Here is a 72,089-nt window from a genome sequence, read left to right on the forward strand (position 1 = left end):
CTGTGCCCGACGACCCACCACTACTGAGGATCAAAGACGGAACTACGAACCTCGCTGGATCCATGGTGGTGACTATCTCCCTCTTGCTGCCTATAAAGACCCCTTGCTTCTTCTTTTCTTCTTTTCTATCGCCCTCCTTCCCTTCCCCCATTACCCTAATTCATAATAGTGTCCGTTCTCCCCTTCCCCATTTCCCTGATTAAGATTTGTAATAAACTGGTTGGACCAACATTTGAACCGTTGCTTCTTAATCTCACGCCGGGTATATAGATAATAAAAGAACCTCCTCTCCCTCCTATAAATTGGAGCGAGACACACAGCCAGCGGTTTATTAGAGAACATCAAATCAGGCCCTTACCTGCAGTTTCCTCTCTCCTTCTGCTGACATCATCTCTCTGCCTTCACTCAACACCTCTGAAAGATAAAAGAGCCTGTACTCTCTCTTGAGAGAGGAAATGAGAGGTGCAAGACTCAGATATACAAGAAAATGATAGCTTGCATGGAGGTTTTGGAGAGGTGCTCAAGACTGAGGTTAAGGCCATGCTCTAACTTATGTATGAGTGGGTTCAGTGTAGGGGATGGATTTCCTCAGACTCGAGGCCAATTTCCCACACTCAGGCTGTGTGTTCTTCTCTACATCAGCATGCATGCTGTCAGCAATGTAAGAGAATCGGTCTCTCCTTTCTAGCTAGATTTCTGAAGAGCAGGACAGGAGAATAGATTAGCCACAGCTCCACTGCGAGAGAAGTTTCCAGTCTCTTTCTTCCACCTGAGACCCTCAGCTCATACCAGATCCCCCTTCCAGACCCACCAGCATCTTTCCTTCGCTTTTACCTCTGCATTAACCTCACTTGTACCTCTTCACTTCTACTTTCTGTCTCTGGTTACCTGCAGTCCTTACAATCCTCTGCTACTCGTCTCTTCAACCCTTTGCCAATAGAAGGTGCTATTTTTATTCTTTATAAAGTCCTTTAAATTTCCCATAGTTGAAAGCATCTGTACTTGACAGCATTTCTCTTTCATAATGCTGATAAAGACTGCTTGTGGCATTGTTTTTTTCCCATTTCTTCCTATCACGTTCAAGTGAATATCGTTCAAGTGTAGTTTGGGTGTTACAGCATCACAGGCAGGATGGCTTTGTTCTTGAAAGAAACAAGATATTTTTAGATTTGTTTCTCATGCAGAAACTAACCCTGCAATTTGGGTTGATAATTTGAAATGTATCACCTAAATTCTGACATAACCAGTAGACAATCAAACCAAACCACAGCAGAATCTTAAATTAATTTTCAGTATTACAAATGATTTGCTATACTGGACATATTAATAAATCAAAACAGAGAGCAGCCATGCAACAAGAAAAATAATATTCTTACTAGCGATCTCTTCAGCAGTTACAGGAGCATCAAATCCATAATCTACTAACAATAAAATTATTTGCAGCATCAGTAATGTGTGCAAGAAAGAACCAAAATGCTGTCAGAAACAACTTGTGGGTGGTATGTACACAAAATCCCAGAAGTACATAATATTCTCTGAATGTCCATTCCAGCTCCTTCTGAATGCTGTTACACCTAGTGGGACAAACTCTCCACTCACATCTGCTTCTACAACCCTCTTATCCTTTTATGGCCCATTGTATCTAAACGAACCAGAGAAAAAAAGGAAGTCAAATGAGCATCTAAACAACCCTATTTCTATGGATTTGCCACAGGTCTCATATTAAAGTAGTTTCTGGAGGATGCTGCAGCTGCTACCTAGAAGATCAATCACTTGAGTTTCATTAGATTTGACAGCTATAAATGCTTCTAGATTCAGAATCTGGTAGGCTTGGATTAGTCTTCTTAAAAGTGAAGTCACACAACAGTGTAGGCTTAGGGTAATTGTCCTAGTCAGGACTTATAGAAGGCTAAGAGAACAAGTTTTCATGTTTGGGTAAGTGACTGTATTTGGAATATAAAAGTAATAAAGAAAATGCTGCTGAATCTTGGAAAGTAAAAATACAGGTGTCTATGTTACTGTATAAAGCGGTAAAAGGCACCACAGCATGTTCATACTCAGAATTACAGATTCCTTGCTCTGGGAAGTTATTCTGCTATTAATTTAGATTTATTCTGTTGGTTTGTCTGGGGGGAACACTGTTTTCTTGCTTCTCTGAAATACAATAAAATGTTTTGAAAGCTTACTGATCCACTGTAGTAGACCGATTTCCTATGCAAAGATCTCGATTTCCTATGCAAAGATCTCTTCCAAAGGCTATTTTCTATTCACATGGACTCTGAGCAAAGTGAACTTTGTTCAGCAACACACAAACTGGTCCAGTTCTCCATGTTAAGTAGACATTCTGAGAACATATTAGGACACTGGAACAGGTTGCCCGGAGAGGTTGTGGATGCCCCCTCCCTGGAAGCACTCAAGGCCAGGCTAGATGAGACTTTGAGCAACCTGCTCTAGTGGGAGGTACCCCTACAGCAGGGGGGTTGGAACTTGATGATCTTAAAGGTCTCTTCCAACCCAAACCATTCTATGATTCTATGAGTCTGTAGCATTTACACTGGGAAGTGTCTGCTTCTGTAGACTGCTTGCCACCTCCAGAAGTTCTGTCTGATCACTTTGCATAACAGTGTCCCCAGCTGTGACACGTATGTACTCACACTACTTAGGACAAATGGTATGCAAAGCACTTTGTAGCTCAGGGAGAAATTAAGGTATCCTAATACCTTAGGAATCTGGTTCATTATCTAATTAATCTCTGCCAAAACCTGAAGGTAGATATACAAGGTTTTTTATCTACCAGTGATTAAACAAAGTGAACTTAATCGAGTGCTGGGCAAGTAGTGAGACTATTAGGAGTCGCACTCAAGCCAGTAAAAAAATGCCCAATAATGTGTACTGTCTATACCAAAGTTGTTCATTTGTCCTTGTGGAGCTTGACTCTGCTCCCACAGAGATTCATGAACGTTTTTCTATGGATTGATAATCCTGTTGCTACTATTTCACACATTTCTGAGGGCACAAGGTATTTTTACAGGGTGCTCAAGCTTCCTTAATTTAGGAAAATTAGGGCATAGTGAGCTAATTCAAGAAAAATCACAGACACAATTTCCACAGTGGATTTTAGAAAGGAACATTAAAAGTGCTTAGAGTACTAAATGCCCAGGTGTCCTCAGCAGGTGGAATTTTGTAACAGCAGCCCTCAGGAGGGGACAGCATTTATTTAGGCACTGACTGAATTCAAGTGAAGGATGGAGCTTCCCTTGCTTGTAACCTGCGCTGGGTTTGAGCCATTGGTTGAGATGTGAACCATTGGATGTGCAGAGCCATTACAAATGCTCTAAGCTATTCAGTCCTAGTAGGTGTTGTTGTTGGTTTTTTTTACTAGTTGGATTTTTTGCTCAAGAATTAGCATCTCTACTTTGGCTTTTTCAGTGTTCCCAGACTAAATCTCCTCAACCTTCAGCCTATTAACAGACTTTGGCAGAAAAATTTCCATTGAGAGAGAGGGATTCAATGAATAAGCAGGTGGGTATTCCCGTAGGGTCTGTATTCCATGAATAAACAACAGTAAAAATTCAGGTACAAGTCTCCATTCCCCAGGGTGTTACCTATTAAAGATGCCAGGAGGCTATTAATGAAGGTTTGATTAAACATGTGCACTCTATAAAAGAATTCAGTCCAAGCCATAAATATAATTTAGTCAGATGATGTGGAAATGACATTCTCTAGCTGCCTCTTTAGCAGCTTAGCTCTGTCTGTATCAGCATTCACCTCTATGTATCACAATGCTCCATCACCTTCTCCAGCCAAAACAGAACCAATGGGACAAGCATGGAACAATTACAGCAATCAGAATGCACCAACAGCCATGTTCTAGGACATTTATTTGTCAAACAGACATTTTGCCAAGGTCACCTTCGCATGAGAGGTGAAGTTTAATGTATGTTGGCCATAAAGAGGATAGAGATTAAAAAAGTGGCTGGATGAAAGTGTTACTGCCAGACTGTGTGAAAAGAGAATAAAAAAGCATGGAAACAGATACGTAACAGAAACATCTGGGAAAGGTGAATGTCTGGGGTTAACTACAATGAAGAAGAAGAAAGAGCCTAATCAGACAGATAGATTACACTAAAGAGTGCTAAGTCTTTATTTTTTTTTTTACCATCACTCTCTGCCTCTCTGCTCTGTCTACTGACACAGTGCTTTCTGAAGTTACTATCTTCATAATGTGTACAGTGGGTAACACTGTAGGATTCCAACTGCAATTGGAGCTGCTATGTGCAGCTGTGATACATGAATGTAAACCTGACAGGAGTGAGGAGATGTATTTGGAAAAAGGAGAGCCAGCAGTGGTAGGCAGGAAGATTGCCTATGGCAGGCAGCATGCTCAGAGGGTTTGCAAGATGCCATGAAAGCAAAAATTCTGAGAATTGCTCTGCTTTAGCCATAGGGGGTGCAATGTCAACGATATGAGGGAAGACAAATATATGGTTCCCATTAACTTTACTGAAATACATGCAGCTAAGCCCCTCAAGGGGAGCTCCAACAGCTGGATCTAACCATGTAGATAATTTACTCTGTCTGTTTTCATGTACTTCTGTTTGGTTGACCTGCTAGAAATTTCTAATTGAAACATCAGCTTTATAAGTAGATGGAGCACATGTGTGCACGAAAGTCAGCTGTGTTATTATTCTTTCCAGTGGGAATAAGTCACTGCAAGCCAAGGAATTACAACAGGGAGGAGTTATCCCTGTAGCAGTTAAAATCTCTATTTATACAGCTGTTTCAGATAGCTGCACATTATGTAAAATTTCACGCTGACTGTGGTGGTGACGTAGAGAGGAATTAAAAGAACAATATGGGATATTTAGCTGTTTCTATAGTCACAGGAACTAAAGCACACTAAGATTTTTATCCATTTTAAAATATAGTGAAGTCCAAATTATAAATAGGAGTCCATCTCCAGAGCTGTCAAAACAACTGCAGTAAATAAAACAACACCAATGCATACTTTCTGAAGATAGGAGTATTTATATTTCTGGCAAAAATGTAATTTGGTCTGTGTTTTTCACATTTTGGAATTCTATCACTGTAGTAGTTTTGGGGAGAAAGATATTGATTCCATAATCTGTTATTGGAAAAGGGCCATTTTCAATTGAAGAGAAAATAAGGTTCTTCTCCTCATTTTCAGATATTCACTATCAAGAGAAAAATGTGGGATACTTTTGATTCATTTACACATCAGTTCAGCAAACCCAAGTGGTTTTCTCAAAGATTGATCATTATGAGAAGACCTCTTTATCCCCTCTGAGTTACTGACTGTACCAGTTCTCTGAAGTGGAATGGCTTTCTTTTCGAGACACACTGACAGAGAAGTAAGTACCTGCAGTGACAGTGTGGTTGCTCAGCCTTGTGAAGGGACTGGAAAGCAATCAGAGATGGCATTCCACAGTAAAGACAATTTCTCAGTGTCACAGTCACAGTGTCACAGTGTCAACAGAGGAAATACCCCAGCAGGTGGAGAACAGACTCTGCCTCCCTACCTCTTGCTGTTGTGTTTTGTAATTCCTTCTAGTGCCCTCAGGGCAGCTAAAAGGGTTTCTCGACTCTTCATATCTATGATACTGTTCAGGCAGCTCATCTGTGTGTCACAGATACTGATCGAAACCAGCCAAACCAAGCTGACAGTGAGTTTGACTCTGGCAGACCTTGGACCGTTTTCTTCAGGATACCATCAGTCTCTAACATTGACTGTGAAATTCTAACCAAGATTATGGCTACATAGATCAAGGATCTGGGGGCTTTACTCGTCTGAGTAGGTATTTTGTTGCCATCAACAACAAATGACCTAGCTACTGAAGCTTGTCAAAAGAAAATGAAAATGTATGTTCCAGGGAGGGGTTAATAGATCTCAATATTCATCAAAACAGTATCATCAGCTTACAATTTCCATGTAGCCCCTGGAAGTAGAGAACAATACCATTCTCTGGCAATATTTTTTCTGCCAAAACACTGTAGAGAGTTTCCTGCATTGGGATAATATCTTAATGATCTACATCTAGTAGATCATGAACCCAGAGAAAAAATACATATATGCCTATTCTGGGTAGACTGGGTACAGAGTGAAGTAAATAGTATAAAAAAATATTGATTCATGAACAGGAAATTCTTACCCGCTTGCTCACGTCTCACTGCTGCACTTTCAACTGCTCCTTGAAACCTTTATTTTACCTTGTGCAGAAGAAATATCTTGCCTGTATGAGAGAACACTGAAGATGCCGTCCTGAAAAACAAATATCACAGTTACAAAAACAGCCAACAGTTGGGAAAATACAGTCTCTGAACCAGATTACTATAAGAGTAGTTAGGTTAGTTGCACAGAAGAGGGAGAAAGAAAAAAAAAAAAAAGAAGAAAAAAAAAAAGAAGTGTGATATGAAAAAATGGAAAGTAGAATAAAATATTCAAAAATATGTAAGCAAAAAGAGGCCATCCAAAATGGTTGATGTGAAAGAAGGGTAGAAACGCAAGACTTGACCTAGCTGTGTGAGCTTACTTCTCCGGTGTGAGTGGGCGGATGGATGCAGAAGCACTGCAACAGAAAAGCCAGCCAGCATCTGCAGAAAAGCAGGTGATGCTTTAAAAGGAGCTTTTACCTTTATCAGCCACGTCAGAAGCGTGGCTGTACATTATGCAGAGTAGTAAAGCAATTTTAATAATGCCTTAGTGAAACTGCTGTAGCTAAGAAGTATTGATAACACCAGTGGATTATATAAATTCTTTTAAATGATCATTGCCATGTAGACTGAAATATCAATGACCCTAAAATAAGAATGTGTATAGAGGGAACTCTTAAAGACTGTAGAATTTTACAGTGTGAGCACATGATGAAGCCAGCAGTCCCAAGGCTGTAGACAGACATTCAGAGTGGCTGATTACTCATGACTACAGGGATAGGACTATGAGAGGAACTGATTTTAAGACCAGTAAAATAAATAACCCTGTAATGTAGAGTTATGTTTATGTTAGTGAAGCTGTTAATAATGTTAGCAGGATGTTACATCCCAAAGGTTGTTGAAGGAGAACAAGAATCTTGTGAATAATTGTGTATGCATCTAAAGCATATCAAGATGAATTATCTACGCCCATAACAGATTCTTTTGAACAAAGACATCTTTAAAAGTATCCAAAAGCTTCAACAACTTCAAGTTGCGCATGCACCAGCACTTCAGAATCAGGTGTGCAGAAGTGATCACTGAGGTACCCTGCAGTGGTCTGTATGTGTTACCTTACTCAAGGGAAAACATACGTCTACTGTGTTTGTTTCAGCCAGTAACCTGCTTCAGAAGTTCAGCTGTAGTTTGTCTGCAGTGGTATGGACTAGTAGCAAAGAGAAAGTTTCAGAGGTGATGAACTAGTTCTTTGGGAAGATTCAGTTTCCTGTTAAGGAATCAATCTGTAGATGTGATGCTGTCTGAACTTCCACTCTGATGTCTGGATCAAGGTGGAAGTTAGGACATTGGGCTTGATGGCCTGATGTAGCATTGAAAGGAGGCCCATCACTTGTGGTGTTTATTTGGAGCCTGATTCAGCCTTGCCTATTTTGATAAGCAAATATTAGCTCACACAGGCTGAGAATTTATAGCTCCAAAGCTTACTCTGAGCTAACTTCCAGGGTGGACTCTGAAGCTGCTCTCAAAGACCTAGAGGTATTTACAAGAAAACATAGGGTCTGGAGGAAAAAGCCAACACAAAAAAATATAAAATAAGTTGGAAGAAGTTTCTCCAAAATCAATATACTTGTGACTTTTGTTGTGTCAATATAATTACATCAGCCCCAGCTACTGCGAAATAATGTAAAGCCTACCCAAGCAATTTTTCTTCAGGACCCCCAGAGGCATAAGCACTACATTCTTCCCATGGCTGTACAGAAACTCAATATTTTAATTTGAGAGAGTATTACAGTTTTCAAAGCAAATTGTAGAGGGAGAAAAATATATTTCAGCTCTGTATGACAACCCCCACAGCCTGTTTCAGACAAAGGCTGTAAACTCTTTGTTTACAGTTACCATTTTTTGATTCACGTATTTGAGGGACAGGACAAACTTATTTTTGCTCCATCTGCTATTCGAATGAGGAATTCTGGCAAGCTGAACTAAGCTACAGACTGCCTCGGATCTTTGAGTGCTGACATTAGATTTCTCCCTATACAGTCTTTACTCCTCCTCTTTGGTTAAACATAATTCTTACTCTAGCAGACACCTCTTTATTTTTGTCAATGCTTCTTTCTATCCTTGGCACTACTAACATGTATAGCAGGTTTGCTCTGATCCATGCAATGTATTCCCCAAAGCTTTTATTTCTTAACTGTGGTCTCCCTCCACCCAGGGTATCCTCTCCAGAAAGAGGATAAATCACCTTTTCACTGGCAGCCTTCCCCCCAGGAACCTTCTTATCACATCTGTTCATAGTGCATTCACCCCCAGGATCCATCTCAGCAGACAAAGAGGCATGCAGGCTCCATGCATCCTAGGACAGCTGGGTGCTGCCTGTTTCTCTATGTGTCTCAATACTGCACTTAATTCACAGCAGACCTTCCCTTTCCAATATATGCAGGCTTTCAGGTTTATCACCTGGCTCACGCTGCCGCAACACAGAGACCAAGAGAAGAGCCTAGGGTAACTTTGAGGAACAACTGCCTAATGGGTCAGTGACATATCATGAATTCTAACACACATTTTCATCAGATGAGATGGATTTTTTTATCTCATATCTTTCTGAATGCCCAATTTTATTCCTGTCCTTGTACAAAGGTTCCTTCTCACAAATGTACACTGGACTAATGCCACTGATTGATACTACTGACAAAGGAAGAACAAATAAGGATCAGGTCACTTAAATTATTCCATCTGACATCCACAATCATAAACATACATATAATATGCTGCTGATTGCCCAGTGATCTGCATGGCATTATTCTTTCCCAAGCTATATGCCTCTGAGAAACACCTGTTTCAGAAAGCACAACTCAGCTCAGGAGAGTGAATAACAAGTTTCTTTCACTAGAGCCCACCAGCAGAAACAGCGAGGTTTGGCTGTTGCAAACATATTGTCTTGCCATGGCTGCTCCTGACAACAAAGCTTAATGATTTTCTGAGTGTTCTCCCCTTAGGAAAACTCCATGGCTGCCCTCATCGCAGATAACTGAAGAGACAGTGAACCTCACTGCTTGTACTGTGGGGCATCCAGCAAGTGCTGGAGACACTGAAAATATTTCTATTTCATTTCTGTCTTTCTTCTTCAAAGAAAGAAATGGTACCCAGAGACACTTAAGATTTTAGCAGAAAATCCACTGAGCATTGAAAGAATTTATTCAATTTCTCTTCTGTGTGATTTCTAAGCAAAATAATATTAAATTTCATTTTGACAACATATTGCAGGCAGTGGGTTGTTTACTGCACAAATTTTCAGGACTCTCATTTCAGTTCTTAATTCAGCAATTATGTGTTGACAATGGCCTTGTTCCTGTTCGTGCAGCAGAGGTGAAACAGGGATATTGATGATGACCTCCTTTGCAATCTGGAGTCAAAAGACGTCACTGAAGGATCAAATATTATTCTCGTCAGAGCAGTGAGTTAATAGCAAATTATTACATTTTTTCACATACCAATAAAGTTGAATTTGAGCATTTTATTTCAGAGGTAGAATCTTGTTTAATGGCATCCATGTGAGAGAGCTTTGCAGTTCTAGCTCCCTTCTCTGTTTCCAACTCCTGTAGACAGAAGGCTGTGTGTGTTTGAACTAGATGTAGTATTGATCCGGTAACAAAGATTAAAATTCTAACAAAATAATCAAGTGGAGAGAAGAGAAAGTAGAAAAAAAAAAAAAGGAGCCTGAAACTGCTTTTAACTGCTTGTCATGTTTATGTTGCCTTGCATAGCTCAGTCTTCAGTAACCCAAAAGATAGTCCTGCTATTTGTCCTCTTGTCCATATGCGTTCTGCACTACACATTAAACCCCGATATCAGGTTGCTCACCTGAAACCTTGTACCTGAAAGAGTGGTTACAACCCACACCACTGGAGTATATGTTTTCATCTGATCTGTGTGCCTAGACCATATGTGTTTCTGTGCACTGGAAGATTCCTAATACTCTGGAAATGCATCCAGATTTGCATAAGCAGATTAGGAGAGTAAACACAAGTTGCTAGTTTAAGGGGCAGCCTAGTTCAGTGAAAGCAGCACCTCCATGTCAATTTAAGCAGCTGCATGGGATACCTGTCTCCAAATGTCACTCTGGTTAACACAGGCTGAGTCACACCCAGCATGGTCTTACTTACCTTGGAAAACCTTATGCACAAGGAAAATGTTTGTTAGGATCTCAGTGACCCAGTTTTTTTGATGTCCTGGTAAGGATGGATTTATTTAACATAAATCAGTTACCAAAATATGATTTTTTCATTAAAACCAGGCTAAGGTAAGAAGAAACCAAAGTATATATGAAAAGCAGACAGCACAGATTGCAAATGCTTCTGAAAACAAGGAACAAACAGCCATTTGCATTGGCATTCATCTTACCCAACTTTAGTGTCCTCCCTGGAGGACCTATGAGCCTGCTTGCTAAGCTCCCTGTGAGATAATGGGAAGCTGATCTACAGAGCATGCACAGAGGGAGGCTGATGTGCTCGCTCAGCTCACTTTGTCAAGGCAAGACATAGGCATTTCACTATGCAGCTTGCAAAAGTAAGAAGTCAACAAGAGTCTGAGATGAACTGTGCCCTAGAAATGTTGATTTATGCTTGCTGAACATAATGTGGATTTGGGGAACAGTCCAGACTGTCACAGAAAACTGTTGGGTCAAGTAATTACAGCAAGGCCTTACCACTGAGTGAGGAAACATTTGAATAACGCAGTGAAGCCTTTTTAGGCTTTGTAATTTAATTATTCCCAAGAAGAACATACAGCTGTACTTCATATAGACATAGGATTTCATATAAGTGGTGTATTACCATGAAAAGACACAAGTAGACAGTCATTGAGGGCAATATGAAGTCCTCAGCCACATCTTCAGCAAATATTGTGACAGAGAATATTTTGTGAGATGCAGTCTGGGTGATATCTCATGCCACAAGAGAGCTTCTAGCTGTAAATCCTGCAAACAGAGGCTTGTTTTCTAAACAGAGCTCGGTGCAAGGTCCTGGCCTGGAGGCATTTTGTGATGGCAGATCATTAAGCATATGTCTTTCCAGCTGACTGCTAAAGAGCGTTTTGAACTAACCTGGGTGTGTACCAAATGCTTTCTTGTTGTTTTTTAATTGGCTAATTTGACAGAAAAAAGGAATAAATAATGCACACCCAATCATTTTAGATAAATTTGCTCAAAAGATTTAATCTAACTCCTGTCTCTGGAGTCATTGAAAGGATTCTGATCTGTTATTCTTGGACAATGCTGAATGATATCTTCTGATAACAGAAGATCCCATGGATCAGGAGGAATAATTGCCATCATTTAAGCACAAGTTTTAAGTGGAGCAAGGACTCAAAGGAAACAGGGATGATTAGTTGAGGTGGTTGCAACAGTGGCAGAGGAGGAAATGCATCAAACTAATCTGTAGGAAATCTGGCATCATCAAGCATGCTCTCTTGTTTGTTTCAATTTGCAGATCACTGGGGTGAAAAAGTGACATTGCTAGTGTCAAAAAAAAAGTTAAATTCATTAAGAGGAGCCCTGGCAGTGAACCTGCATCTGCTCTAATTTCCTTTTACTGGAAATGAATTCCCCAAAGACATCAGTTAGCCATGTTGTTATAAAATAAGCCCTTAGATCAGGGTTTTACACTTCTGTCTTCTACTTAACAAGCTAAAAATCCTTGAAAATTTTTCCTTACTAGTCTTCAGATGTGAGCAAGTAGTGGTTAGTGGCATTATTTTTACCATAAATGAAAATAAATAAAAAGACAGATAGTGGTGCTTAAGGCGTAACAGTAAGAGCTTAAATTTTAGATACTAATTTGCTTCAGAGTTTCCAAAGTAAACAAAAAGGGTGTGAAGCAGTAAAGAATAGCTACATCAATTAAATCTGTGTTTTTGTACAATATCTGGGCATTGAATTTAATATTGGAATTCTGTATCTGGGTGTATACGAAACTATATCTTATTTCTATTTTTTATTTAAGAAGGAGTCATCCAGTGTGCACTGAAGGGCTGTGAGCAGCCACATTTTAATTTCTGCTCCAGGGCTAAAGAAACATAACCTTACCTTTCAGAATTCTTACATGATTGCTCATTGAAACTATTAATTAGTTTCCTGCAAATACACTGCCTTGAAAATTCTGGGGAAAACTTGTTATCTGGAGTGTGTATTAGTTTTCCACTTCTTCAGTTAAAAATAAGACACTCCAGGATTTCTGGCTTGAACACCAGCTGAGCATCCATCCATACCTCATGTTGTCTTTACCACAATCTAGCACAGTGGAAGAGTACAAAATTAGTGACATATTTCTTTTTCAAACAGAACTGCATTCCTTAAAAAGTTTGTTGATGTCCCAAAGAAATAAAAGGCAACCAACAGGAATACATTTATAAAAGTAGGACCAGTTCCATGGAAGACAGAGACATGGATCGAATAAGAAATCATGTTCCCCAATCCTAAAATCAACACTGTTATGCAATAAACAGGTATATTTGCCCATTGTGGGCTAATGAAATTTTTAGTCATTAGTAGAGAATGAAGGATCCCATCTAGGAAAGCAATCAACTTGCTATCAGAAATCCAAGGTCTAAAACTCTGAGATCACTTGAGATGTAAGCAAACACTGCCCATATGCTATATGTAACAAAATTGATTTTACTTTTAAAATTTTTTTTATTACAATATAAAAAAAATCAGAGAAACAAAAACAAAATTAGCGGGATATTTGACCTTGTTTTTATGAAACTAATGCATTGCTTTCTGGTTTTATGGAAGCGGTTGCAATTCTTAATCACTTCTCAAGATGTTTATCAGATTTTTGATGAAATCTTACTCTTCCTACTCTTATCTTTGGAAACAGTTGTTCAAAAATGTATGTATTGCCAAAAAGTTATGACACGAATAAGGTGTGATTGTGAAGCAAAGGATATTTTTCTCTGGTAATTTATTTATATCAATTAAAAAAAAAAAAAAAAAGGGATGATGCTTTCAGCAGTCTTGAAACCTATTCTCATATCCCTTTATTAAATCAGAAAGCAAGGCTATATATTTCCCATTGTTCACAGGACTGTGTTTAACAAGTGCATAAAACTGTTTTCCACACCTTGAGTCAGCACTGCACTCCTTGTCATTGTTTCAGCCCAGACAGTGCCTATTGCACACCGATGTTTGGCTGCTGCTGAGCAATACACACATGGCTGAGTCTAGGCTGGGCTGCTTGGTAGGTCAGAGCCACGTCCATGATTGTGCAGAGCAGGGGGCAGCCATAGGATGGGTTGTGCTTCTCCTTATGCGGCCTACAGGCTGCAGCTTGCACATCCCTGCCCTAAGCCATCTGTTTCATGTGTTTAGCAGGGTAGGGTATATATCCCACTCTAAATTCAGGCAAACGCACTGTGGTCTCTGATACTATGATCTTTGCATATATACATGTGTGCATTTTCGTTATTTATTGGGACATCAGATTCGTTGCACATTCTGTACATGTTCCCAGGAGGGATGGCACTACCTGTGATACCGCTCACTAAGTAGATAATCAGTTGTAGCTTGGTAGAGGAGAAAGAGAACACCAATTTCTGAGAGGATAAATCAGAAAAGTCATGGAAAGGCAGAGAACTCACACTTCCACTCACTATAACTTGAATTTATAGAAGAAAGCAAGAAGGATTGTCGTGGAAATCCCACTACTCATTTCATTCCAGAACAGAAGCATATGAAATACTGGGACATGTGGAAGATGTCAGACTGATGGGGAAAATAAAAGACCATTTTTCTTTTTCTAAACTGCTGCTCCCGGGTTGAGGATCTTTTCAATGTTGTTGAAAGCTTTATAAGTTTACAATTCTGTTCATCAACACATCCAAAAATAATCCTCTGCTCTGGAAGCCATCTGTCTTACTGGGAGGATGGAAACATTGACCTGGTTCTGTGGAAATGGAGACAGCAAGTTTTTCTCTGTGGATGCATTACATTTCATTCATTCGGAGGGAAACACACAATGATTCTTTGAGATGCACGCTTTATAAAGGAAGATTTTAAAACTCTTAATATAAGATGAAATGCAATGCTTCCATGGAAGGAGGGATCATAATTGAAGTGTTTAGGCTGACCTTTCATTTTAATATGTATTTCTTCCTAGAGGAGCTGCATCACTCGCCTCAAACAGCCAAGAGGTGTCCACATTAAAAAAATTACATTTTCTTGGCTGGCAGTATCCTGCTACAGTCCTCTGACTGATGTAACAGTGTAAACTCTTCTCCAGTGAAAATATATTCTAACTTCAGATACACAACACAGGCAGGACTAAATTGGACGAACATATGTTTCTTTGAAGGCTGTTTGCTAACAGTAATTGCTTTTACTTCCAATAAATTTGTTGGGAGCTCCTCTAGCACTTATCTGGCAGAGCTATAAGGAAAGTAAAAAACAACATTCATAGATAAGTCTTTCAAAAACAGTATGAAATCTATCGAGTAAATTAGTCAATAGTTCAAGAATTGTTAGGCTCAAAGCTGATGTCAGGGAATCTGTGCTGCTGTTTTTTCACACTAAGAAGACAGGTAAGACAGATCAGCATCAAAACAGAGAGGTCCCAGACAAATCAAAGCTGATTTTAATGAACGTTTTTTTTTTACTTTTGGATCCAACTTTTCTGTGATTCAGTAATATCTTTGATACTTTACCTCTGGAAATTTCCCAGAACAAAGCCACAGTCAGGTTTAAGTCTGGAGCATATTGTGGGTCTATCCTCCTCCTGATTCCTTCCACTTTCTTTAAATTCACAGAACATAAATGGTCCACAACAGCCCGTCCTTTAAATATAAAAATATCTTGCACACACAGTATTTCTGACATCTAGAAGACTGCCTTAATTACAAGGGCAGTCACTGGGAGGCAGCCAGGCCTGACTGGAGGAAGGTGAGGACTTCTGTCTTATTTTCAGCTTTACCTCTTCTGTCCTCACACTCACCTGACATTTCACCAACTAATAGACATGGGAGGTCTAGTCCTTCAGCACAGATGTCCTCCATCATGGTCTGCACCAGCCTTGCAGAGAGCAGCTAATTTGAAAAGCTTTTTGAAAGAACACATGTTGTAAAAGCATCCAATGGCCAGAATTTAAAATTCAAATGATAAGTTAATACTATTCAGTAAGGCAGGCAAATACAGATGCTAGCTAAAAGGAAATGTTCACCCCTTCCCCCCCCCCCAGTCCTTAAATTGTGATATGATGATTTTTTAAAAGCACATTTTAATTTAAATTAAGTTTATTGGAGTGCACAGCATGAGGGATTACATATATATAGCTGAAAACACCAATGGAAAGTCCCAGTATCAGCGCATATAATGAGACAAATGTGGTGCATAATAATATGATCCACATAGGATGCCTCCCTTTCTCTTATTCTTCTGCAGAAGTGGGAGGGTGTGTTCCTAGAACTGTGGTTTAGGAAACAGACAGTGTGGAAATCTACATCCATGTGAAATTCTGGGAAACTAGTGTCTGGTTTTAGATGCTGCAATGTTTTCAGACAAATTAGAGTACTGTCACCTGAAAGCCATAGATTTTCCTCTGTGTTTGGCAATCTCTGTGAGCAGTTTCCATGAAGAAGCAGGGTCGGTTTACTGCTATCAGCCACTGGCAGGGACCTCGACCTTTCTGCATGAACCAGCCACATCACAACTGAGATACGAAAGATCACAGTATTTCCTGTAAGTCCCTCTGCTTCAGGCCTCTTATATATTTTGTTGTATAGGGTGTTTAAAAACACTGCAGTCAAGAGATTATATCCTAAGGGTAGAATACAGAGGTATGTAGTTCAATGAGGGAAGGAAACAAGTGATCGTAAATTACAGAAAACTCTGCTGAGTTGTTTGTGATATGTACATACACAGTTGTGGGTGATATGTATATACAGAAAAAGTAACATGCTTGCAAATCTCTGTTATCATTCATCAACAGAGAGATGAACTCTTTTTTCTGCTGCCATTTGACATATGTAACTCAGTTATAAAAGCACTAGCTGATGTCTCCATAGAATGGCTTTTTCAAGTTGGAATTTCTATCTGTGCTCCCAAGAAAAGCAACCTCAGCATCATTTTTCAGACTAATGGAAAATGAAAAAAGTTAATATAATGCATCCCTGTGGGACTCCCATAGCTGTTTCTATCTGTTTTTATTTATTCATTTCTCCAAGTGTGTGGCACCCCTTTATGTATGAGTATGTCTAAATTGCAATAGAGAACACACGAGTGACACAACTGAAGACTTACGTACATGTAAGACTTTTCCTCTGGAAGGATGACCAGAAACACTTCTAGCATGAGAAAGTATAAGAAATTCAATTATTGCTCCCCTTCCCTTCCCTTCCCTTCCCTTCCCTTCCCTTCCCTTCCCTTCCCTTCCCTTCCCTTCCCTTCCCTTCCCTTCCCTTCCCTTCCCTTCCCTTCCCTTCCCTTCCCTTCCCTTCCCTTCCCTTCCCTTCCCTTCCCTTCCCTTCCCTTCCCTTCCCTTCCCTTCCCTTCCCTTCCCTTCCCTTCCCTTCCCTTCCCTTCCCTTCCCTTCCCTTCCCTTCCCTTCCCTTCCCTTCCCTTCCCTTCCCTTCCCTTCCCTTCCCTTCAGCTTGCAACCCCCCTCCCCCTGGAATAATGACTAGTTAATAAGCTAATACATTGTTTGCTTAAAATATATGTGATCATATGCAACAGCTTGCTCAGAATACACATAGTAGGTTGTTTTGGTGCACCTAATCTGAGTCAGTGAAGTACACATTAGTCACAGTCTTCTCACTGGGCAAAACAAACCAGGGAACGGGATGGGACAAAGGCTTAATTCCCATTTAGCTAATATCACACAGGATATCAGCTTTTCCCCCATGGTTTCAGTTTCCCCTTCTTTTGCCTTCCTGAAGAAAATTTTCATGAAACTGTGCTGTTCAGTCTTAATCAGATATTTTACTCCACCTTCTTGAGAGTGAGCAGATTACAGAGCTTTGACATTTTTCCACATAAAAAGTACTCTTCAAATTTAACTTTGATTAATGACCATCTTCTCTGCCTTCTTTTTGAAGAATAAACTTGGGCCGTTTTATTTTATGGAGTGCTTTTCCTCATTAATAACTGAAGGATTCTTCCTCTCCATTGCACAAACAGTTGGGTAGCCAGAGAAGACTAATCGAAAACCAGCCTGGAAGAATCCTGTATGGGAAGGCTTTTGCTACCACAGGAAATTAAGAAGCTAGAAGGAGAGGGACTGACTTTCTGTGTGATTAAGGCCTATTTATATTCTGAAATGTGGTTTGGCCTAGCTATTTGAAAGTTGCAATTTTATGTAAAGGAAAAATGTCAAGAAAAGAAAATTCTATCATCTGTAGATTAAAGTGTGAATTTCTGTGCATGGCTACTCTTGTTCGAAAAGTCAAAGCAAGGACAAAAAGATTTTTATTCCCCAAAACACTAAATACTACATAATCATAATAAAAATCTTTAATGTTTTTAATTGCATTATAGTCAGTGAATGCTCAGAAGAAAAGCTCTTCTGTTTTGAAATGGATTTTGAGTTACTATATCCAATTTCCTTTCCTTAAGAAACTGTAAGCATATTCTGCATATCCATATGATCTTCCATATTTTTGCATTCATACTTCTCCACTCCTGCCTATAAATTCAGCTATCTCTGTACAATTAAAATCTGAATGCATTTATTCTATGAGGATGCAGCTGCTGTAGATAACAGATATATAGTCAATAAACTTGCCAAGCAACCTGAACTTTTTCTTTGAAGGCTTCATCTGCAGTGGTTATCAATTTGTTGCAGCGTCTGCAATAATCCTCAGCAGCTGCATGGGCTATGAAAACTGGAAATGAAGTGCATAAGCCAAGAGCCTTTTGCCAAGAAAATTTTAACTTGCTTACATTGCAAAAGCATCAAAGTAGATGTTTCCTTAACTTCTTCAAGATTACATCCTGAATCCAGACAGCTTAGGTCATGAGTTTACATCCTGGATCCAGACAGCTTAAGTCATGTGTTTCCAACTTTGTGGCTTGTCTGGGCCTCACTGGGTGAAGAGGAATTGTTTTGGGCTGCATATTCATGGGTTGCTCTGTAAGTAATGCCTCTTATGTATTTCCATGGAAACTATAATAGATACGATGAGTACAGTTACTCTGCTTGATAGAGAAAATTCTCAGCTACAGAAGAATAATTTGTACCATACTTGCCACTATTAGCTACATATTTTCACCATCAATAAATAAGAGCCTGCAAGCCATGTTCCTCAAAACCCGCAGCAGCTGAGGTGACTCACTGTCACTGTCACCACTGCTGAAATGCACCACCCACCACCTCACTGTGCTCATATCTATGGTTTGGTCTCCCTAAACATTCAGCAAACAATGACAAATGTCACTGGCTGCCTTTCTTTCCATATGGAGGAATTCAATGGTATTCCCTTGCTTCATATGCACTTCTGCGTCAAACATCACTCTGTCAAACTGCCCCTCCACTGCTACATGTTTCATGACAACAAAATGTAATGGAATATTGGTAGGAGGGGTCAGTCTCTACTGTCATACCACCAATGTATGTATCTGATGTCATGGGCCAACATAATAAAACAAGAGGCATTACTTTTGGAGCAGCCAAATATAATATAGTTAATAAATAAGTAACAAAACAAATTTTAATTTTTAATACTTCTATTAGTACAGTTTTAAAAAGAGAGCAACAAAAGCATAAAATTAATGGTATATGTCACTTTGTTTTTTCAAACTAACACATCAGTCTGGTTCAGTGGCCGTGGTCACAATTCGTAGTGAGTTCTCAGGTGCTCATCAGAGATTTTTGATGAAATTTTATTCTTCCTGTGCCTCATTCTTGACAGCAGTTGTTCACAAATGTGCACACTGCACAAAGAAATGACATGAATAGAGAGTGATTGTGAGGAGAGGGATATTTTCCTCTTGAAAAAGTCTGATAAAGAGCCATTACCCCATTTTTACGTTGAATGTCTGACTTCAACTCTACATATTCAATCTGAAAAATATGTTTATGTTGAATGAAAGTGGAGTTGCAAGTATAGAAAAAATTTGATTATTTCTTTCAGCAATCTTGAAACCTGTTCTAAAACTCCTTTATCAAACAGAAACAAGTCTGCATATTTTTTGCTGTTCACAGGACTATGTTTAGCCAATGTATCAAAATGCGTACAGCTATCTGCCATAACTTGAGTTAGCACAGCACAGTAAAAAATAAACTTTGAGCCATCTTCTGGTATTTCTGGATGAAAAAATGTCCTTCAAAATAAGAAGAGAAACTTCTGCAGGTGCCAAGAACGAGATTCTTGACCAAGCTGTAGCTTTTGGTTAGGACAGGCGACTGAACATCTCAGTATTCTGCAGGTTAGAGTGAGCTGCTCTATGGCTGAAATGCAAACTAGTCAGGATCAAGACAGCTGTCTAGACCATTAACAGCTTGTTTCATTTCATTCCACAGAGAAATCCTATGGTCAACCCCAGCCTCCTCATCTCTTCTCTGATCTAACTCCAACGTGTCTGATTTCTACCCTGGACTCTCAAGGATATAATCACCCAGGTAAGAGGTAACTGTAAAGCAGGTATCATGTATAGTGTAGAAAAAGGGGTCTGGGGGGGGAGGAGGGTTCAGACTCCTTGCAGTTCACCTGGAGGGGATGATGGAATAGAGTGTAAACCCCAATTAATTAATCTTGTGGCCTTCTATGATGGAGTGACGGCATTGGTGGACGAAGGGAAGGCGACCGATGTCATTTTCCTGGACCTGAGCAAGGCCTTTGACATGGTCCCCCACCACATCCTCATCTCCAAATTGAAGTGGATTTGATGGGTGAACGACCCGATGGATAAGCAATTGGTTGAAAGGCCGCAGACAGAGGGTGGTGGTCAATGGCTCTATGTCCAGGTGGAGGCCGGTAACAAGTGGTGTCCCCCAAGGGTCTGTCTTGGGACCGGTGCTCTTTAACATCTTTATCAATGACATCGATGAGGGAATTGAGTGCACCCTCAGCAAGTTTGCTGACGACATCAAGCTGAGTGGTGCGGTTGATACGGTGGAAGGAAGGGATGCCATTCAGAGGGACCTCGACAGGCTGGAAAGCTGGGCTCGGGTGAACCTAATGAGGTTCAACACGGCAAAGTGCAAGGTTTTGCATTTGGGCCGGAAGAACCCCAGGCACCTGTACAGGCTGGGAGGAGTGGTCCTTGAGAGCAGCTCGGCAGAGAAGGACCTGGGGGTCCTGATGGACGAGAGACTTAACATGAGCCAGCAGTGCGCTCTGGCAGCTCGAAAGGCAAATGGGATCCTGGGCTCCATCAGGAGAGGGGTGGTCAGCAGGGACAGGGAGGTGATTGTCCCTCTCTATTCGGCTCTTGTGAGGCCCCATCTGGAGTACTGTGTCCAGGTGTGGAGCCCTCAGTACAAGAAAGACATGGAGATTTTGGAAAGGGTCCAGAGGAGGGCGACTAAGATGATCAGGGGGCTGGAGCACCTCCCCTATGAGGACAGGCTGAGGGAGTTGGGCTTGTTCAGCCTGGAGAAGAGAAGGCTGCGGGGCGACCTCATTGCAGCCTATCAATACCTGAAGGGAACCTACACCCAGGAGGGGAGTAAACTCTTCAAAAGGGCTGACAATAGCAGGACTAGGGGAAATGGATCCAAGTTGAAGGAGGGAAGATTTAGGTTGGATGTTAGGGGGAAGTTCTTTACGGGGAGAGTGGTTAGGCCCTGGAACGGGCTGCCCAGGGAGGTTGTGGATGCCCCGTCCTTGGACGTGTTCAAGGCCAGGTTGGACGGGGTCCTGGGCAACCTGATCTAAATGTGTATGTTTGGTGGCCCTGCTAGGCAGGGGGGTTGGAACTACATGATCCTTGAGGTCCCTTCCAACCCGGGTGATTCTGTGATTCTGTGATTCTGTAATTGTTTCTGCTAGCAAATCAGGAAAGCAAAAAAGATATAGGAGTGTGTGCTGAAATTCTTCCTTCCCTAACCTGTATCCTCTGTTCCCTCTCTTGGTTTTTTTTTCTTGTACAGTTGTGTTCTGTCAAACCTCTTGTTTCATTTTGGTATTTTGTAAAGCCCATCCCAACTTTTATTCCTTGTTTATCAGTAAGGGGAAAACAAGACAGAAATAAAACATCATGGTGGCTTTGACAAACCTGGGGCAAAGAAGGTAAAAACCTCTATTCTGACTGAAGGAAGGAGGTGGAAGTGGGATATTTCTTTTTTTTTTTTTTTCTTTTTCTTTTTTATGTGTGTGTATTGGGTGGGGATATCATTGAGTATGAGGAATGAGGGATCCCAGAGCCAACTTTAACATGGAGTTAGCTGTTGTCTGTGCTGCCTCCAATTCGGGATGGTAACGATGCAGCTTGGAAGCATGTGTGATTGGGTTTCTGTGGAATGTGGCACCAAAACCAACCTGTAGTTGGTGCCAGTTAGCGCTTTGCAGATCATATTGCAGAGCTGGGCCCATGGAAATCTGAAACCGCTGGAAGAAAAAAGAAAGATGACTCCTTCCACGAATGCTTGTGCCCACATTTTGCATATTTACATCATCTGCGTATTACTTGCATCCATCCATTACAACCATCACTTGCATATGTAAATACATGTCAAATCTTGTGACTCATTCCTCTGCCCCTGAATTACATGTAAATTGCCAGTGGATGGGAAGGCATTGGGTTGCCTATTTGGGTCTCTGCACTGATACCAGCTGCGGGGAGTGAAGGGAATCAAACCTGCCATGCAGAGTTCTTAGAGTTCCACAGTAGCAACCCACAGTGCTTTGTGTCAAGGGTCAGGCAGAGAGGTATCACAAATTCATTTTTGTGCATGCTTTCTTAAATAAAAGTGTTTACGGTTTAACACTTTCATGCCAGTATTGCATTTCTTTTGGCTGCGTCTAGCATGTGGGCTTGGTTCCTGTTTACCAGTTACCTTGAAAAGAAAATTCGGGTGTGGACATTACTAAATTAACAGCCTCCACTTAAGTGTACATTGCAACTGAGACTTTTCTGGTTATCAAGAGTCAGAAGTCCTAACAGCTGTCTGTTTTCCCAGCACTGAGACCAGTGCATCTTTCAACTTTCATCTTGGCCAGAAAAGCTGTGAAAACTACATTGTGGCTGAGAAGCTCCTCAAATTCTGCTTGCAATAAGCTAAAATACAGTAGGAATATTTGGGCAGCCTCAAACACCACCTTAAAGGAAAGTTTAGGACGCTAATGGCAGGAGTGCTGAGGAGCCAGTGAGTACATACTAAGTAAGTATATACTAAGTACATACTAATGAACATAGTTACAGCATGAGAATTAGTGCAGTTACCACTGTACAATGATATATTTCCTGGTATAAAAATGATACCTTGTACATCTACCAGGGAATCAAAATCAGTTCAGTGCAGCTGACTGGAGCATGTGATGTTCCTATGCAATGCTGTAGTAAAATGTAGCACTTCTCTCTCTAAGTATCTTCAGAAAAAAAAATTCAGAACCAAGTATAGTCAGAGGAGAGACATCAGTGTTGGTTTCACCTGCATTTTATCTGAGACAGGAGATGCAGAACATCTTTAATAGACTTCTGTGAATAACTGATTATTTTGTTATTCAGCAGTTCAGAAATTGAAGTACATGACTGCACTACAAACCATTCTGCAAGCCTTCTTTACTCTTTAATGTATGCTGGGTCTCTTGCTTCACTGGTCTTTCACAAGAGATTATTACTCTTAGTATTTCCAACTTCCCATCTTGCTATAGTAGGATATAAAGCGGATTAGCATATCTGATGTGAACCATCACTGTGCCCTGTGTGCAGTTCTGTTCAGTAATCAGATGTGTTAAAGCAAAAAAAAGTGGAGAGTTGTTGATGTACAGAATTCTTTCTGCAGTAATGATGGGAAGTCCTGCATTAGACTGTGGTACTAACATCCTTATCTTTTGAAGTCTTGCTTCTGTCAACAGAGTAAGGGCTTGAACATGTTGGTTCCTCAGTAAAGACTCCTTCCAAGACTCCTTGCAGTGATTGCCTTGCCTTTGCCCTGAAGTCCCGCCCCACAAAAACATACAACAGAGGGTTGATGCAGCTGTTAGCATATGCGAGTGCTACAGAGAGGTGATCCCAGAGGATCAGTGACTCCTTCAGTTCTGTACCAGGAGTAGCCACAAGGGACAGAATCCCAACTATATGGTAGGGAGCCCAGCAGACAAAAAATGCAACTACCACAAGAATGATAGTTCTCAGCATCTTGCTTTGTGGCTTACGATAATTACTTCCACGCATCCTGAAAGCAATAAGGGCATAGCAAACTGCCATTATGCAGAAGGGAAGTATGAAGCCAAAGACAGCCCTAGTAATAGTTATTACAGTTAAAGGAAAGGGCATGGCATAATCATCACCACTGAAGACATTGTCAAAATCAAGCAAATCAAGAGGAGGATCAAGTAGCTTTAAATTGAAGTCATTCTTGGATGGTACAGGCAAGTTGGTATTAGGTAGATCACTCTGAGATTCCAACAGCCTGATGTCAGGATAGGCAGTCGAATTTAACAAGGAGTTCACATCTACAGTGGTATGAGAAAGGTGAGCTTCTGCAATTATGCCTTTGTTGGTGGATATGCTGTTTGCTTGAAAATCCAGGTAACTATAACTATCAGTAGGCTGATGAGCAAAGATGGTGCCAACATATGTGACAGCTGGTACTAAAGGTGAGTATTCTTCCAATAACCCAGTTACAGGATCACTGTCATCCATATATTCTAGTATTTCATAATCTCCAAAATTGTACCCACACTCAGTTTTTCCACCATCAGTGATCGTGTTGCGGTAGTGAAAGACAGGACAGCAGAAAATAAAGGCCAGGATCCAAATGCCACTGCATAGTAGTGAAATAAACTTAATTGTTCGATGATTTTGACACCAGACGGGTTTCATCACTAGGAGGCACCGGTCGATGCTGATCACCATAAGTAGGAAAACACTAGCAAACATGGTGAAGATTATGACTGATGGGATGACTTTACAGAGAAACCAACCATATGGCCAGTGTTCATTGAGGAACAAGTGAACAATGAAGAATGGCAGAGACAAGCAGCACATGAAGTCAGCCACAGCAAGGTTTAGGAACCAGATGATGTTCACAGACCTCTTCATTTTCAAAACAGCTACCCAGATAACCAACCCATTGCCTGGGATACCTATGATGAAAACGAGGATGAAGATAACCAGGGAACCAATGGATTCTGGTGCATAATATATAGCATCCTGTTCATGTGAACTGCTGTTAACCAGGAGTGGAGGCATTCTGTAGTTAGAAAACAGAGAAGAAATTAGTAGGCACCTCCCCAGGTTTTTTGTCTGTACTGAAGAATCTCTGAGTCAGGAAACAGTACTGAGCTGGATGGATACAAAGGCATCAGCCTATACTTGTTTGCACTAAATGCTTACCTCTACTAATCTAGAAATTATTCATCTTCATCATTCTTATAGTGGCTCAGTTAAGCAAAGCCCACTATTCAAACAGGAGATTTGTATGCACTTATATTCTTCTATTTCTGTCATCCTTTTTGATTTCAGCCTTGTTCTTTTTATTCTCTACTGAAGTTCCCACTTTATTTATATGCCCTCAAAATCACCATTTTTCTTTCCTGATCAACTTCCTGCTTTGTATGCAATTTTCTTTTACAGAATGATGTCAGCATTTTAGTTTCGTTTCCCTTTCAAATGAGCAATCTTTTCCTGGTATAACCAGTTAAATAGACTTAGGTTGAGAAGGCAATGATTATCTTACTGGAATAACTCTGCCCCACTTTCTGGAAATTATAAATAGAATGGATAAGACAGCAACTCTGTTTGTTAAAGGACATTTTTAAGGAAGTCACAGTAAGCACTTCCTTCTCCTTTTTTTTCTAGCCTATACATATGTCCTGAGCTCTTTGCTAGATCTTTGGAAAGCTAGTCTTGATGAGAAAGGCAAGAAATAAATGGTTTAAGAATGACAGAGATACAGTTGAATAAAAAAGAAATAAGGAGCAATAGTAATACGATTACTGAACCACTTAGGTTTAAGAAAAGCTATTATATTGCATGAAAGTGAAGCTGAGTCACAGAACATCTCGGAGTGGTTTAAAACTGTGAGAGGTGGCAGTAGAAAAACTTGATTTGTTCAGTCATTCTTAGACGTAGATGCTGGTTAACTAAGAAGAGAAAGTTAAGAAATCTAGAAAAGCAAAAGCAGGTCAGAGAAAAAGAGCTTGATACTCATCCTGTAAGCTTTAACAGAATTGTTTTTAAAATCCCTGTTTACTACACTCTTGACAAATCAGTGAAGATGGTTATGTTGCTGAATGATCAGTAAAAGAATTTCCAGAAGGCAAAGAAAATGCATAGGCAAGAGTTGAATACAACCTGCACAAGTAACTGAGATTACATGAATAAGAAAACTAAGACTGTTTCTATTTAAACCTCTGTTATGCCAGTAATGAGATGCCAGTCACAGACTGCTAAGTGCAGGTCTAAATCTATGCTATTATTAAAAATAAAACAAAATAAGAACAACCACATCCAAATAATCTTTCTCTTTCTGGTATAACATATAGTCTAAAGATGGAGTACATCACTCCAGCGTTCGAACTGTTCCATCACAAAGAAAATTATATAAATGGTTACAACAGACATTGCAATTAACATTTTTTTTTTTTTTTTTTGTAATAACTGTTCACAGTCTTTTAGGTGAGTTGACTTGTAAGGAAAGCTATGAAGTAAGTCATTGGAAAGCAGCAGTTACGAAGATGGAAATGAGAACTGAAGGGGGGACAAAGGTTTTCAAGAGTGAATAATATGAAACTGCACATTAAAGTAGAAAGCAAGACTGTAGCTTATTGCACCTACCTCAGTGAAGCAAATATTGCAGTGCATCAGGGTACAGGAAGCATCGGTCCTGTGTCCAGAGTGACTGCAAAAAAAGAAGCTCATTACATTTTAGGAACTGCTTTTTTCCCTTAATTTGCATGTGTATGCAAGGTAACCTTCCCACCCTGAGGGAGAGGCTTATAGTGTCTCTTATTTGAAGATTTAAAGGCAATTGGCAGGTAAGTAACAAAGCAAGAAAACCATAAGAAGCGGTTTCAGCACTGTCAAAATGAAATACTGTCCTACGTCAAAGAAAATCGGGAAGCTAAAGAGTGATAATCACAGACGCATACTTCAAACTTTCCATAAGAAGACACAAAATCTCAATGCCAAATCAGTTGTCTTGCCTACTAACGTAACAGTGAAATGTTCTTCATTTACTTCACAAATACAAAACCTAGCGCGATACCATCAGGTGTCTGATCTGTTGTTTTGTAGCCACTTCATCTTTTTTCACATCAGTACGTTCATTTAGCTCATCCAGTTTCTTATTATACTTGATTCTTGACAATCCAGATCAGCTTCTGTCCCAGCCTGAGTTTAGTTCACAAAATACAGGACATTGTACTCAAGAAACCATAATTGCATGTATCAAAGATCAAAGGCATTTTAGTCTGTTTTGTTACCTTTCCGTACAGCAGATACGGAAAACTTTATTATTATTATTATTATTATTTTTTTGTGCATGCGTGCATGATTTTTTTTTTTTTTTTTTTAAAGGAAAAAGAAAACGGAACTTGGCCTGATGAAATGTTAGAAATGGTGGATTGGTCAGCGGAAATGCTGATACCACAAAACGCTGGCAGGCTATAAGAAAAGCCAAGACATATAAAACAAGTAACAATAGAGTTCCCCCCAACACACCTAATCTGGGAAGTTGAAAAACTGCTAGCAGGAATGGCAAAGCACGGGTGTACAAGAATTGGTCTCAGTACTTTGATTTCAAATGGAAAATGAACCATAACTATGGGGAGTTCTGCTTTACAGCATGTTGTCTCTTCTGTGCAACACACGAATGCTGACTCAAACACAAAAGCCATGTAACCACAGACAGGAAGACAGGCCAGAAATTCGCTGTTCCCCTAAAGATAAATGGACTATCAGCAGCCTGCAAAGACAATTCCTCTATCTGTGTCTGTTCTCAGCTGCTGTCTTTCCTGAGGGAATCCATAAACCTGGTTAGAAAGGGATCTGTGCACTGGTGTCTTGTTGAGAGGAGTGTATTCCTGTGTGTTTCTGTTGGCCAAAGGATGCACATACTTTTCACTAGCATGTGACTGGCTAGCTCCAGTCAAACTTTTCCTTGCAAGAAGACCCTTCTATACCAGTCTATACCAGATCAGGTCTGATTCCTCCAGTTAAAACTTCTCCCATTGCAACCCTGTCACAACAAGTACATTACATTTAGTCCAGCCAGCTAATTCTGGACAGTGACAAGATTATGAAATACCTCATTGTGTATGTTTCTAAGCCAACTGAAATTTGAAGCAGCTCCACTAGTAATGTATTTTGCACCCACTTCAGAATGAAAAAGCTAACGGTGTAGGCATTTAAAGGAGATGGCATATTTTGTTACTATCAGAAAATGGTGACTGATCAAATTAGACCTTTGATAGCAGTTGGGATGGCAATCCCAAATCACCACACTATACTAATTTATTCTCTTCCAGATTTCACCCTTCCCCAGTTGTTAAAGAGTCAGCTTGGAAGGTCTCTAACTCACAGAATCACTGAAAGAACTTCTGGAGATGGTCTAGTATACCCCACTGCACCAAGCAGGATTAGCTAAAGCAGATTACTTATGACTGCTTTAAATTTCCACAGAAGGAGGCTTCCCAGCTTTTCTGGAAATTCTGTTCCAATTTTCAACCACCCTCAAACAAAAAAGTGTGCACCTGTGTCTTTCAGTCGGTATTTCCCATTTTTCACTTTGTGCCAACTACCTGTCACCATACACTACTGAGAAGAGTCTGGCTCCCTCTCCTTTACATACTCTGATCAGATCGCCCTGAGCCTTCCCTTCCCCAGGCTGGACAGTCTCTGCTATCACAGCTCATTCTTGCATTAAAAGCGTTCCAGTCACTTAACCATCTTAATTGGCCTTTCACAAGCCTCACTCTGCTATGTCCACGTCTCTATTGTACTGGAGAGCTCAGAACTGCAAACAGCACTTTAGATGTAGTCTCATCAGTGCTGAGGAAGGGGAGAATCCCTTTCTTGTGCCAGCTGGCAGCACTTCTCCTAATGTAGCACTGAGTGCTGTTAGCCTTAATAGCTATGATGGTGCATCACTGGCTCATCTTTCAGCTTTTTTTTCACCAGATCCACAAGACTATCATTCTCTGCAGAGCTGCTAACCAGTCAGTTGGCCGAAGAATGTACAAGAGCACTGAGTTGTTTCCTCTCGGGTGCTGGAATTTGCACTTCCCCATCTTGAACTTCTTTGTTTCTCCCTGACCAATTCTTAGCCTGTTGATGTTCCTCTGAATGCCAGCAAAACCACCTGGTGTGTCAGCCAGTTCTGAAACATCTGCAGACTTGTTAAGAGTGCACTCTGCTTCACCATCCAGGTTTTTAATAAAGAGTTAAACAGTACCAGAATGAGTGCTGCTGAATACCACTACTGACTTGCATCTACTTGGATTTAGCTCTTCTGATCACAACTCTCTGAGTCCGCTACTTCAGTTGCTTTTCGATCCACCCCACTGTCCTCTTATTTAGCCCATACTCCATCAGTGTGTCTATGAGGATGATTGTGTTGAAATTTACCTTGATAGTAACTATCAATTGGCCACCACAAACAATTGACTAAAATCTTAATGCAAGTTACAACTGACATTGCTTCTTTCAGATGTTACAAAACTGCAGCAGTCTACCAGTCACTGAATAGTTAGTTACATCCAAAAAAACCCACAGAATCATTAAAAGGTTTGAGTTGGAAAGGAACTTTGAAGATCAGCTAGTTCCAATTCCTCCTGCAAAGACACTCTTTCCACTCGATTGGATTGCTCAAAGCCCTATCCAACCTGGCCTTGAACACTGCCAGGAATGGGGCAACCACAGCCTCTCTAGGTAATCTTTTTCAGTATCTAACTAGCCTAATCATGAAAAATTTATTCCTTATATCTAATCTAAATGTACTTTAGTTTAAAACTACATTTTGTCCTATCATTATACTCCCTGATAAAGAATCACTCTCCGTCTTTCCTGTGCAATGAGGTCTCACAGGAGCCTTCTCTTCTTTAGAGTAAATAACTCCAACTCTCTCTGCCTTGTCTTCATAGGAGATTGGAGAAGTGTTCCAGCCCTTTGATCCTCCTTATGGACCTTTTCTGGACTTTATCCAAAAGGTCCATGGCTTGTACCAGGTATCTCAGTTCTAAAAGTATTATTCCAGATGGGCTTTCATGAGAGTGGAGTAGAGGGGGAGAATCATAGACTTGCAGTATCATAGAACGGTTTGGGTTCTAAGATCATCTGGCTCCAACTCCCTGTTATAGGAGCTGCTCCCTCTAGATCAGGTTGCTCAAAGGCCCATCCAGTCTGGCCTAGAATGCTTCCAGGGTGGGGGCATTCAACACCTCACTGGACAACCTGTTTCAGTGTCTCACCACCCTCACAGAATAAAGAATTTCTTCCTAATATCTAGTCTAACTCATGGCCCTTCTCTGGACCCACTCCAACATCCCGATGCTTCAGAACTGGACGCAGTACTCCAGGTGAGGTCTCATGAGAGCAGAGTAGAGGGGCAGTATCCCCTCCCTCAACCTGCTGGTCACACTTCTCTTGATGCAACCCAGGAGATGGTTGACTTCTGGGCTGCAAGCGCACAGCTTATGTTGAATCTTTCATCAACTGACACTCCCAAATCCTTCTCCTCAGGGTTTCTGTCAAGACATTCTCCACCCAGCCTGTAACCGTGCTTGGGATTGCTCCAGCGTGGGTGCAGAACCTTGCACTTGGCCTCATTGAACTTTGTGGGGTTGGCATGAACCCACCTCTCAAGCCTGTCCAGGTCCCTCTGGATGGCATCCCTTCTCTCTAGTGTGTCAGCTGCACCGCTCAGCTTGGTATCATCATTGATGCCCTTCATTCTGGCCATCTTCTTTGGATGCAGCTCAGGATAAGATTAGCTTTCTGATTTGCAAGCACACATTGCTGGCTCATATTCAGGTGTCTCTGCATAAAGTTCTGTTAAAAAACATGTAAAGATGCAATGGAATTCAAAAGATAAATACTTCAGGAAGTATTCAGCAGCATCTTGAATACTGAGTTCTGTGTTGATCCTCTATCACAAAAACAGTTCTGAAACCAGAAATTATATAGACGACTGGACAGTCATGGCTCAGAATGGCTTCTGGTGGACATGCTATACAAGTGAGAATGTTTCATCTTGTGAAAAAGACATCTAAGTGATAGCATGAAAGATGAATGGAGAAGTCAATTTGTGGAGGTGTCTCACTGTTGCCACTGTTGAAATGCACTACCCACCACCTCACTGTGCTCACATCCACTGTTTGGTCTCCATAAACATTCAGCATACATTGATGAATGTCACTGACTGCCTTTTTTTTTTCACATGGAGGACTTCAATGACACACCTTTTCATCATACACACTCCCATATCAGATATTCATTTCAGGGGAGGTGGACTACATAACCTTTAAGGATCCTTTCCATCTCTAGGGATTCTATGATTTCATATTTCTACATCATCTAGTCTTTTATTTGTGTTGAAGGCAGTTATTTTTATGTCTAAAATATGGAGCATTTCTATCATGACACTACATTTCAGCAACCTGAGTCTAACCTGCTGTGGTTAGGAGAAAAAAATAACCACACAACTCACATTGAAACTGTCTTGAAGTATCTCTATTTCTCTAAAATTGCTGACTGCGTGAAGTCAATAGCTGTGCCATTTACTGTATGAAAGACTGAATGGGAAAAGTAACAAATAATGTGTTAATAGCTGCCATTGATGTCGGCTGCTATAAACCATTTTAGCTGCTAGATGTACTGCAGAAAGAGTAATTTTCTGTGAGAAAACACAGAGTAAGAGCTTTAGGAAAAGATGTTCAACCACAATAAATTAAGCCAAAATGTACCACGAGGTTTCTACTGGTCAGAATGCACTGCACAGGGAAGTGTTGTACAGGTGTGCTCTGCATCTGGAAGCTAGGAGTCACCCAGGAGCTTGCTTTCTTTTCTTAACTGTTATAAACTCTAACAGCAAATTCTTTTAATATTTGACTTCTGTCATCTGAAATCTCTGAATTCTCTCTGCCATCATAGCTACTTGCATTATTTTCTTTTCTTTTTTCCTTCTTTTTTTCTTTTTTTCTACTCATCCAAAAAATATTTAGTCATTTATGTTAATAAAAGGGCTGATATGTTTATTCCCAGCAGAAACAGGATTTAAGATTGTGAAAGAAGTGACATGGCTGAGGATACCTAAACTTCTGAAGGTGTTGTGGTCTTCACTGACTCATCCCACCCTTGGCCTGAGCTTGTCTTAGTCTCTCTGATAATAAATGGTATGGACAGCAGAAGAGAAGAAATGGTAAAACCAGAAGAAAAAAAAAGAAAAAAAAAACCACCAAGATAGGACAATACAGAAGACAACAGCAAAAGAATTAAGAAATCATGATGTCTCAAAAGAGGAAGGTCTTAATTAAGCTGAAAAAAGACTGACTTGGTAACATGCTGATGCTTTAAATATTGAGATGTCACATCTGTGAATGCTTGAGCAAATCTATCATCATCTTTTTTGTTGTGTGTTCAAATATGAGGACAGTAAAGACTGGTTCTTGTTCTGCTCCTGTGGGTTGGTTGCAATGCTACATGCATGGTGACTGAAAGTCCCCTGATTGTGAAGGGACTTCCTAAAACCAACTGGAGCTTCTCCCACATTGGCAGAAATGAATAAAGTTTCCTTCTGTTTCCCTTGTAAACATAAGAATGTTAGACTTTGATGTATTAGAAAAAGAAATCTAGTCTCTTTACTGGAAAGAAGCAGCATTCCTACGGTAAATCACATAGATAGGGTCACAGAATGTCTTGGGTTGGAAGAGACGTTAAAGATCATCAAGTTCCAACTCCCTGCCATGGGCAGGGCTGCCACCCACCAGATCAGGCTGCCCAGTGCCCCATCCAGTCTGGCCCTGAGCACCTCCAGGGATGGGGCATCCACAGCTTCTCTGGGCAGCCTGTGCCACTGCCTCACCACCCTCTCAGTGAAAATTTTCCTCCTAGCATCTAACCTAAATCTCTCCTCTTTCAATTTAAAACCATTCTCCCTTGTCCTATTACTGTCTGCCCATGTAAAAAGTCCAGTTGATCAAAGAATCATAGAATTGCTCAGGTTGGGAAAGACCTTAAAGATCATCAAGTCCAACCACAACCTAACCATACTACCCTAACTCTAACAACCCTCCACTAAATCATGTCCCTGAGCACCACATCCAAAAGGTTTTTAAACACATCCAGGGATGGTGACTCAATCACCTCTCTGGGGAGCCTATTCCACTGCTTGATAAACTCCTTTTAAGTACTGGAATACCACAATAGATTACCTGGAGCCTTCCTGAAGTTTGACCAGTCCCAGATCCCCAGTCTTTTTTCATAGGATAAGTTCAACCCCCTAAACATTCTCATGTTCTGGACCCAATCCCACAGCTCTGCATCCATCTTGTGATGGAGGCCCCAGGCCTGGATGGAATACTGCAGGTTGGGGCTCATGAGGGCAGAGCAAAAGGAGACCATCACCTCCCTTGCTCTGCTGGTCATCCCTTTTTTGATGCAGCCCAGGATATGATAGGCATTTTGGATCACAATGGTTAATCTAAGACATTACATGGTAACAAGTAAGGGAATAACTTGAACTAATGCTTTTAATATTTTAATTAGAGTGGAAGTACATGCCACTAACTATGGGAGCTCAAGTAATCGATGCAGCTTTGCTAAACTGCATTACCCTTAAAAATAAATGTTCAACTACGTAGAAAATTTTAATTTCTTCTCCCACTTGTATGAAATATGATTAATAAATCCTTATCCAGATCTTGTAGCTGAGTACTGAGTGCCATAGTGCTACAGTTTAGCCCAACGTCAGTTATGTACAGGATTCCCAAAATTAATCTTTTGTATATTAAAAGGAAATCTCTCAGCAAGAGATTTTGTCACTGGTATGCCCTACAAGCAGATAAAAACACTGTTAAATCATATTACCACAGACACTGCATTGCAGTGTCATCACTATGATAGTGATATAAATGCAGTTTTGGTTCATTCTGATACTGGAAAGACTATGTGCCATTGAAAAAAACAACTCATCTCCTGCAGTGCAGTGGTACATGAGCCTGTCTATCTTCAGAAAGAATGAAAAAATATACATGCAATGGAACCTTTGGTTTGACCTGGAAAGTGAATGCTCACTTGTTTTTTGGCAAATCTATATTATAATGTATTAAGATCTACTACTGAAGTAACTCTCCTGAGGAAAGAATGGGGAAAGATGAATTATTATGATCTCTTAAGAAGTCAAGATGGATTTTGAAGAATGTTGATGGAAAGCAGTGACATTAATAAAGCTTCACAGTTGAGATATAACACATCTTTTTCATAGTCTCTAATGCACTGACTTTGTCATATAAGAAAATCTAACTGTGGATTGTGAAATAAGCTGAATAATGCATATGATTGTCATGAGACACTTTTGTGGTCCGATCCAATTTTCTTACACACTGCTATCAGAAGTCATCAGCTAATGGATTAAAATATGTGCAACAAATTAAAATGGTGCCATTATTTCATCTATGTTAAAAGAAGATGTCTGTAAGGATATCAGGGAGTTTTATATAAGATTAATAGCCATGTTGACAATGAGGATAATGCATTAGTACAAATCTAATGATCATCCTTTACCAATGCGTGACCAGGACTACCATGGCATGGCAATCTGAAAACACAGAGACACACCCAAAGTGTGTTTTGAGACTGCTCTTTCAGTGAAGCCTAAGTCCCCCATCTCCTCTGTGTACAGTTGCTCTGTGGTCGTGACCAGACATATGCATACAGAGTGGCTGGAATAGCGTCTGCTCCTTGCTGCTAGAACGAATCAAGGTATGCTGCCCATGCTGGCCAAGTTCACTGAGTATCGATTAAATTGATTTAGAACACAGATGTCAGAATTAATCAGAATTACCAGCCTAGGGAATCTGTGATGCTGCAACATCTCAAATGGGAAAGCTTTGACGTATCTTCGTAATGCTCCCATACCTAGATCTCTCTCTTCACAACAGAAGAGACCAATAAAATTCCTGAACATTATCACAGCCAGAGAAGCTACTTTCCCCCATGCTTTTATCTTCTTTGGACCACAATATTGTAAGCAGCAAATTCTAATAATGCCCAGCTTCTGATATGTCAGGTTTACTGGATAGGTATAAACAGGACCACATCCATTTCACATTTTTACCTAAGACTTTCAGGGTTCAAATATATTACTTTTTATATTTTTGCACTGCATAGTTTAAAGGGAAAGCATACCCTGTTATGCAAAGACCACAACAAAAATCTCAATACAGAGGATTCCGAGGAGCTATGTGATTGCAGTTACAGCAGTAGGGTGTTGTGTTCAGAAGTTGTCATAAGGTCATTATTCCTGTACCACAACCAGTCGCTACAGGAAAATGCACAGACACATGCACACGCATCAAGTTGCTCCACTCCGATTATGAGTGAGAGGAAATGTTTTGGCAGATCTGAAGAGAAAACAACCCAAGTCCCCAATGTCTCAGCACCAGTAAATAATGGGACCTTCCACTTGCCCACTTCGCTGGAGATGAGCTTTTGGTATCAAGTTGTATTTGCAAATGACTTCCCACATTATTTTGAGTCAGTGTTTGGACCTGTTTATTTAGTAAATATCATGAGAACAAGTATGTTGAATACTGTGATGTTTGTAACGCAGTGCTGCTTAGCTCTCTTCCACAAGAGGGAAACCCAGGAAAGTCTAAAGGGCAGATCACAGCACTCAGTTAATACAGAGAGGTATTTTTTTCTCTTTCTCCCAGTCTGTGCAGGTTTCCCTTACAGTAGAGTGCTGGCTGGATGATGCTTGCGCAAGGGTGGGCCTGAGGGCATGTTTCAGCTGAGCGGCTTCTTGGGGTTCTTGTGGAGAGAAGTGCTCTCTCAGATATCCTCCCTCTGCCCTACAGAATCTGGCATGAATACAGCTAGGTGGTGTATTTTCTGTAGTTGGCCTTGGGGAAGCCCTTTCTAGACTGCAAGTCTTGGCAGCCAGAAGCAGAAAGCTACTGACAGGGAGCTTTATAACAGCTCTCCAGGAATGAAAACAGTCTCAGCAGGGAAAAGCCTGCAGGTCAGCTTCAGTTGCTTTTTGCAGCGATGACTGCAGTCTGCAAAAAACATTCTGCTTTCCATCTTTTATCTCCATCTCAATAGATGGTATGTCATGACTTCCCCTACTGTAACATCTCTATCCTGAACAAATTTTGCTGCATCTCCCTTATATCCTGAGGGCAGACATCAGGGCACTTCAGATTCTTCCATGTAGCTACATAAATATCACTGCATCACACAGTAGAGCTCTCATGTTACTTCTAGTGTTTCTGAAAGTTTTTTTTTTTTCTCTCTCCCTCTCTTTTCTTTCCTTTTTCCACAACTTCAGGTCTCCACAAACCTCTCCCAGTCATTGGTGGATCATGACTGGGAGAGGCCCTGGAGAGTGTTCAAGGAAGGGCAAGGCAGCTGGAGAAGGTTCTGGAGCACGGGTCTTATGAGGAGCAGCTGAGGGAACTGGGATTGTTTAGTCTGGAGTAAAGGAGACTCAGAGAAGACCATATAGCTCCTTACAACACCTTGAAAGGATGTTGTGGCATGGTAGGGGTTGGCCTCTTCTCCCAGGTAACAGAGATAGGACGAGTGGTAGTAGCCTTGAGTTGCAAAAAGGGAGGTTGGATATTAGGAAAACATTCTTCTCAGAAGTGGTGATACACTGGAATGGGTTGCCCAGGGAAGTGGTTGAGTCACTGTCCCTGGAGGTGTTCAAGAAATGTGGAGATGTGGCACCAAGGGACACGGTTAGTGGGCATCGTGGTGATTAGCTGATGTTTGGACTGAATGATCTCAGAAGCCTTTTCTAACCTTTATGATTCTATGAATCTATGATTCCATGACACAAAGGAGCTGGTTCTCAAAAAGCTTTCCAGCTGTAGTTTTTCTTCATTTCAGGCTTTTGTCCTTCGATTACTTTGATTTTCAATGGAGACTTCTTCACTCCTCATGGCAAGACTAGCATAGGGCATATTGCATAGTATTGTGACCAGAGTGTTGCTCCTGGTTGGGATGTCTCCTCCCACTGTGTTCTTCATGCACACTGCACGTGTTGAAGGACTGACAGACAGCTCCACGTGTCCTGAAATAATGCATTTGGCATTATCACATTTCAGATACGTGGCACTCCCTTGAGAGATATTTTAACAAAGTTAATTAGTAGCACTCATTAGTAATAAATGAAAAGCATAGAGATAAACTAGAGCAAACACAGATAGGAGATATTTCAGCTTCTGCATGTTTCCCTCAAGAAAGTACATCTATGTTGTATCTGCTCACCAGTGGCAGTAACACACAGTCCTCCCCTTCAAGGAAGCTTTAATTATTTAATGCTTAGGAAATTAAATAGATGGTCTTATTCATTCTGACATACTGCAGGCAGGTTTGATTTAGTAGGAAAGAGATATCTTATTATTCTGCTGAAAATATCGCTAATAGCAAAATTAATTAACTTCTATATTAATGAACATGTAGCTCATTCTGAAATCTAAGTTGAAAAGTCTGGGGCAGGGTACTTGAGTGAACAACAATTGTGAGGGTAAGCCTTAAGTGAGTTTGGAAGTTTTTTGTTGTTTTTGACCAGCAGAAACCTCCCCTTCTTTGACTGGTAGGAAGTCCTTTCCCTTTGTACAATACCAGTTCCTTGGGTGAGGTCCTCAAATGCGTTAAATCAGCCTCTTCGTGCACAGCGTCCAGAATGACCCTTCTCAAATCAGCAAAAACAACTTGTTGGCACATGTGGAAAACAGTGAGTCAGAAGGCAACTCAAAGCCTCCAGTCCCATATCCCAAATCAGAACATGTTGTATGGATGCTTACTCTTACAAGAGAATGCTGGCCTGAAAACTGAAGTATTCTCTTGCTCCTATCACACACTGAATACATAAGAAAACAAAACAAAATGAAACAACAAAACAAAAGAAACAGCAACAACAAAAAACACCATTGGATCAGGATCAGATCCAAGCTTTGCTCTGTTGTTACCTACATTGGGTAACATGGATTTATACAAGTAAATGTCCAGGCCAGCTCCCCAGGATTCGAGAAGAACTGTGCTTGGAATCTTTCCAAGATGAATAACAGAGTTACACCAATACATAACCACCACAAATGAAGACAGTGACTTAAAGAGCAAGAAGTTCATATCAAGCTAGCAGATTTGCTATTTTGCTCCTCTTGGTTACAATGGTTTTATTTCTGTCCTATTCTTTGCTATAATTGAAAATGGCCAAATAAATCTTCTGCTGAAAGGATTTATTGGATTTTGCTAGTACATTCCTGAGATCACTTAGGCTTTCCATACCTTCCCGTGAGAATGATCTCCCACAAACCCTTACACATTGTAGAGAAAATGATGTTGAAGAAATAATGAATAATGAAGAGCGCTGTCCTTATAGATTACTTGAATTTTTGGGGTCCTAATAGCATTTTTTTAAGACCTCCCTGCAGGGAAGCAGTAAAGTGCATATTTGGATCTCTGCGTTTGTTAATAGAGAGTTTCCATTTGAAACTAAATAGTAATAGTGTTGTGGGGGGTGATTTTTACATGTGGGCATAAGGCTATCTCAGTAAACAAGCAGAAAAGTGGTGTACAGTCTAGAAACTCATCTCCAAGTGTTGTAGACTTGATTTTCTCAATCGTGTGCCAGACTGTTTTAGTGGTTGGTCTGAGACCTGAATATTGAAGGCTGGGGAATTTATTCCCAGGAACATAAAACAGCATTTGTTTCTGTTTTATACTGAGCTGACTGTAAAAAGGAGTTTGCTGATTACTGGTAGGTTTTGTTTCAGATTCTCTGAAGGCTTTGTGAGTACTTCAGATTGTATGAAGATGTGCTAGACATCATGAAATTTTTTCCACATAGACAAATAATGGCTGTATCTGCTATACATAATACACAGGACAATAGAGGATTTTCCTAAGTGAACACAAGGCCCCATCCAACCTGGTATTGAACACCTTCAGGGATGGGGCATCCACAGCTTCTCTGGGCAGCCTGTGCCAGTGCCTCACCACCCTCTCAATGAAAACTTTCTCCCTAACATCTAATTTTAATCTTCTCTCTTTCTGTTTAAAACCATTTCCCCTCATCCAAAATACCATGTTGCATGGTAACAGATCCTATCTGTACAAACATCTATCTGGAACTTTCTGCTCTCACTGCTTGGTGGGTACCCACTAGAAATGCAAGGAGGGATGGATTGGCAGGACAGATGTGAGCCCATCAAAGCTGGGCTTCCACTTTCCAGCTGTGTTTGGGGAACCACCCATTCTGCTCATGTTACACAGAGAGACACCATGGCCTGGCTATGGAAATGACATTGTGGGTCTGAAGCTGCTGTTGGAAAAGAGGTAGATGAGATATCCAGAAGTGAAGCAGCCAGGTCATGAGAGATTCTGGTCTTCCCCCACCGGCCCCACAGACATTTGATTGATTCCAGGGTTGTAGACACTGTGTCAAAGAGAGCTCAAAGATCATGTAACCCAGAGCCCCAGGTAAGTAGAAGAATTAGCCCAGAAAGGCTAGCTGGACAGAGTTCAGATGTTCAGTTCAGTTCAGTTCAGTGTGGGCATAAACAGAGTTCAGGAGTTAATTTATTACCTTCACACAAAAATTGCAAGCAATGGAGTCAGCTGCTGTCCTACAATCAGGCTGAAGCAGAAGGAGCCCATAGGCATTATATTTTAGGTAACAGTCCTAAAATCTCCTTTCTCCTTTGTCAGGTCAGTGGATTTTGTGCTTCTCTGCAGCATGTGTTTGTGTATGCACATGCACATGGAAGGAATGAAGATATTAAGGATGAAAAGCATCACGGACAGAACTGGTCTAATGAACAGGCATCATTATTCATCTTTTTTCTTCTCTTTTCCATTTGAAAGGGTTTTGTTTTCTTATTTTGTTATTTTTAATTAAATTGATAAATAAAACAGCTGGAGCCATGCATCAATGGATATATATTTATGGCTTTGAAATTTATCCATGTCTTAAATCTGTTCTGTTTTCATGAATAAATTTGGTATATATACTAACATCAATAGTAAGGAGCTTAATTAACAACCTTTTAGAAAGATAAGTAATTTGAGCTTAGCAGAAGACAAATTATATCTAATGTTTAGATCATTTTCTCTAGCAATATTTCACGTTGAAGGCAAAGAATTGTGCTGAAATGCAAAACTGTTGTGTAAAATGCCAAATTATATGTGCACCTCCTGCCTCCCAAACCTCGCTATTTCTGCAACATGCTGTGTACAATTTAATTAAGAATCCTCACGCAGGGACTGTTGTCAAAGAATGTGCTTTTCTCTGCATGCAGTAGTTAATAGTTTGGTTTTTTAAATAAAAAAAAATTATAATCCAATAGAAAGTGGAAAATCTGCAGCTGCTCTCCTGCAAAGCCTCTGAGATGCCAATTAAAAAGATTAAATAGAAAAGAATGTAATTTTGAGTTATTACTTGAGAAAATACATCCATAAATTATAAAGCGCCGTTCCCACCAGGAAGTGTGCAGAAGCTGCATGCCTAATTCAGGCACGTTACCAACCAGTGCTTTCACAAGGGACTGTCAAGTAGGAACTAATGCTGCTCTCAAAGAAAAAAGATACATTAAGGGAAACCTACCACAATGACTCAACTCAGAGTGAACTGAGCTGAAGGATAGTGAGGAGATAGTGTTAGCCACAGAAGTGCTGTACTGCCCCGTAGCACAGGTAAGCACAAGGGCTGGCACTGCCTCATTGCTCCCGGTCTGGCCCCTTATCTTTTGCTGCCAGGTTTTGTTTGATCCTCTCAAGCGTGCCAGAATCTGGGACATGAAAAGCTCCTCAGCCCCTCGTTTCTCCAGAACAAGATTTACACTTTGGAATTATTCAGCCACACTGCTGAGATGGAGACAGAAAACAGAAAAACAGTCAGACGACAGAAAGGGGGAAAGAAGGAAACACTTCCACGCAAACTCAGTTTTCAACACTGCAGTCTCGAGTAGCACAACAAACACGAAGTGGAAGCTTTCCAGCACTGTTGCAGAAGAGAGCTCTTGTCCATAAAACTGTTGTTACTGACTTTTATCAACTCCCCAGCAACAAGTGGTATAGCATTTAAGTATTTTCATCTAATCCTAGAAAAATCCCTCCTACAGCATACTTTAAATGTGTGCCAGTTGTATATATGAGAATAATATGACATTATGCCCATTGCAGGACCCTTAATTAGTATAATTTCAAGCTGCTGCAGCATTTGGACAGGGATGTTCCAATTTCAGGCCACAATTATTCTAGAGGGTGTGCCATATTTCCACCATGAATGTTCACATTCAGAGACCTCTTTGCTTTCAACATCCTTGCCAATAGAACAGTCTCACACTGGCAATCATTATGAAAATGCAAACAGTAATTTGTAAAACTGGTAAATACTGCCTCTAAATCTAAATCTAATCTCATCTAAAGCTGTCACAGTGACAAATGTGTGCTTCCTTAAGCACCCATTTCAGAAAGAGCAGAATGCGAACATTAGGGTTCCTGTGACACTGAAGTTCAGAGGTGGATTTTGACACATGACCATGCAGATCACTGCTGCATTTCAGCAGTTTGCGGGTCTGTTCACTTCTTTGACTCTGGAATGACTGCGCATTTAGATGATGACATATCCAGAATTAGCCAGCAGACCCAGAGTGCTGCATTAAAAAACCTAGAAGAATATATATACAGTGACGGTGTGTTGCTCACTAATGGCGCATTTATGGTTCTGAGTAAATGCTTAACGACAATTTGATAAGCTGCATAAATAAAGCACACAATAACTGTATGTCATGGAACGCCCAGACAGTGGATGACGCAATTCAAAACAGAATCTAAAAACGGATTGGTACGAGCTTATAGTTTTCAGTGCTTGGATTTATCACACATCACATGGTAGCATGGTATCCCGGATTTCTCTGAGAAAAGCTTTTCATTTAACGCAACAGTGAAGAATGCTAAATTATAAGACAGAATACCTACAGGTTTGGAATCTCCATCAATTAAATACTGGATCTCAAATACTGAAGAGCAAGTAGCTCCTAAAAATTGTACAGATACTTTAATATCTAAAGAGAGATTATAACCAACATGGATGCAATGTTGAATTTCAAACTGAGAGAAAGAATGAATTTTTGCTCTTGCTATAAAATGAAGAAGTCTCAGAAATCCCAGGCGACGTCAGACCAGCTATTCAGCTGCTATGAAGTGAAGCAGTTTTCTATGTGCAGTATGGTGCCCAATATGGAAATTTTCTAACACAAAGTGTGATAGTGCTCAAACCACTGTGACATGAATAATTCAGCACACAAAAAATTGGAAGAAGCACCTACTCTGAAGAAAATGAGAATTACGCTTGTGTTACTTCTCGCTTCTATTATGAACAAGACAATTAAGTGTGGAAATGTGTCAATTTAAAATTTGCAGCAGTTTGAATACTCACTTCTGTGCCAGACAAATATAGAACCAGATCTTTGGTTTAAATCCATACCAATCTGGTTTGACACTGTTACATTAGGAATATAAAACTGATTAATGTTCAGCCCATATGTTTCACTTTAACTAAGAGGAGTGGGTCAACTTCTGGCTCCCCCTGTATGATCTGCCCAGTACAAGATATTATACGTTCACTTTTTTGTTCTCTAACTTGTTGAATTTAATTCTTACTCACTCCACCCAATTATCCTGACTCCTAATAGTTTAAAGTGATGTGTTCACAGTATCTGAATGTAGTCAAAGAACTGTATAGAAAATCATATTTTTACCATTTTTCTTGATGCACAAATGCAAATGGGGATAGTGGTGCAATGCCCAGAATCCAATGAGGTGCTGCAACTTCATGTTTAGATGGTGGTTGACAACACGGAGATAAAGGATCCAGATTGAACTTATGGAGATGAAGGACTCAAGCCATCAGTTCAACTTCAGTGGAGATAGGCAGCTAACATTATCTGATAACTCACTCCACAGATCTTTAATAGATCAGCTTATTACACAGCGCTGCCTGTAAAGTATTTCTTTCTTCACTAGTACAGTAATGTCTCAGTGCTTTTGATGTGCTAAAGATATATTTACCCTCACAACCTGTGTAAGTAAGAAAATGCTTACTTTGCAGATAGAAAAGCAGGGTACAAGTACACAGGAGATCCACAACACCAAAGGACTCCAGGCACCCATAGCTTGCTAAACACTGACTATTTTAGAACATCTAAGCCTAAACTTCAAGCAGAAGTCCCATAGGAATAGTGCCGTGAGTTCCTTCAGTGAACTCTGTTTCTTATATAACAAGAAGTGGATACTTATTCTTCATGTATTCCACTGGCTTTTTTTTTTCTTTTTTTTTCTTTTGCATTTTGCATTTTGCACTTTGTAACTGAAACGTTCCAACTACTCTGATTACAATGATTTCAGAAAAAAAGATTTAAAAATTCACCCCGTGGTGGCGCACTGGATTAAACTATTTCGAAAGATTTGATCAAAAAGGCAAAGTTAATGCAAATAATGGCACGTACAGGAAACCTGCAATTTGTACAGTATGCTTTGATCATATTGAAAACAGGCTCTACAATGAGAATACTTGTGCTGCTTCTCCTAACACAGCAGGGTGTTGTTCTTCATTAAATAAGCCTTACAGTGCGCCATAAATTAAACAATGTTTATATTTTGCAGACTTTCCGAGAAGTCATAAAGCAAACTCCAACTCAATAAAACATTGGGAAAGCTCTTATGCACATGGCTAATTAGTGAAGTGAGAATGGCTACTTGCACGCCATTAGGCACATGCTTGTTGATGTCACAAAATGAGGTCTTGTGATACAAACACCACCAAGATCTTGATAATAATGTAGACAGAAGTCTGTTACTTCTTGCCTGGTTACTGGAATTGGAATTTCAAAGGAACATATTGGAATTTGACTCCCAAGTCTTACTGAATTTCAGCTTCCTGTTCCTTTAGCTACACTTTGAAACCCCATCTTAGGCACACAGCTGGCCCTTTGTCTTCACAAAATGCATGAAAACTTGCTAGCACATTCTTCCTGCATAAAATATCCCTTAGATAAAGATTTTGTCAGATGCAATGCATGGTAACTTTATGATTAATATATAATACATGGTAAATACAGACTTTAAACAGTCAACTCAAAAACAACAGACAACTCTAAAAAGCAATGAATGTCAGTAACCTTGCTAATCAGTAACAAGGAATATGGTGTTCCACTACATAACAAGTACATCAATCATTGCATTAACTTCCAAGTTACACAAATGCTTCAGAAGAAAGAGTTGGCAACTCAGCCATGAGTGTTACACTGCATTCATCACACTAATGAAGCAGTCCACGAACTGTAAAAAATAATCCTACACAACAGCACCAAATGTATAATGTTGATCTATACGGCTGAGCTTTGGCAAAACCCCAGTCTTTTTCTTCTCCTCATGAACTCAAAAGAGCAGCCAGAGGCTTAAAACAATTTCTGATAGAAAGAAGAGAGGCCATGCAGTCTGAGACCCACTTAAAAGTGACTGAAACAATGCACTCGCACCAATAGGTTTACAGCTTGGAAAACCATTACAAAATTCCTTTCTCTCTAATAAATTAGAGAACCTCTTAAACTTTCAGACTGACCCCTTGACTGAATGCTTTGCCTGAGCTTGAGTGCTAAGGTCAAAGTGTTCCTAGTGGTTGACAATTATGACTAACACCCATTAAAAAGGTCCAATGAAATTTTGTGTGGATTAGCTAAATGAGAAGGAAATCCCCAGACTTTTCCAAGTTTCTTCTGAGCAAATTCTTTCACGTACCACAGTGTAGAGTCAGGTTGCTAGACCCAGAACATTATAAATGGTATTTGAAACACGTGAGCCTATTTGGCATCCCAGGTTGCTCATTTTCTTAGGCTCTGAGAGAAGGGGTCTCAGTTATGCTGGGTTGTGATTCTCAGTCACAGTCTGCCTCTCTCTTTTCTGTTGTCACCACATGGTATGAGTAGCCCAGACAAAGATGAAGGGGAGCACATTTCCATTAACAGTCAGATGACAGTTTAGGCATATGGAACCTATTAGCTCCTAAATCTCCCCTAGACACCATCCACATACAATGCCACAAAGAAAACATATGTGCTTAGGCATATTGAGTGAAATTAGGACTGTCAGATGATAGCTATAGCATGATATAGCACACTGGTGGAAGACAGGCAATTGAGAGAAAGATTTAGTTAAAAGTTTCTTGCTCTAACAACTATCACTAGGGCTTTTGTATAGAAACCTTGAGTTTTATCATTATGATTAATACTTTTGCTGGTCATTTTAACCAAGAGGTTTAAGCAGAGAGCACTTATTTTTTATGGTATAAACAAGGTTCTGAGGAATACTGGAGGATTGATGGCCAGAAGGTAAAATAACTTTGCCCAGTATGACCTTTTAATAACTCAAACCTAATAGTTGGTAGTCTGGGACAGTGGCTCCCTAACCTCCAATAAATATACTGTGACATTACATCATGTGCCTTACTATTACAGGGAGCATCTAGAGGGATCTGCTAAAGTCATTAATTAGTTCCACCTTCCCCTTGAGGTGTTTGGAAAGACCTGAGTGGTAACTTGTGCCAGGTAAAACCTGTACTCATACATGTTGAAATTTCACGTTTGTTCTCTCATTTAATAAAATAATAGCTATATTGGCTATATAACTGTGCTACTAAGAATTCCCTTTGCATAAAACTACAGTGTTTGTTTCCCATGCCATTTACCACATGAAAAATCTGGGAGTTCGGGTTGCTCCTTTTTAAGCCCCAGGTTTGATCCATACATTGCAACTCATGGGTGTTCTTCTCTACTGCAACCTCTTGGTGGCAATAGCATAAGGCAACATACCTGAAAGCACACCAAAGGCTACATCTTTTCATGTTTTGAGGCAGGCCACATGGGCAGAGATGTTGGTATTAAAAGTCTAACTCCTTGTGCTTTACCCCAATAATATATTCTTTTGGATTTTTTGAGCTTCCTTCTTCCAAACATGCAAGCTCTGATGTTGGCAAGAAATGTGGTTTTTGAGAGGGAGAAAGATTAGTGGATCCTCACAAACTCCTGTTAATTACGCATATAATTAACACAGTTTGGATGATCCAAAGAAAGTGAAGTTTTCCGGGATTCTTTTTGTTTGTTTGCTTTTTAATAGGCTCTTTTGTTCTACTTCCACCTTCCATTCATAGGCACCAATATCTAGTTTTAACTATACATGTATCATTCCAAGGAGGTTTTTCCAAGTTTGGGTGAATGAAACCCAAATAATTGATCACACATCCTGAGAAATTCTCTTAGATGAGAACAAGTGTGCAAGTCAGAATAAGCAGCCCTTGTGCTTAGTGAAGTGCAAGCCCTCAGTCGATGCAGGAGACTATCACCCAACTGATCTAACTACCATATCCTGTTTAATGATGTGAGTAGTTATATATATAAAGCCACAATAACATAAACTGGCAGGCTGGATGTAACCACCTTGAGCATCACTGTGTTCTAATTCCTTTGCTTGGACATCTTTTGCTTGAGCCCTCACAAATCTGTCTAGCACCATTCTCTACTACAGGCACAATGCAGGGGAAAATGTCTCATACAGCCTTCCAGGCCTGTCCCAAGAGGGGTGTCAAGAAGTTATCAAAGGATATGCATGCAGAATCACAGAAACACCATGGTTGGAAAAGACCTACAAGATCATCCAGTCCAACCAGCCACCTATCACCAATAGTTCTCACTAAACCATGTCCCTCAACACAAAATCCAAATGTTCCTTGAACACCTCCAGGGTCGGTGACTCCACCGCCTCCCTGGGCAGCCCATTCCAGTGCCTGACCACTCTTTCAGAAAAGTAGTATTTCCTAACGTGCAGCCTAAATTTCCCCCGGTGCAGCTTGAAGCTATTCGCTCTAGTTCTATCACCAGTTACACAAGAGGCTGACCCCAGCTCACTACAACCTCCCTTCAGGAAGTTAGAGAGAGAATTTGTAGGAACTTGTCTCAAAACGATTGCACAACCCAGGCTCTGTGGTGGGGAAAGGGCTGTAGATAGAGGACCTTACTGAAGGTTGGATCCAGATTACGTTACTCCAAGTCTCCAGCAGAGCATGGACAGGGACAAGGTCATACAAAGTTCAGGAAGCCTATGGGTGTGCTCTGCGTGGTCAACCTCCTGAGACCCCCAGAAATGACAGCTATCCATTCTGAGAAAGTCCTTGGACCTAAGCAGTGAATGTGTGAGCAATGATACCACCCCTTAAGAACATGGAACTACTGGCTGTATAAATGTACCTGTTCAGAAAGGCAATAGATGGACCAAAGAACTGAAGACTCCATCACTGGATCTTTGGATGATGAATATATATATCTACCTCTTGTTCTTTTCGTTTGTTTTCCTATTTATCTATCTCTCTTTCTCATGATGGTACCAATCAGATACACCAAGCCAGTCAGTACGTTTCACGGTTACCAAATTTCCCTGAATTTGCTGCTTTGCATGGTTTCATTGTTATGGTTTTTACTGTTATCAGGTTTGCCTGACTCATTGTTTCACAATGAATACTAAAGATAGTATGTTGAATAATTGCTTGACTGTTCTGTCTTTTTACATTCCCTGGGTGATTACAGTGGCTGAATGACAGTGACCCTAACGCTGCATAGCCCTGCAGACCAGGGACATCCCTCACTCAGAGCAGATAAAAAACTCATCTCCCTCGCAATTCACTGAGTGGGACGAATAAAGGGGGAAGTCTGAAATCCCTATATCTGTAACTTTAGAGGTTCCAAACAACCCAAACAACAAAGCCTCAGTAGGCCATGAAGGACAAAACCTGCCATCTCCAATTGGAAACCATTCCAGAAGCTAAGGATACCTGGCATTATAGGCATGGTTCATGGTGAGACAGGGAGCCTGTGGCATTTCTGACAGCTCATCACAGATCATCTGAACAGCTAACACTGTACAGAGAAGGGTATGTGTTATTTTCCCCTGGTGCTGAGGCATTTTGGAGCCCAGTTTGATGACCATAAATATGCACTGTGGATTGAGGGGGTTGCTTGGCCCATTTTCAGTAAAGGACTGAATCCAATATTTTAATGGAGTAGTTGTATCCCGCAGACACCTGTGTTGTAAAATGAGTCTGAAAACTCCAGGTGCTCCTGAGCAGCTGTGCTAATTGCATGGCACAGTCTGTTGCATTTTAGCAAAGACAATCGCTTTTTTTTTTCTTTTTTTTCTTTTCTTTTTTTTTTTTTTTGTTAATATTATGAAAAAGGCAAGCACAGCGCATGCTTTTTCAGTCAAATGAACCTGAGGCTCTTCCTACCTTTTGTGAAATATTCCACTTGCCACACATGAACATTTCTCCCACTGACCCTAACAGCTATTGCCAGCACATGCTGAGCGCAATGAGTGGACTACAGGCAGGGCTGAGAAGGACCTTTCATTTGACAAATGGTCTTTGCTTGAAAAATACTTTTACAGCACAGTAAGCATTTAAATCTGTTGCCAGTTAACTCAACTCCTACACCATTTAGCTGGTGGTTGAACAGGAAAATTCATTATTTGTTTTCCTGTTTCTCTGAGGAAAAGTGCATTTCAGATGAGGTAGCAACGTATGGAACTAAGCTCCTCACAGGGTGTACTGGCCTATTTCAGGTGTGACATTCACACTCAACTGAAACAGTGAATTACTATCGATCAGGAAACATTATTGTCTTATCAAAGTGAAATGAACACTCTGGTAGTGCATTTTTACTTCGGTATTCCAGGATGTTACACACAGACATATAAATTGACTACGAGCAGTAGAAAGAACATTAATAGAAAATAAAAGCTGTTCTTAAAATTTCCAGCAAGATAGCAAGTTCATCAGCTGGTTAGGATTTAGCAGCTGAGACATTTTTAGCGGCATGTCTCTACTCACTTAGAATTTATTTTCACATTAGTTGGTTAATTGCATTCAGGAAACACTTTGTGCTTGGTGAAGATAAAACAAGATTTAAACTTATGGTCTCTCTCCCTGTTTTATTCATGTTATTTATCTTTTAAAAGCAGAAAATCCTCAAAATCAGTTTACTTATTTACGTACTGACTTATGCCTGCATGTGTGGACACTGATGTAAAGCTGATTAGTTTCAGCTTGGTGTATATACAAATTAGCATGATTTCTACTTAGCATACTGCGCACAGAAATTCGAGCATCTGTAAAACCTCCTATATATTTATGATTATCAATGAAATTTTTTACGTTTTTTGACAAGGAAATTATTTGAAATTATTTTAGTAGCTTTAATGGTTACAACTATCTGTCTTTGTCCAAGGCATTCTGCCTAAAAATTCCTGCAACAGGCTTTGGGTGAGGAAGACCATTATCTTTAAAAACCTGTCAATCATGATTTAAAGTTAGCAAACTGTATAAAAACCTGTACCTTCCCTTTGCAAGCTGTTCCCATTCACAGAAATCCATATTATTTAAAAATGTACACTGGGAGAGGTTTCCTCCCTTGGTTCTAAGCACCTATGCTAGACTCTTGATGGACAGTGGGAAAAAAAAGGCATTGCCAAAGCACAGTTCAGCTGACCTTTTTCAGACCAGCTGAAGAGTCATCTATCCAAGTCACTTCTTGTTCTTCCATTGAATGAAGAGGAGTCCACTGTAAGTATAGAGGTGTGAGTACTAAAGGTATATTTACCAGATGCATGGTATATCCATACATAAACTCATGCATGAAAATAGCCACAGGTATATTTCCACATTTTAGAAATCGATATTTGGAAAGATGAATCTGCTGCCCCACGCTTTCCCCTGGACCTTAATTTTTCCACAATTTTCTCTAATGAAAAATCTGTTTACTTCAGACCATAATCAACTAATGCCCTCATTCTCTCTCTAATGAGCTAAATTGATTGAATTTCCCTATCTCCCAGTGCACTGCAGATTTTCAAGCCCTAAGGTCATTCCAGCATTAGTTTGTGAAGTCCTTTCCAGTTCACCAGCATCTTTTGAGATGGTGGACAGCTGTGTATGATGGTGCTTTTCAAGATTGATCCTGGCAATGCTATATGTTTTTTGGGCACCAGAACACTGGCCCTGGAGTCATGCATGTTCATTTCAGTGCTGCTGAGCCTGAGCCACTCACACAGCATCTCAGCCACTAAGTTCACAAAAATCATTGTACGGATGTGACTGTTTGTTCACAACTAACTGGTTTCTCTCTGCACCCATTGCCTTCTGTTGCACAGCAGTTGGGTTTAGAAAAAAATCATTCTGATTTAGGCATCTATCCAAGATTTCTGAAGAGAGTACAGCAATGAATTTAGATTAGTATACTAATTGCTTAAACAGATGAAAGGAAATATCGAAAGGGAAAACAAAATACCAAGCATATGCCAAACCTGCTAAGGTATTCCATTGGTAGAGTTCTTTAAGTAACCAGCAAGCAAAACCAACTTGCTGGCTATGATGAGAATATTACCTGAAGTCATGTATGTGCAACTGGAGCAGTTAAGTTTTGTGCGATGCACCTTCCAAATAACTAAATCTGGAGGCATATCACTGTCAATAAAATTGTTTGTAACTACACGATCAGTGTTTGTGCAGCAACTGATATTTCAGCCCCTGGATCATAATTACTTATTTGCCTTAAGCAAAATGAATCAAATACACCAATTACGGTTCTCAAGAATGTCAAGGTAAAATGAGCCTGAGCTGTGATGGTTTGTTATTTACTGTTCCAGCATCAGAGGAAGCAAATTCATGCCCAGGGAAACCTGATGACTGGGGAATTCACAGCTCTCCAAACAGTGTGCATGCCACTAGCAGATGAAATTACATGGAGGGCAGCAGCTGCTGCTTAATTAGCAGGATGATAAATCTCAGGGGAACGTTTGCCCTCTGTGTGACAAAACAGCAGACGGCAGAGGTGGGGCACTGACTGGGGGGATGTCGGTCAGTGCTGTTAGTCCTTGTATCACTTCCATCTGCTCAAACTGCCCTGAATGTTTCAGTCCTGACCCCTGTCCTGGTCCCTCACAAACTTCACACAGAGCCAAGGGGGAAGCTGTATTGCCAAGCTGAAAAAAGACAGAATTTTTTCCGCTGTAATATAATTTCCCCCCAAAATGGTCTTTATGGTCTCAGCTGAGAGTTCAGGACTGGCAAAATTGGATCAATAGGATTCTTTTTTCCCCCAAGCTCAATACATCTTTCCTTCACATGTTTATTTTCTTGTTCAACTCAGAGAGCGCAATGAGTGCTCCAGACCTCCTCCCAAAATTAGTTTAAGCTCAGCAAGGGCTCAGATCTCATCCACACGGGCCAGACAATGCAGAAAAGATGAGATGGAAAAAGCACTCAGAAGTATTTCACTGCAGTATTTTCACTCATCTCCATTATAGATATGTCTCCTTCATAGAATCACAGAATCATAGAACCATAGAATGGCTTGGATTGGAAGGGATCTCAAGGATCATCAGGCTCCAATCTGCTGCAGGAAATGTTGCCAACTGCTAGATCCAATACTAAGCCAGGCTGCCCAGAGCCCCATCCAATCTGGCCTTAAAGACCTCCAGGGATGGAGCATCCACAACCTCTCTGAGAAACCTCACCACTCTCTCAGTAAAAAAAAATTCCCCCTGACTTCTAACCTAATACATTTTTATATGAATTAATAATAAAGATTTTTTCCTCACTGTATTTCATTTAAAGTTATACAAGCTTTAAATGAAATACAAGCTAATACCTATACAATAATTTCCTTTTTGCTTAGCTTTTCTGTTCTAGTTATGCAGTTGCTGGACATGATTTGTTTTCTGTCTCTGCTGAATGAACTGTATTTCATTGTGAAGAAACTGCCTCATCATAATGAGGATGCCCTTGTCAATGCAATTCATTCTTAATGACAACCTGGAACAAAAGGGTGCAGAGAGAGATGGCTTAGTTTTTCAGCAGGATGAAAGCCTAGTAGTTAGTGGCTCCTGCTTTCAGTCATTTATCAAGAAACTGTGCTCTGTAAGAGCTTAGATGCCTGCATGAGAAGAAATCAATCTAGTCTCATTTTCTGGCTGGGATTCAGTGAGAAAAACAAAGTAGTGATTTCAGAATGGACCTTGGAGAGTATCTTAAATGTTTCATGAAACTATAGAGACCTCTTGGTTGGAAAAGGCATTCAAGATCATCAAGTTCCACCATTCTGTGCTAGATAACTGAAATTCTTTAAGAAAGCAGCACAGATAAGTAGATATATTCTGTTATGAGAAAAGTCACCAAGGTCAGAAAATGGTCTTTGTACTAGAGATTTTTTTTCATATTATCTCTAATAGAATGATTTCTCTTGTTTCATAACCTTCAGATGCTCCAAGGTCACAGATAGGCAAAATGTTTGCCAACAGAGAATTAGTGCAAACGTGGCTGAAATTTAAGAGAGCACCCATTCTGTTACTTTTTTCAAAGGTTACAATACATCACAGATAAATTCTTTGTTGGTTTTGTTGTTTTGTTTTTTAATTTTTTTCCCCAACCAGCTGCAACAGTGAAATATTTTTCACTGGCAGAAGCAGCCACACATTTTTTTATCGGTAGAACTGGAAGATCAGATTATAAATAGCATCATACAGATGTTCTCCTGCTAAGGATAATACTACTTGATCCCATACAAATCAATGTGAACTCTGTGCTGATAGGGCAGCCTTTTTCAGAGATTAACTAATCTAGAGATGGAGGGATTGCTGAGTGAGCAGTTTACAAACCATAATTTATCTGAGAAATGATGACTCCCTTTCCATGTCTGATGCCCTACACCCTGGCTAGAGTAAGGGGAAACTTGGGTCGCAAATGTGAACTGGAAATAGAGACCCTCAGTTGCTCTGCTTCCCCCCCAGTGCAGAAAAGAAGTGAAGATATTAAATGAGCAAAAAAGAGATCCATTGCTGTGACTGCTTGGCTCTTCTATCCACTTAGCTGGTACAAGGAGCCAAAGCCCCACGTGTATCATCAGCCCAACCCCATATTTTGGCACCCAGAGAAAGCTGTGAGAAAAAATATACCTCTTTTCATAGATGTCTGTGCATTGCTTTGTGAGCCAAAAGGCATCCCCTAGACCTTTCTTATTTTCTGATGAGATTCTGAGATGTTTTCCTTTCACAGCTATCTCAAGAGTGCAGAACATCCTGTGAGCAGGCATACCTCCCTGCTTTCCAGGCTCGCCAGTGGACATAAAAAAGCAGATGTTAGTAGATCCTACAGCAGTAATGAACTCTTATAACCAGTTAACATAAATGAAAGAATACACATTCATAGCAAAATAGTGACACTTTCACTGTAAATGCCTCTTACAGCCTTCCCCCTTCTGTGATCATTTTGTCTCTTGTCCCCATTGAGGTTATCTTAGGTAAAGGAGGAGACAAACTGCCAGGAATGGGACAGACAGTTTTGTAATTTCTGATATACCACAGAAAAGAAGTGGGTCTGATGTTGGCCAGAAATCACAACAAGCGAGCTCACAGGGGCCTGCTTTTTCCAGCCAGCAGGGGAAATGAAGAACAAATTTAATGTCTTTGCCTTAAAAAAAAAAAGATTCTGCCAAGTCTTGAGCATATCACATAAGTAACGTTGCTGCTGTGTGGATGGAGATGAGATAAAAAAATGAGTATCTGCAGCAATACCCAAAGCAGAATTTAAATCAATGTGGCAAATTAGCTATACTAGCCCTGTAATAATGCAAGAAAGCATCTGATGGGATAGCAGCCTTACTTTTTCTCAGTGGAATCCATGGAGACTTTGCCCACAAGGGAATTATACTAGATAACTTGCCCATCTATGGTCACAAGTAAGTTGTAAACTCTGAGTTAAGCTACACTTAAGGTAGTGCTTCCTTAACATGAGCTAAGGCACAGGGGAAGGCTGTGGAGCTGCTGATGGCTTCTGCTTACTGCAAATGAGTGAGCAGCAAATCCAGGAGGTGAGCTGAGGTAAGGCCAGACTGCTTCTTCAATAATGCAATTTTATCCCCCTGCACACAGAGTTAAAATGCTCTTAATTGTTGCTGTACAGATGGGACCAAGATCCTCCGTGGTTGGTTTGCTGCTCCCAGGAGAGGTAGAGCTCAGTTAGAGAAATGTTATCCTAATTTTAAAAAAATAAAAAATAATAAAAAATAAAAAATTGATGGCTATTAAAATAAAATAAAATATGCTTTTCCCCTTCCTTGTATTGCAATCTTCTCACTGACAGGTTAGGTAGCAAATTTAGAGTAATGCAAAAAATATTTACCAGAAATGTACTGCAGTATTTCTAGGGATACCAGCAGGTGCTGCTGAATAATTAATTTTTAATGTATTCATTCTATTTTACTGCTTAGAGTGACAGCCATTAGCAACATAAATAACAGTAGGTTCTCTTTTATGGACCAACCTCCTGTCAACATTCATTTTTAAAAGGGTAGGACAAAATATTCTCCACAGAAAGAGGAAATGCATTTATTTCATACTCTAATGTAAATGCACACACACTCACATGTGTATACAATTTTTTTTTCACTGAATGATTTGCACTGGCAGAGAAAATCAGACTGACACTCTTAATACCTCTTTCTTTTCTCTGACCTCTGATTTTATTTTGCATTTAAAAGACATTTCTTCCTATTTGCATCTCTTGAGCTAAAGGATTATGACATATATGGTATAGCATGCATTAACATGCAAAGCAAGCTTATTGAAACAAAATTATGAAAGCTCTTTAGAGAAAAACTGTTGTGTGAGATAGCTCTGTCAATACGTCAGTCCCTATCAGTACAAGTGCAATAATGCAGAACAGCCAAACAAGACAACCAGCTGGTGAATATCAGTGAATTTACTGATGTCAGGAAAACAGTATTTATTTGTTCCAGTCATCAATGCTCATGGATATTTTTCCTTCCAGTTAATTGAAGCCTGCTATAAACAAAGTTGCTAAATATGATGCCACAGTAGCAAGCAGCGGTGTATCCCTAACCAACGATTGCACTCAAAACCGAAGTCACTCTCCTATGTTACAGCCCCTTACTAGCATCCTGTGGGGTGCAAGAATTTGTTCTAGAGCCTCCGAGAAAGCTTCAGCACAAGAGGGAAAAGTACAGATTATGCTGCCTGTGTGACATAGGGGGTTGTTGCTATCTTACAGATATCCATTCTCAGGTTCTCCTGGAGATGTGGTCCAGATCCTGTGGTGTCTTTCAGGCCATTCTATTGTACCTGGTCTCATACTGAAAGTGTAGAAAGATGAGTGCAGCCACAGTTCACTCAGCTAACTAATCCAGACTGTGTTTGAGGGAGGTCTTAAACTTAATGAGTCCCTCGTGGGCTTCAAAGTGAAAAGTTCTATCTGTCCACATGTGGATAAAAGGGTAGAACTTCTACACTTGGCATTCTTTCCACTTGCCTGTTGGGTGCCACTTCTTCCAGCATCTTGCTGCTGCCAGAGAACATGTTTGGTAGAGAACCGCAGTTCAGAGGAAGAGTGCAGTGAGTCACCAAGCTGTTTGGAGCCTGGGAAGAAGCTGAAGCATTTCCTCCAGAGCAGCTACAGTCTCTGGATTTAAATACAGGCTCTTCTAAGTATGCATTTAAGCATCTTGTGAGCACTTTTTTGCTTGATGGGCCATAACACCCCTATCTGTTGAGGTCTGATCTTTCACTGTGAATATAGAGATTGACTAAACAGACATTTTTATGAGGAATTTTGCTTAGGAAAAAAGTTGTTGTTGATAATGGCAGCTAAACCTCAGAGCACGTCTTTTCAGAAAACCTTGTTCATAATTTCCTGAATTCTTCAATTCAAAATGGAGTCTAAGATTCTCATCACAATAGTAGTGATGTGAATTTGGAGCAGCTCCAGCTCCCCATCAGGCTAACAATGCCAGGACATCAATTTGCTACTCTCTTCCTGTGCTGACAGAAAATGCATAAAATGGCCCATTTTATGGTGCAGAGTACAATAAATGATTTTAGGACAATTCCCTATATTTGACCATCATCTTATCCAAAAATCCAGCTCTTCTCAATGTCTTTATTGCATACATGCATCAAAGGCACTGGTTTTGCCTGTTATTGAAAAATCTAGCCCCAGACTTAAATCCTAGATGTGATCACTGTCTGTATCCAAGATCTCCCTTTCTCATTCTCTCCTATTCTAGACCCACAGTTATGATAGCTGTCAGCCAGGATACATTTAAAGATGATGGCTTTTAAGGCTTTCAAGAGAACTTCTGCTAAAATTTAGGCTGGTTTTCTGCTACCATCATCTGAAATCACATAGAACAAGAAAGTCCTGCTCTGAAATAAACAACTTTGCATTTTCAGCTACTAAGTTCTGTAACATTACACTTCCCACAGGGTACAAATGCCACCAAAGCTACGGCCTGCCACTGACTGTGGAACACTGTGGTATCTGCAGTGTTTGGTCCTACAGAATACATCCTGGCTAGGCCGTGGAAAAAGCTTCACAAAATAGCTTCAGAAAGCTATGAGGAAACATTAGAAAAAGCAAAAGAAGGAAAACAACATACAGAAAAAACCACCTCCACTAAAGCACTGCAAATTAATGTTTACTGTTTGTATCAACAATACTGCAATACTAGAAGAAATTTTAATAAAAACTAAAAGGACATTCATGTGGTCTTACTAATTATAAATAAACAAGACACCAGGAGACAAAACAAAAATATTTTTGTCAACTAAAAGCAATAGCATTTTGTTACTGTTTTCCTTTCTCCAACAAAATTAGATTTTCCATTATTATTATTTTGATTCCCTTGAGAAAGCAAAAACCAGTTCTTCCTGTGTTTGTAGTCTTGATCTGTTGGCCTATTTAGACTAAAAAATTCTGATGTCCTGCATTTCTTGCATGTAGAGCAAATTAACAGAGACCTGAGATCTGCACTCGCAAAATAGAGACAAATATTTACATCAGACATGAGCCTGAAATTCATAGGCAAGGCTCTGTTCCCATGCCATAAATTCAAATGGAAATCCATGAAGAGGACAGAGAGAGAATATTTTTTCTTCTGCTCCTGGAAATGACAGTCATAAAATGACAGTCATACTGATAGCTCAGACTCACTAAACAAGAGTGTATCCATTATTGCACGAAGGACAAGAAATAATTAAAATTAACCACTGTGAAACACTGGTAGAGAATCAGCAAGTATAGTTAGATCCTATAGCCACAATCTTTGACAAACTAATCCAGGACACTGCCTCCAGCTCCCTTTGGTCTCCCAAGACAGATTTGAGCAGGATGTGCTTGTACTTCTGCCCTCCCATAGGGCTGCTGTGCTGATTCATTCACAACAAGATTTGCTTAGCATTGAGTTGACCCAGGTGATAAGAAGTAAAAGCAAACTGAGCCTAGTGCTAGGGAGGACATGTTCAAAGTCACTGCTGCTGCCTCCTTGTGCAACAGGTGACACAAACTTCCTAAAAGAAAGGGTGAACAGAGAAGCCAAGCAGCTAGCACAAAGCTGAACAAGGTTGGCTAGTGTATTGTATTCCTCATTCTACACTGAGGCAAGATGAATTACTGGTTTATGAAATCCCTCAGTCTCAATCTTTCTTAAAGAGAGCACAAGCCTGGTGAGGGAATCAGGAGCTTTTCTATTCTCTTTAGAGAACCATCTCAGTCTCTCCAAAGGACTTAGGTGAGCAGAGTTAAACAAGGCAGGTTGAAATCTGTTAACAGAGCAGTAAGGGCACTGCAAGCAAAGGCTGGGGCCCCTACCAAGCAGTACCAGGATACTGTAATTCATAACAGCAGTTCCTGTTCCTGTGCAGTGTGTTTGGTGTGATCTGGTGGATGACACGTGGGCAGCAAGGAAACGCAGTAGGGAAGAAATTTTTGATGAGTCTTAGATCAGCAGAGAAAAGAGTGGAAACACTGTTCTCAGTCTGAACTTGTTCCTTGGAATCATGTTCCCAGGTTTGGGATTGCCTGCTAATAAAGAGACAACAAAACACCTGAGCAGACTTTGAAGAAAATGCAGTTCTTTAGTCTTAAGAAGGCTGGAGTATGGAGTTATACAGTCTGGAAAATAGAAGGGGTGAACAGAAAACGCTACCTCAAAGGAGCCCAAAGAGACTCACTTATTCTTAAGGAAAAGAAAAGAAAAAAGAAAACAGATTTTTTAAAATCCAGAATTAGAGACATTACATGCAGTGCTTTCCTATCAATTTTTGAGATTATCCTCTTCTTCAGAAGCAACAAAAGAGCAATCATGTCAGCTGAAACTCATCTGTTCTTAAAGATCTGTATTTCAACTCCACCTGTGTTTGCAATTGATGCCAGCACTGTAAAACAGAAGCATGAAATAATCTTAGATACACACACACAAAAATGCTTGTTGTCTAAACAGACAATCCAGATGAAGGGAGAGAGGAGGCAAAGATGAAGAGGGCAAAGCTGCAGGAGGCCAATGAGGAGTGCAAAGGTCCTCAACATCAGTTCATTGCTTTATTTCACAGTCCATGTTCTGCCTCCCTCAAAAAGCAAAACAAACAAACAAACAAACAAACAAACAAACAAACAAAAAACCCACAATGAACTGGAGTTGGTAAGAAAATCCCAAGAAATTCCATGTTATATAAATGACTAATGGTTTTTCTCAAAGACTGGCATTAAAGCAGAAAAGTTTCAGAAATCAGATCTGGCCCATCCATATGACTCCGAAAATCAGTTTCAAAGGATTGTTCTTTTGTAGTCATGAAAACTTGTCGAAAAATATTCCAAATGTAAGGTGGCCACACTGGGAAAGAAAAATACACAGAAAAAAAGAAGGAAGAGCAGAAGTAACCAGGTGAGCTTACACCTCCAGCTTCTTCCAGATATAAAGACAACAACTTTCATGGCAACAACAGCTTTATTCTTCAAATCCTTTCATTCACAAAACCCAAAATCTGTTGAAAAATCGCTGGATCCAGATAGGAATTCAAGGAACTAAAGCCATCTAGGAATCTCAGAAAAGCCTCCAAAACTCCTCTTCAGCCCCTAGAATTCACTGGAACTGGTCTTCTAACTTGACTTGAATTTTTTGTCCAAAAATGGTAAACATGAACAGAGCCAGTAGACTGATGAATCACCCAGGTCAGCAAGTCTCCATCCATAGAAAACTAGATATTAGTACAGTCATAATATACATTAGTTTAAAATTAGATAGTAGTCTTAAAAACTAACTTAAAAACTGTTTCAGAGTAAGCTACAGGTGTCGCTGTATAAATAGCCAAAGCTTTTTGAAAGTGTTGAAGTGTGAATAGAGTAGCCAAGGGTAATTAACTAAAGTCAGAACTGTAACTGCATTCAGATGAAAATTAGTTTCAGTCTTGCTTTTCTCAAGCATTCCCCAAATAAGCTAAATTATGAGTTATGGAAATAAAAATTAGAAGATGACAATGAGAGCAATAAAGCCAGCAGACAAGCCCTCACAAAGAAGATATGAGAGAATGCATGAATAAAGGGAACACATTCATCCTTAGGTAGGAAAGATGGAACAGACAAATAAGACTTGGACATCAAAGTAACACAAAGCAGGAAATAGACACATGATGAGGAAATTCAGAACAGACAACCTAGAAGAAGCATGCGACACAATGAAACAGAAAGGATTTGAGATATTCATGCAAAGGAGCATGGCACAATAATTGTCTGCCATTATGTACAGTAATTTCTTCCCCAAAGAAAAGATTTAGTCAACAAAGATATAGGATGAGAAAATAGCAGCTGGTTCAGAAAGTACCTGACAAAGAAGTGCTCATAAAGCAGATAAAAAATACCTCACTAGTAAATCATCTAACCCACTCAGATCCATTAAAAAATAGAAAATGTTAAATAAGTATAGTCTCAACACGCATTGATCAAATGCACGTACAATTTGGCATCAGCCTTATTAAGAAAATACAAAATTCAGGAAAAATAAATGGACAAATAATTTATCCAGCCACAAGGTAATTCACAGGGAGCGACTGATACGCCAGCAGTGAGTAGAGATATAAAACACACAAATCCGTAAGATATTATCTTATGTCTGTCCTCACCTTCACTACTCAACTTTTCAGTGCTTTGTTGGCTGGCTTGCAGCTACCATCCTCTTATACTGTTTTTTGTCATTCTTACTGTGATCTGATGCTCTAGTGCTATTGCCCTGAGAGCTCCAGTCCGAACTGGCTAAATGAAACATCAAAGCAGCATGGCTTCTGATTCCCAGGAAAATTAATATCTCTAAATTGAGTAGCTTTACAGAAGATAAATGCATGCTTTTTATTCCCAGAGGAAAAGATGTACTGTTCTTTCCCACAACCACTCCTCGCTCAAACTACGAGGATTGCTCCAAAATGAATGCCTCCTGTTTTATGACATTGGGCCATGACATGAGAGACAGGTGGTGGTGGTATTACAGCAGAAGTTGAACCTACTCATCAGTATTCCATTACATTTGTTGCTGTGTGACAGATGGCAGCAGAGGGGTCAGTCTGACAAAATGGTGTCTGACACGGAAGTGCTGATGAAGCAAAGGTTTACAATTGAACTCTTCCATGCAGAAAAAATGGCACCCATGGATGCTTGCTGAATGTTTATTGCAACCAAGCAATGAATGTGAGCACAGTGAGGTGGATGGGTGAGGTGGGTTGTGGTGCATTTCAGAAGCGGCAAAAATGGGTCACCTCTTCTTACACAGTGTCTTATCAGCACAGCATGCAGGTGCTTGTTCACTGCTGGCAAAAATGCATAGCTACTGGTGGTGTTTATTTTGAAAAAGACTGTATTGTAGCTGAGAATTTCCTCTAGTAGTGTCACTGTGTTCTTTGTATCTGTCATAGTTTCCATAGAAATAAGTAGGAGGCATTACTTTTGGAGCAACCCATGTGTATTGGCACCATCCAGCAATTGCCAAACTAAGGTAGCAGCAATATCTAACAAGCATCAGCTTGGAAAAGAAAAACCGAATTCAGCAAACTGAGGTTGGCAAAAAAGCCCATTGTAGGCTGATCCAAAGACAAAGGGATGGATATCTTTCCAGAACAGGAAATTTATTAAAGCAAATAGTAATCCAAAACCTTTAAATAAAATCACACATTTCTAAAGTGGAAGAAGGAAAGCAAGATGCTAAGCTTCTGCATGTGGATCTGTTGACTGAATATTGATAATATGCTGAAAAAACATTGGTCAAAATCTTGCCTGAGAAGTAAGATCCACATAAAATTTCATATCGTAAAGTGGTAAAGGCTAACGTTTATGTCCTCAGCAGCTTTGGTATCACAGGTAGTAACATCATTACTAGACCGTTTTCTGGGGAATATGATGTCTATTTTTACAGTTTAACATCAATGAGGGTCTCATTGCTAGATATAATACCATCAAACCTCTGGACAACAGCTGGTATTTCAGAGGTGCTTCAATGGCAATGGGTAACACCATTCTGTTCATAGAATCATAGAATCATAGAATCATGGAATTGTAGAATCATAAAATGGCTTTAGTTGGAAGGTACCTCAAGAATCATCGAGATCCATACCTCCCACCTCAGGTAGGACCGTCAACCTCCACATCTAATAAATACTAGATCAGGCTGCCCAGGGCCCCATCCAACCTGGCCTTGAACACTTACAGAGACAGGGCATCCACAACCTTTCTGGGCAGCTTGTTCCAGCATCTCACCATTCTCATGGTTCTCAAGTTCTCAAAGAACTTTCCCTTAAATCCAACCTAAATATCCAACCAGTATATTCTATATCCTGTTCCTACTGGCCAAATCATCCTTTCCCCTGCCTACCAGATCTGACCTCTCTGGAGGGTATACATCATCATAGCCCCTGCTCCACAGCCTGGGCACCCCTCCACCTGCACAGCATTGGCTGTCCTCGGATAGAAAGTCCATACATGAAAATGGAGAGGAGGGGCAGTAAAACTGCTTCCCAGTCTGTTGTGCAGCCTCTCTTTGCAGTGAGACTGTGGAGAAAGCAGTGACCCAGGCCCACAAGCAAGTCATGGAGAAGACAGGTAGAGGCGAAAATGGTTAGGAAGTGCAGAGCCGGGCTGCCCTGCCAGGTTATTCACAGCTGGGCACCAAAACAGTGCCCTGAGTACCAAGAGAACGATTTTGCCCTTCCATGCTTGAAGAATCCTGGCGCTATCTCATCATCTCTTCTCTGTGCATCATTACTGCAGTGCGGGATTTTGAAGTTCAAGCCCTTGAGTACTCTGAAACATGGATTAAATCATTTCAGATCCTCCAGGCTGTAGTGTCAGGACGTCTTTCTTTATTTTATTTTTTTTCTTGGAAAGCTTACAATAACTATTCATTTCATTATAATGCAAAATCAGAAAACATTGAAATCTTGAGAAAATTGTGTTTTTTTGGCAAAGAATATGGAAAATATATTTAAGTACATCATCACATTTCATTGGAATTTCAGGGTAGCTAAGAGTATTAAAACTTTACTGTTGCTTAAATGCATACTGTGCAAGTGCAATCCCAACTGTAAAGTTATGAGTGTTTTACATCAAATTTTGGCTTACAGAAATGATACTTGGATTATCCCCAAACTAGCTGGGTAAAGAAAATCTAGACTTGATCTCAGACTACATTATATTGGTTGTATTATGAGATAATCATAAGAGAGAAAGTTCTTGGCTGAGGGAACCTGAAAATTGTTCATTTCCAAAAAGAAAACATGGGAGAATATTCAACACCTACTTTATATTGACAAGTTGTCCACCAGCAGCAGAAACATTAGTATCCTACTCATCCTGATCTTTGTACTGATAAAGAGCCCAGAGCACATTGGAGAGTCTAGCCATTCAGAAATACATATGTGACCTAAACATGAAAAATTACTTCAAAACTGACATAATAGGGCCCTTTGGCTTTTATTAAAACTGGTTTATTTACCATTCCTAAAACTGGCAATTCATGCAATTAGTCATTCTGTAGCTAACAGAATTTCATACTAATAAATACATCATCAAACAAAGAGATCTGGCAACTATTGATCCATACTGATGTGCTCAATAAGAAGGAAGTCCTTGGGGAAAAACTAGCAAGGCTCATTGACAGGGCTTTGAATTACATTTGAAGGGGGAGCAGTCTAATGGTGAGCCTTCCTGTGATAGCGTTGGGGATTGCACAGCTAGGTTAGGGGAACAAGAGTGCTAGTGGGTGCCCTCAACCTGCTGCCCTGAAATGTGCTGTAAATGCCACAGCACACTTGAAATCTTACAAAAACGAGTCAGGGGCCACTGAGGCAATAAAAAGTGGCAACAGGGAAACTCAAAGGAAGTACTTGAAAGGAATTGAGAAGTTATCCTCCAAGAAGTCACCGAGGCAGGATGCCCAGCTGAATTGCCTCTACACCAGTGCATGCATCTTGGGAAACAAACAGAATGAGTTGGAAGCCACCGTGCTGTTAGGAAGACATTATGTAGTTGCTGTCACTGAAACATGGTGGGATGATTCCCATGACTGGAGTGAGGCTATCAATGGCTACAAGATGTTCAGAAGGGACAGGCAAGAAAGAAAGGGAGGAGGTGTTGCCCTCTACATCAAGAAATGAATAGTGTGTGAAGAGGTGTCCCTGAAGAATGGCCACAAGCAAGTTGAAATGGGTGAGTTAGAGACTGAGGCAACAAAGAGAGCCTTGTAGATAGAATCCACTGCTCAATTAAGCAGAGCCTGTTGATGAGGCCTTCTTCCTCCATCTACAGGAGCTTAGTGCAAAAGAGCTTATTGCTAAAGAGCTTATTGCAAAAGAGCTCTCCATCTTCAGCTATGAAATGTCAGGAATGGAAGGCAAAAGACCAGCATGGTTTGACCAGGACCTATTGATCAAATTGGAAAGCAAGAAGAAAATACACAAGCAGTGGAAGAAGGGACCCTGGGAGGAGTATGTTGCCAGGCTGTGTCAGGAATGGGGTCAGGAAGGCCAAGGCCCAGCTGGAACTGGATTTAGCAAAGAGTGCAAAGAAGAACAAGAAAGACTTCTACAGTTACCTCAACCAGAAAAAAAAAAGTTTAAGAACACATAACCTCCCTAGTGAGCAATACAGGTGGGCTGATAACAACAGATAAAAAGAAGGCTGAGGTATTCAACATCTTTTTTGCTTCTTCTTTGCAGTCTTCATCAGCAATTGCTCTTCATAAAACCCTCAAGCTGATGGGTCAGAAAGTGAGGTCTGGGGGAGCAATGCCCCTCCCACTGTAAGCAAAAATCAGATTTGCAACAACCTGAGAAACATGAACATCTATAATTCCATAGGTCCCACTAAGATGCATCCTAGAGTCCTGAGAAAATCAGCTGATGTAGTCACCAAACCACTGTCAATGAGACTGGAAAGTCATTGCAGTCAGTTGAAGTCCTGGTGACTGCAAAAAAGGTAACATTGCATTCATTTTTAATAAGGGTAGAAAGGACAACCTAGAGATCTACTGACCTGTCAGACTCACTTCTGTGCTGTGAGAAGTCACAAAACAGATCCTCCTCGAAGTTATGTTAGCCATATGGGAGACAACCAGCATGGCTTCATCAAGGGTAAGTCCTACTTGACCAAATGAGTGGACTTCTGTGGTGGTGTAACTGACTTAATGGATAAGGGAAGAGCCACCGATGTCATCTGTCTGGACTTCAGTAAGGCTTTTGATATGCTCTGTCACAACAGATTTAATGAATGAGGAACTGGTTGCAACATTTACCGGAGAGCGGTGGTCAATGTCTCAGTGTCCAGATGGAGATCAGTGATGAGTGGTGTCCCTCAGGATTCAGTACTGGTATCTCTGCTCTTTATTATCTTCATCAGTGACGTCAACAATGGGATTGAGTGCACGCTCAGTGGTTTGTTGGTTGCACCAAGCTCTGTGGTGCAGTTGATACACACGAGGGATGGGATGCTGTTCAGAGACACCTAGACAGGCACAAGCAGTGGGACCAGGAGAACCACACGAGATACGAAAAAGCCAAGTGCAAAGTCTTCCAGCTGAGCTGTGGCAAGCCATGCTATCAATACAAGTTGGGGAATGTAAGGATGGAGCATACCAGGGGGTCTTGGAAGTACAGGGGGTTGGCAAGCTGGACATGAGCCAGCAATGTGCCTTCACAGCCCAGAATGCCAATCATATCCTGGGCTGCATCAAACGAGGTGTGGCTAGAAAGTCAGGGAGGTGATCCTGGCCTTTTTCACTGGTGAGACCTCACCTGGAGTACTCCATCCAGGTGTGGAGTCCTCAATACAGGGGAGATGTGGATCTGTTAGAGCTTATCCAGAGGAGGGCCATGAAAATGATCCCATAGACAGAACACCTCCCTTGTGAACACAGGCTGAGAGATCTAGGGCTGGTCAGCTTGCAGAAGGCTCCAAGTTGACCTGATAGTGGCATTTCAGTATGTAAAGGGGGCTATAAGAAGGAAGGGGACAGACTCTTTATCAGGATTTGTTGTGATAGGACAAAAGGAAATGGTTTCAAACTAAAAGAGGGGATTTAGGTTAGATATAAGATTAAAAAAAAATAATGTAAGAGTAGTGAAGCTCTGGAAAGTGCTGCCCAAATTGGTGGTGGATGCCCCATCCCTGGAGACATTCAAGGTCAGGCTGGATGTGGTTCTGAGCAACCTGATCTAACTGTAGAGGTCTCTGTTCATATCACAGAGCTGGACTATATGAGCTTTAAAGATGAGCTTTCTACTCAAACAATTCTATGATTCTAAGTTTTTCATTGCGCATGCAGGAAGATTAACTATTCTAAACAGCAGCGGCTGCAACAAGAATCTAAACACAATTCATCAAAAATGTTTATTTATTTCAGATGAATAGCTAATCAGGAAAAAAATTTCAAGCCACAGATTACAGCAAACAAATAAATAGCTAAGAAGTTTATCTGAAGCTGAGGTACCTGACTGGTCACTGTGATCTTGAAGGAAATCTAAAGTAATAGGTGGTTTGAGGATCTCTCTTGGGTGGCTGATGACAAACAAGAATCAAAAATCTGACCTCTAACTGCATATTCAATACCCAGATTTTTTTCTACTTAGTTTCCTTTTGGTGATGTTTGCAATAACTTTTCCACTTGGTCTGAATAAATGACCACAGCAGAAAGATTAACTGTGAGTTGTATGAGCTTAGTGTCAAATCTCAAGAGCACATTCATTCACATATCATCTGTTAAAAATATCAGTATATTTGTTAGCTAAAAAGACATTCTTGGGCTTCATAATATACTCCTTTTAGCTCTCTGTGAATACAAAATCAGTACTTCAATGGCTCTGCTTGGAAGCCAATGCTATGTACAGGTAGTATAACAGATAGAGATGATGGATGGCTTTTCACTTGTGATGATTTGCTAGAAGGGTACATCAAACAAAAATCTGCACTACCATAATTTGTTAAACCAGCCAGGAATTGCAAACTTTTCTGAAAGGTTTATTTTTTCAAGTCACCATTATCATTACTTATTAGAGCTTCAGAAGTTTCCGATGGCAACTCTAAAACATACACATTTTTTAGTGTTTCAGAAATGCTATGTAAAGCATTTATTAATATTATGCAACCACTTCAATGGTGCAACGCAATGGAAAAAAAAGACACTAGAAGCTAGATAGTGAGTGTTTCATATTGCAGATAATTAGGAAAGCTCAGCAGCAGACAAACAGTTTCTCATTTCCAGTACAGAATACCAAAGATCTGGGTATTTTCAAAAAATAAATAAACACACAAAATCTGGGAGTAACACACAGTCCTTCTCCAAAAGTAATACGCTGTTATCTGGCACAGAGAATAGTATACTGTACTACCTCTCCAAATGAGGAACACACTGCAGTTGATCAGAAGAGATCTGACTTTTTCTCTCCTGTCCAAATATTCCCACCCATGATTCTCAGGGAAACTCCAAATGAAAATAAAATAAAATTCTCCACAAATGGCTTCTGACAGCTTATATATCTTACAAATTTATTAAAAAATTTTTCTGCCATAATCATGTACAGAAGCACCCCGAGGCTCTCAAACCAGACCTGCTTTTGCTAGCACATGAACGCTGATAATTTTTATGCTGTCTTTAACTCCTTAAGTTATACCGGTATGAATGTATTTAAAACAAAGGGCCCATTCCTTCCGAAAAGTTTTGTTGCCACAGTTGTCAAACTCACAGAAGTCAGAGAAAAATTGAAGCAGCTTTATTTTAAAATTCTGGAGAAAAATAAAAGAAGAAAACAGCAATATGTGGAAAGGAGGCCTGTTAAAATACATGGGAGGGAAGCCCACTGAGCATTTCTTCAAAGCATATTGATATCCTACTGGAAATTATGCTGATTGCAGCATGAACTTCCAGGGTGTATACACATGTACACAGTACAGAAACCTGTTAGTGTTCACCTTGTATTCAGTTTTATTGCAAGCTTCTATACCATCTTAATATCTGAAACAACTTTCAGTTGCTCCACAGCTTTGTACTTAGAAGGTGACGACAAAGGTATAATTGAAAGTCACAACTCTGCTGTACTCTCAGGTCTGCTCTGTCTGCCCAGGTGCTGACATAAGACTGACCTAGCTGCATGTAAATCAAACAGATTTCAAAACATTTTATGTAACTGCTGCTCTAAACCATACTTCTCTGTGCATTCATTGCTAACATGGCCTATTTGCTACCAATAATCCAATCAGTGCCACAGGTAATATTCATTTCCATTTCTGGGTTTCCCTTTTTTCAGGCAGTTCTTTCTTATTTCCAGTTACCACATTTATTTGGATGCTTTCTCTTTCAAGTGTGAGTTCTAAAAGAAAGTATTGCAATAATGATGTATCAATGACAAATAGTAAATGAGTCAATGATAAAATAACTTGCTAATTTGTCACAAACACATTCTGACCTCTGAAAACACAGTTAAGCTAAGATATTCTCAGCTACCCAGACACTCCCATAATATAGCTCGGAAAGGACGGGTGGGGATGCAGGTTTTACATGATTGACTTTTCTCTGTGCAGTGTAATAACCTTGATAAGCAACACTTTGCTGATACACATAGACAAAGCTTTTGCCCATGCAGACAGCAGAGCACAGTTGTTTTCAAGGACACTCCTCCTTTAGGCGAGGTGGGAGGTGGACCAGAACTCAAATTCTGATTTCCTTTGTGCCTTTAAGCAACATGTATCACAATCTATCTCCCTTGGACAGATGTTATTCAGCTCTTCCCACGAATTCTGAATGCTAGCTTACCTGTCTGTTCCTGGCTTCTGTCAATACCAGCACCACCAGGGAACAGACAAGTAATTTCTGCAGAGTTGGAGAGCTTTCTAAACACACCTCCCAGAAGTGCTTCAGGAAAAGCTATCTAGAAAAAGGCAGTTCAGTAAATAAAAATAGTATTGGGTCAAAGTTAATCATAGCTTTCTCACTGACTTCAGCAAAGCAAGATCAGACTCCCACTTGTCATTATCCTACTGAATGCAAGTGGTGTTTCTCACCACCTTCTGTTCAATTACTGTTTATTAGATGCTAAACGTCAACAAACAGGATTTCAGCAGTGTTTTCTCTCATTGGGTAATGCCATCATTATTTACATATGTTGTTTCAAAAGTAATGCCTTGTATGTATTTCCATGGAAAATACAATGTCTATAAAGAACACAGTAGCAATATTTGATAAACCAAATTCTCAGCTAAAAACACTATTTTTTCAAAATATTTGCTGCAATTAGCAGCAATGAACAGTGAGCAAATTATGCATTTTCATTCAGCAAAGAATAACAACCTGTATGCTGTGTTTATAAAATCTGTACCAGCAGAGGACCCACTCTTTCATAGCTTCTATGATGGTGTTATTTCTGAAACATATCATGCACACCTTCACTGTGCTCACCTCCAGTATTTGGCCATCAACAAGCATGCAACAAGCTTTGATGAATATCAAAGGGTGAAATTTTTTCCTCATGGAGGTATTCAGTCACATACTTTTGCTTCATATACACATCCATGTCAGACTGCCCCTCTGCTGCCATCTGTCACATGGCAACAAGAAGTGATTAAATATTGGAGGAAAGATTCTACCTCTACTGCCATACCACCAGCAGCCTCCTCAGAGGTTGGGGGCTAACATAATAAAATGAGAGACATTACTTTTGCAGCAACCCTTGGATAAAATGACCAACATCAAATGCACTCTGTCCTTTTTGCCCAATAATTTGAAAGGTCTTAGAAAAAAGTCACTCGGAAGAGCAAAATAGAACATATGCAAGATGGATGCACATGTGTAGCTTTGGAATTGGGCAACTCTTCCCTTCCCCTCTTCCCCATCCCCTTTTCGCTTTCCCTCTCCCTCTCCCTTTTCCTTTCCCTATCCCCTTTTCCTCTTCTTCCTTTCTTTTCTTTTTGTTTTACAGTTCACTTTAAATAAAAATTCCTTTGGGTAGTGCTAATGGTATCATAAGCCTGGGGACCCTCATACGTCCCAGCCAAAGAGCAGGAGAACAATGCAGTTTAAGAAGGGGAGAAGGACAGATTGGGGGAAGGTGCCCTCTGGGGCTCAGAAATACTCTGAACCAGCTGTATGTTGTATTTATTTTAAAATAAATTATTATTTAAAAAAAAAAAAAGAAGATCAAAATGCTTTGAAAATCAAGCCAAAATGTATTCAAACCAAAAGTAGAAACCTAAATTTTAAAACAGAGAAAAATCCAGAGCTAGTGTGGAAGGCAGAGCATCCTACTTCCAAGACGTGACCCCACAGACTTTCGAGAGGCTGTAAAATACAGCACACAAAGCACACAAATGAAACCAGTATCATCTGTCAAAGGAAAACTTCAAAACCTGAAAAAAGGCTCTGATGAAGAAATATTTGGCCTTTTGATTAGTAGATGAGTCTCCACCCCATCCTTTTTGAGTCTGGAAGGAATTTATTTCCACATCCAAGTTATGGATATATTCTTATTTCTTAATCACTTCAGAAGAAGGCTCCTTCACTGCTATTTCTTCATACTGGTCATTTGTAAGGATGAGATGTGATGTGTGTGGGGGGGGGAAGCAACTATTTTGTTAGATTTCAGATATGCTGTTAGTTTCCATAGGCAATCTTCTTTAAGAACTTCCAAACAGCATCACAGGACTGTTTCAGGAGAAGATACGCCACGTCTGCTAAGTGTCTCACTGCTCAACTAAGCCTCTTGGAGAAGTTTCTTCTTTTCTTTTTCACTTTTTCATGGAACTGGCCCTTGCCAGCTAGGGTCTATTCTTGGGAAGAGCCATAAGGCTGGGGAAGCAGTCCATCAGTGAGCTGTCATGTGGTGAAAAGATGGGCTTCACAGCATGCTACTTCTAGCTCAGGCAGTCTCTGCTGGCAGCCGGGCTCCTCAGATTCACAGGGGGCAGACAGTCTGTGGCAAAAGACATGTCACCTTCCCTATGAACCTTAACTCACCTACTTCTTTGTATCACAGCTGCAGTTACATTCCCAAGCTAATCACATACTCTAGGTAGAAAGAGGTATTGTATTTAAAGGGCTAATTCTTGTGAAACAGCGAACATTTCCATTTTTCCTACTTCTATTTAACTGTTGCCAAAATGAGTAATACACGGAAGTTTTATTTTTAGAACACCTGACTGGACACCATAAGCTTTAGCAAAGCCAACAGCTGATAAAATAATCAGAAAATGCTGTAAAATTCCACTGTTTTGAGGAAAATGAACAATCTCAATGCCTGCTAAATGTTAAAGGGCACTTGTTATCCATAGAACTCAGAAAGGTCAATATCACAATATGGGCATCAGATGTTACTTTGCCAGTTGCCTATTCCCAGCAGGAAGTAGGAAGGGAATGTGGATTGCTAAGTGTCGTACAGCATGTTGTTAACAGAGCTGTAAGTATAAGTGCAATTGGTGTCCTCACCAGAACTGTAAACACATGTGACTGCCCAGATGCTCGTAGCTATATTCCTAATGCTGATTTATCCTCTAATAAACAGAATATTTACCCATGGATTACCAAGCACCAAGATAGTAATTAAGAGAGATTTTTTAAAAGGACAGGTGTGAATTAGGTACCTGTTAGCATGCAACAGATGCTAAATACCTGATTACTCCCTTTGCCTTTGAAAATCTCTTTCAGTTCCACAAGCAATAAGATTTATGATGCTAGTTTTCGGCTATCAACTGTTTACAAAGCAAACTGTGCCTAGAGTCAGCAAGTCCCTGACCTTTAACTAGGGTGGAACCACAGAGCCAGCAGAACAGCATTCCCTGCTTCACAGTTAGACAACACCTTGCTCCATTAATTTCATGTACTTTTTCCAATTCATTAACTAAAAGTGAGTCCTTACCAAGAATGGAAAATAAATGCCTTGCACTGCTACTTTACTTGTTCTAATAGCAATCCATTCCCAAAAGGCAAACCATGATGAGCTGTACATTATATGCAGAAATAACATTCCAGGAATACAGTTCTGGTCCAGGTAAATGATTCTCATAAATAAAATAATGATAAAATCATCTCATGATGACCTGCTACTCATGAGAGCAGCACAGAAGCTGTTAGCAGTTTAGCACAATGTCACTTTCTAGTACCGACTGATGTAATGATAGCAGTCCAACAATATGACAGATTCTTTTGAAATGTGTTATGAAAGGAGGGCCCTGAGCACCATAATTAAGACATTTAATGCTAACCTAATGCATGTACATGCATAAATGGGTATATATGTTTGCCAAATCTTCAGCCTCTGCAAATATCTGAAGATAAAACCTGAATGATAGCAGATAGAAATGTGGCCCACAGTGTGGCTTTGTAAGGCTGCTGTGTAGAAGAAAGGCTCTCCTGAGTCATGGACACTTACATCATTCAGATCGTCTTGAAAGACATTATAAGTGTTTCTGTGCAGCCACGTTGAGTCGGTTACAGGTCTGCTTCCTCAGCCACCTCTGCGCTCTGCTCCCAGATGCTCACTCCCTGCATCCTCCAGCCTCCTCCCCGAAAATCCCTACATTAGTCATTGGAAAATTCCTCCATTCAGTCAGAGAGCCACCATGATGTCCTCTGTGTTTCATGTAGGAATGCAGAGATGGGATTCTCACCTTGGGCATTTCACAGCTCCCACATCATCCTCGTCCAAGGAATTAGAGACAGCTGGATTTACCTGCCTCAGAACCAGAAAAAAATCTCTGTTCTTTCAACCTCAGAAATTGATACTCATGATAAAAGACAGCTGTATATTAAGCAGTCTCCAGCCAGCAGACAGCAAAAAGTAACATAGTAGAATCTCGTTATCGTGGTGGATACCTACAGGCAAGTGACATTGTCACACAAGACATGAGCACTCTGCTGCGCTGCCTGGAGGAGCGAAGCTAGCAGGCCACAAGAGGAGATACATCTCCATTGTGGTCGCTGGCTTCCAGCCAGGAACACTGCACTTACAGTCTGGGTGCTCTGCTTAAAGAGCTGCAGCTTAAAGACCTCAGGGAGTGAAAAAAAAGGATCTAAGAAAATGCCCAGTCAACGTTAAGGAATGAGAATTTTCGGCAGATGAAAGACCAAGAGGAGACATTAATGTTTTCCTAATGGAGAAAAACCTGCTTTAAAGGTACCAG

General features: G+C 40.3%; 1 protein-coding gene across 1 annotated transcript; it reads right to left on the reverse strand.

Moving 5' to 3' along the window:
• Positions 1-23,125: 23,125 nt before the first annotated feature.
• LOC306956217 (C3a anaphylatoxin chemotactic receptor-like) lies at positions 23,126-24,517 on the reverse strand (the record flags this gene model as incomplete). Its single annotated transcript, XM_079547608.1, has 1 exon — positions 23,126-24,517. The coding sequence occupies one exon, from the start codon at positions 24,515-24,517 to the stop codon at positions 23,126-23,128; it is 1,392 nt and encodes a 463-aa protein (XP_079403734.1).
• Between the last annotated feature and the right edge of the window lie 47,572 nt (positions 24,518-72,089).

The sequence above is a fragment of the Tetrao urogallus genome, assembly GCF_951394365.1.
Source record: "Tetrao urogallus genome assembly, chromosome: 1".
Lineage (NCBI taxonomy): Eukaryota > Metazoa > Chordata > Aves > Galliformes > Phasianidae > Tetrao > Tetrao urogallus.